Below are 72,089 nucleotides of genomic sequence, written 5' to 3' on the forward strand. Positions count from 1 at the left end.
TTCAATCGGGGAAATAACTGGATCTCACTGGTATGCAGACTTTGTATTAATGTGTACAAAGCATTGGAGTATTTAAGATGGGCCCTTACCCTCCAAATCCCATTCCTGTGTTGTAAATTTACGCTAATTATATACACGTCATACCCCATATGAAACACTGTTGGTCCAATATCAGAATGAAGTTCTGTAGTGTTACGAAAATATTGTATTCTACAATGTTAGTTTTCGTTCCGTTGGTACCGGATGGACACAAAGTTGCCTTACTAAGAGCCCTCTGGAGACCGTTCGAAGCAACGGATTGCACTGAAACTTGGTGTAGAGGCTATGTAGACCATGAGGAAGCGAATGCTGACGGAAAAAAATGTTCAAATTTTCACCACCAGGTGGAAATCTGGCGCCTAGAATTAATTCCCCTTATTCAGAGCCCTCTGTAGCCGGTTCGAAGCAACTAGTGCGCTGAAACTTGATATAAAGGCTACGGAAACCATGGTAAAGCGAATGACGATGAAAATTAGTTCAAATTTTCACCACCAAATGCAAATTTGGCGGTTAGAATTAATTCCCCTTACTCGCTTGCCTATTATTGTATGTATGTGTTTATTTAACACCCACATAATTACATCAAAATAACAGTAATCTCTTAGCTTAAACTGCTACATATTTATACTTGATTTGATACATTATAATATATAAAATGGGGGGCAAAGGCTAAATGGGATTTCTCGACCTTGAGTCAAAAACCCTGATGGAACTGATATGCAACCTATATCCAAACACCATACGTTTGGTACAGTGAATTTCGGTGAAGTCCGGAGGGCTCATTTAGTCAAATCCACTCTCCTCACCTCCTCGTTGGGGCCCCCTGGGATCTTTCAAGATGCGAAAGAGAGAGTGGTGTGCGGAAAGCAACGGGAAGCTACCGCATATATCTTTTCCCTAGAAAAACTGCAATCATGATGAGTCATTCCAAGGCAAAATATTCCGGACGTAAACTAGCCCCCCATTCGGATGTCCGGGAGGGGGATGTCTGGGAAGGACACGTTATGACAAAGGACACTGATGGGGAAAAGAGAAGCAAACAGAAGGTAAGATTAAGGATTGGAACGTGGAATGTCAGAACCCTGTTACAGTCGGGAAAGCTAGAAAACTTAAAGGCAGAAATGAGAAGAAACAAAGTAGATGTTATGGGAATATCAGAAGTGAGGTGGGAACAAAATGGTGAAATAGTGAGTGATGAGTTCAAGATGTTTTATTCTGGAGGTGATCAACAAGGAAACCGTGGTGTGGGAATAGTGCTAGGACCACGTGTGAAACATAAAGTTATAGCAGTGCGTTATGTGGATGACAGGATTATAATGGTGAAACTTCAAGGAAAGAAGAAAGACTTAGTGTTAATTCAAGTGTATATGCCACATAGTGGGTTGTCAGAAGAAGAAGTGGAGGAAAACTATGAGAAGATAGAGGAATTGATGGAAAAAGAGAGAAAGGGATCGTGCATTATCGTAATGGGTGATTGGAATGCTGTAGTAGGAGAAAGGCAGGATGGAAGTACAGTAGGAAGATATGGATTAGGCGAGAGAAATGAGAGAGGGGAAAGCCTGGTAAATTTCTGTAAAAGAAACTCCCTAATTGTTGGCAACACACTGTTCCAGCAACATAAGAGAAGGAGGTACACCTGGATATGTCCAAGAGATTGTAAAAGATACCAGATAGATTACATACTGGTACAAGAAAGATTTCGAAATTGTTTGAAAAATGCGAAGACATTGCCAGGAGCTGACATTAATTCAGACCACATCTTGCTAATAGGAGAAATCAATCTTACATTGAAGAAGATAACCCAAAACCAGGTGAGCAAGAATTCCCACTTAGAGAAGCTAAAGGAAGAAGACGAAAGACAAAAATTTGCAGAACATTTCCAAGGAAACTATAATAAGTTTAAAGCTAGTTGTAACAATAAGGATGAGATGTGGGATGGAATAAAAAGCTGCTTACAGAAGGCAGTGGATGAAACAATAGGCTACAGGGAAAGGAAAAGTGCAAAGAAACCATGGATTACTGAAACTATGCTGGAAAAAATGGAGGAACGGAGAAAATGGAAGAATGTAAATACAGAAGAGGGAAGACATAATTACAAGATACTGAATAACCAGCTAAGAAGAGAAACTGACAGGGCAAAAGAACAATGGATGAAACAAAAATGTGAAGAAATTGAAGAACTGGAAAAAAGAGGAAGGTATGACTTGATGTATCGTGAAGTAAACTGCTTGGGCTTCCAAAAGAAGAAATGGAAAACAATGTGGATGATAGAAGACGAGGAAGGATGTGAAATCACAGACAAAAGAGGAATATCGAATGTGTGGGGAAAGTACGTTGAAGACCTCTACCAGAAAGAGAATCGCCCAGACAGTCTGAATGTAGAAAATGAAGACGACGTGCCTGATGATGAGAAAGGATACTATATCCTGAATGAAGAATTTGAGCAAGCACTCAAAGAAATGAGGAATGGGAAAGCAACGGGCACTGATGAAATTCCTGTTGAACTTATCAAATGCCTGGGAGATGGAAAAAGAGAAATACTGCATTTATGCAATGAAATCTATGAGAAAGGGGATTGGCCACAAGATTTCACGGAGACTGTTTTGGTACCTCTGCAGAAGAAAAGCAATGCCAGAAAATGTTCTGAGTACAGGACAATCAGCTTGATATCTCACTCGGCAAAAATTCTTCTAAGAATTCTGAACAGACGCCTATACTCGAAGGTCAGTGGCGAGTTAGAGGAAGAACAGTTTGGTTTCAGGAAAGGAAGAGGTACAAGGGATGCAATTGGTTTACTGAGGACCATTGGGGAAAGATATTTAGAGAAAGGAAAGGATGTGTTTGTAGTATTTGTAGACCTGGAGAAAGCCTTTGATAGAGTGAATTGGGTTAAACTTTTAGAAATTCTGAAGAAAATTGGTGTAAATTGGAAAGAGAGAAGACTTCTAAGCAACTTATACATGAATCAACGAGTTAAAGTGAGAACAGGAGACGAAATGACAGAAGGCTGTGAAATTGGAAGAGGAGTACGACAAGGATGCTGCCTATCGCCTACTTTGTTTAATATCTATTTAGAAGATATAGTGAAAACTTGTTTCCAGGGCACAGGAGGTGTCAAATTGGGAGGAAGAATAATAAACTGCATAAGATTTGCTGATGACATGGAATTATTCGCTGAGGATGAAATAACCATAAATAGTATGTTAGAAGAGTTAAACAGCAGCTGTGAGCAGTATGGAATGAAGATTAATGTAAAGAAGACAAAGGCAATGGTTATAGGACGGAAACCAAGGAATATTAATGTGAGAGCAAACAGTGAAAGAATCCAGCAAGTGGATAGCTTCAAGTACCTCGGATGCACTATAAGCAGTGACATGAGCTGCAACCAAGAAGTGAAAATGAGAATCGCAATAGCAAAAGAAGCTTTCAATAGAAGAAAAAATGTTTTTTGTGGACCCATGGACATAGGTCTAAGGAAGAGATTAGTGAAATGTTTTGTGTGGAGCGTAGCACTATATGGTGCAGAAACCTGGACGTTGAGAAGAAATGAAGAGAAACGACTCGAAGCTTTTGAAATGTGGACATGGCGAAAAATGGAGCGTGTAAAATGGACAGACAAGGTAAGAAACGAAGCCGTACTGAAAAGAGTTGGTGAAAAAAGATCTATACTGGAGACCATCAAGAAGAGGAAAAGAAACTGGTTAGGACACTGTCTAAGAAGAAACTGCCTGCTAAGAGATGCCTTGGAGGGAATGGTTGAAGGAAGAAAAGTCCGTGGAAGAAAGAGATATCAGCTTATGGATGATATTAAATTAACTGGGTCGTATGCTATTACGAAGCGTAAGGCAGAGAACAGGGAAAGCTGGAGATTGCAGTGAAAAACCTGCCAATTAGGCAGAAAACAATGAATGAATGAATGAATATATAAAATTTCAATTCTTACCAACTTGAATCCAACTATTTTTATAACAAATAGACGCGACCTCGGTTGAGACACATGGTGGTTCAGGGCCCACTTTAAACTCTAGGTTCAGTCCTGATTAGCCTTTTCTGTGCATAAAGTGACTGAGAAATAAGCTCATCCAAATAGTCACTTTTATGTAATCAAAAATAACTGTTTGGCGCTAATGAAGGGGGATGCCCAGGGTGGCCTGGCTTTTGAGCCGCCCCTGTTTCTATATCTTCTTTCAATCTACTTTTTATTCTTATTATTAGGGCTCGGATAGTTATGCACTAAAAAAACTCAAAATATGCATGCAAATATGCACTTTAAAACCCCGTTTAATTTATAAATGCTGTATATTACAAACTATGAAAGATTACACGCCAGGCAATGAATATGCATTATTCTGAATGCTCATTCGCTACACAGATTTTTTCAATTAATATGGTTCTGCGTTAAATGAAACACAATACATTACAGATCAGGATCATGATTGCATTTGCTAACAACATGATGTCTCAAATTTTCGAATTTGAAACTTCTTCTGTTTTCAGCTAGAATAGTCGTATATTCAGAAACACACGTTCCACTTCGCAAGATACAAGTGGACTGTATTTTAGGGCTACGAAGTCACACACATTAAGTTCCAGATCATCCACACGTTGTCCATTTGTATGCAGAAGTTTGCAAACTTTAACCATTGTTGCAAACCCACTGTTCTTTTTCAATGCTGCATCCAATTTCTGTACATACACAGGATCTTCAACATGGGCGAGGGCCTCTTTAACGTCTTCTATAATTTTGATGCTTGTTTGACGTTGTTGAAAGAAGAAAGACAGAGAAAAGATAAAGGAAGATAAGAGAAGCGAGGAGAAGAAAAGTAAATACAGTATATGTTCGGTGTTCGGTGTTTCATACAAATATGCACCTGCATATGAAATATGCATTTTTAGTTAAAAATCCTTAAATATACATTTGCATAAGCAATATACAAAATACATAATTATCCGAGCCCTTCTTATTAGTGACGGTGAAAGAGCTGCTAGTAGTGTGTAAAGAGTAAAAAATAAGTGTCAATATACACTGTATAAAATACACCGTATTACAACATTTGCTAACCTCGTACTTACGTTACATTTGCACACTCGGCGTTTAACAAAAACTGAGATTTGTGCAAATAAGTGAAGACTTGTTTACGACAAATAAATGGTACTAATGAAACGTTTCGCCATCGTGACATTTTTGTGGTCAAAAATTCAAAAACAAGAGTAATGAATTGATATTAAAGAAGAAAATGTAGATAATGAATTGATATTAAAGAAGAAAATGTAGATAATGAATTGATATTCAAGAAGATAATATCCCATGTTCTTATAAATGAATATTAATTGCCATCAGCTCGAACAAACAAACATGCAACAACATCCTTCTCCAATGTACCTTTTTCTGCCATGAGTAAACAAACTAAATATTGCCATTTATTACTTGTAATTGCTAATTAAAAACTACGTAATGAAGCTCATTAAATATTCCAGCTACAGACCTGCCATCTATCATGAACGGAGTGAACCAGCTTTCCCCTTACAATCTTTAATAATCAATAACCAATCATATTGCTTCTGACAACACATCCAATAATTGGCGATCTGAACGCCGCGATGGGGAGTTCTCGAATCAGATGAACCACAAAAGCAGGCATTCCTAACAATATGTTACCGCAAATAATCGTATTTTCTCTCCTATGGAAAACAACATGATGACCCTGTCCTCATTATTGTAACACCATATTAAACGATTTTTAAATTTTCACGATGTTTGTTTTGTAATCTGTGCAACTTTTTCTCCTGTAGTAATATAATAATATACTTTTCATTAGTTATTGGTCACATCAGGGGGTGCTCGTTGCTATGTGAAGTACGTATGCATTACGTCATCTGGGAGGATCGGGTTTGACGGTGTTCGTTGCTCTGTGCAGTAAGTTTGGTGCGGGGTACATTTAGCTACTTACACGTCGCAAAAATCGGAACAAGCAGGTTATTGATTTTGTCGCATTCGATATATTTTTATTGTATTATTTCTCTTGAAATGAGATTGTTTTGTTGCCCATTTTTGTAAAGAAGACTATGTGCGAGATCTAAGAGCAGAACTTCTGTGTTTGCCAACAAAGAAAGTACTTAAGCCAACTGCAGTGCCATCACTAAAATTACACCATATTACTTCAGTGCAAAATAATAGAGAATGTGGTGTAGCAAATTCTCCTGAACCTTCCTCTTCAAAACATGAATCATTTTTAGGATGTGCTGATAAAGACTGTGGAGACGTACGCTACGAAAGGTGTGAAATAAGGAAACGTTCCTTAAATAAGCTAAATACTATGTCGCCGAAAAAAAATAAAAATAGACGTAGGTACAGAAACTGCTAGCAATGTTTCGTTGTTGGAAAACATATTCGATCGTTTACAAAGGAGAAACACACGTCTGCATAATGAAGCAAATAAATTAAAGATTACAAATAACCTCTATCAACCTGCTTTAACTAAATAAAGAAGTTCAAAATCTAAAACGTAACCTAACCGACAGTACCACAAGAAAAGTCATCAATATCTTCAAAATGTGTTCAACTAGTGCGAAGTACGTACTGAGCCTAACTGTACATTTTATGTAAGTCGGATATATAATTACTAACAAATTCATTTATTTAACACAAACCGATGTTGATTGTGATTTGTATGTTCACATTATTGTGACAAACGTTGTCGGAAATGTGCATTTCGAAGATCGCGTACTAACTTTCACGCTATTGTAAATGAAATTCACTTAGTACATCTTCAATTCGAGTTACATAGCGTTGTGTGCACGATGGTAAATATTGCATGAGTGAATATTACACCCATCATTGAAATTTTTGCAACTTTGTTCAATTTTGTTTTTTCACAAATACAGTACATTGTGAATAATTTTGTACCCTTGTACTCAATATAAACCAATGGATGTTACATTATTTCTTTGTAGTACATTTCTGTCAAAAAGAGCAAGATCTAAGATTAGTGTAATGCAAGTTACTTCGTTAATGTACACGAGTATATTTTCCGGTTATACAACTCAGACACACATGGAAATGGAAATGGAAAATCTGCGGACAAAGTCCTTTAACGAATAATGATTCATACAGTTGCAAGGTCAATCATTGTGAGTTCATGTAACGTTTCTTCTTTATTGTTTCATTAAACTAAGAACTAAGATATTTTCATCGATATTCTCAAAGCGTTTCATTTACCGTGTGATCATAAATCTATTTCTATAGGCTTGAATTAGTAGGTTAAGACATTTAAGTTTGATGTTCCTAGCACTCATCAGGTTAACTTAGTTAAATTAGTACTTGTACACTTTGGCTCGTCTTCTGCACGCGTTTGTATGTAAAGTTCTTAATACGAAAAAAATACTTTTTAGAACTATGACAACGATAACTTGCAGCCAAATTTGAACCAGAGAAATTTAAAATACGTATCTGCAAATTACAAACTGAAATTGCGTTTTCAAAGTCTGAAACTACTATCTTAAAAACTATTTCGTCATAGTTCCTCCACATAAAACTTTCCAAAAAAATTTTGCATGTGGAACTTTGATTCGTAAATTATTGTACAGTAAATAAATATATGAAGAAGGTTGGGGGAGGGGATTCTTTCCAATTTAGAGTAAGTTTAAAATGCAGAGTAAAATTTTATCTAAATTGTATGTTGCTTCTTTCACTTCATAATTTGAAAAATAAAGTTACATTGTGGAGAACGGTAAAGATTGGATTTTAAGTATATCAGTATAATTTTAATACTTTCTGATGTTATGTAAAATCTGAAATGTTCTTGGAAATGATTGCAACGTTCTGAATGAATAAGAAGGAACGATTCAGTCAGAAAACTAAATATTAGGCTTTTGTACTGCATTCTGTTAAATGTTGTAAATTGATTATACCGAACTACTATCGGATTAAAAATTACGGATATTCAAGTTTGGACTCCAATTAAAAGTTAACCAGTAGAACCACATAAAAACGAGTTACATCAAAATTCAGCTTATTCAATTCTGTGTCAATCTATAGTTACAAATTTTTCTTTTCATTATGCCTTCTATTTTTATCGTCGTGAGAACTAAATAGGATTTTTTTTAGTTTGGCAAACAATCGCTCTCTTTGAAATTCTATAAATAAAGAACAGGTGTTTTTTATGTATATATTATATAATTTATTTACTTATTATCCAAACTCTAATATCCATAATTTATAACCCGATAGTACTCCTGTGACGTTCTGTGAGGCCCGTAATACCTCGGAGGCCTCTGTCGATCTTCTTGGCGTAGTGGTTAGCACATCGCGCTTCGACGCCAGGGGTCCCGGATTCGAATCCAATCCGGTAAGACATTGATTTGTCCTTAATGAGAAAATTGAGAATTTAGTAAATGTGATAGTATATGTGGAAACAAAGAGTGATTGATTGATTTGCTTTATTTTACTTCGCTTCTTGTGCCACTTTTGGCTAATTTGCGAAGATAGGGTTGAGTGATGAAATGATGCAATTGATGAATGAACACTCGCAAACATCCATGTCCAGGCCAGGATTCGAACCCGGACCCCTGGCGTTGAAGCGCGATGTGATAACCACTACGCCAAGGAGGCCGGTTTGTGGAAACAAAGAAAAAGAACGAAGGCCGGGGGGGGGGGGGGCAATACCGCTTATGGGTTTTCCTTTCGTATTTAAAAAAAGACAGAAAAGAAAAAATAAACCAAATCTGTCAATCAATTCTTTGTTTGTAACTCCTTCACTATGCAATTCTTCTTTATCATGCAACATTTTTTATTAAAATCATAATACGATTTATGAAGTGATGAAATCTGAAATGCTAATGAGAACACGGACAACCTTCTTTGTAATATATCGATCAGGTTTCAGAAACATGAATTTTTACAATACTTTTGCATGTGCAATTTTCCCTCTTTTAAAAGTAGCATGCTCTAATTATGTTACTAATCATTAAAGGAATACCTCAATACCAACCCGAAGTATGATAATTAATATTTACCCCTCAAAGTAATGAAACACTTCCCCTCTCTGAAACTCGCATAGAAATGATAGCGGCCGTTTGCTTCGGCCAAGCTCTGAACGAACATAACCGAAGGGGCACCGAGCATAACCGATCCTCCCATATGACGTCACGCGCTCGTGCTCGCTCGGCAATTTTCGGATGGCGCTACCTTATATATTAAGTTACCTTGGGTCACATAGCAAATAAACGTTGTCAAAGAAGAGTTATTGGTTCAATTAAATTACTAATAGATGGGGCACTTGTCACTATAGGAATAAGAATATACGACTTAGAGTATTCGCTAATTTCGAACTACTGTAATTACTATGGAGTCATTTCATGCGAAATCAACACAGCCCCCAACCTGACCATCTCCGATTTTCATAAAATTTGGGGAGTTGAAACTATGCATGGAACTTAGTAACTATGAAAATTTTTAGTCTCGTGCGTCTTGTAATTGTTAAATTATTCAAGGTCAAAGTTAGCAGAAATTGCCCTTTTTGAGTCCGCTTAGCTATACTAAATATGTTGTAACTCCGTCCCTATTTCACCTAGGAAGCTCAAATAAAGCTTATTGTACAGGGAATTGAACAAGCTTTTCAGTGATATATAACACGCCCATATTTAGATAAAAATATAATTTTGTCACGTGCCCTTGACCTTTGACCTTGAATATCTCAAAACATGTCATCACCAAAAATCGTGAAAAAAATATATTTCGTCCCTCATTCTATACTCTAAAACATATCAAAAAATCATTTTGGGACTGCAATGGGATCAGAAGATACAAAATAATATGTGTAACTATGTGACTTATAAAAGCCTCATTACGTGAACTATGACGAGTCAAAAGTCCTTTAACACCCTCTACAAAATGTAAATGAGTTATCCTGGTCATGAAAGAAATAGGTTAGGCACAGGGAGATCTCTAGCTGTGTGTGTCAAGCGTAGGTCCGGCATATTGTTGACCACCATATTGAATTCAACGTAAACATTTCAAAGGAAAGGGGGTGATGTGATACACGTATATCAAATCAGGCTAGAATTTCACGAGAAATGAAACAGCGAAGGTTTTTCCAACTTATTGTTAGGCAGCAAAACGTTATACGCATATATTTCACTTACGATATATGCCCATTATAGTGTTGTCAATATTCCTGTGAGCACGCTCGTTGCGGTCTCTCACACTCACATAGAACGTTTGGCAATGTAGCAGGTGCAACATCATCGCAAGCGGCAACTATGCCTTCTCTCAGATGGTCAATATCAGGAACTTTCAGTGCATGCACCATTCTCTTCAAATGTTTCTGACGGTAAAAGTCCTTCTAAGATGTTAGATCTGGGGAATGTGCAGGCCTTTTAATAGATCCCCGTCTGCCCATCAATCTACCTAGAAATTTACCATGAAGAAATTGCCAAAATGTTCACATAGTGTGGTCACACACTGTCCTCTTTCAAAACTCTGGAAAAGTGACATATCCCGTAAGCAAGGATGAAAAACCTGTTCACTTAACACATCCAAGAAGCCCTCACCATTTTAGGTTCCGTTGTTGAATATGGACCAACCATTCCCGTTCTCCATACACTATACCATATCATTAGCTAGCTTACCAGCAACAACCATTCGGCTGGGATCTGTCTACTGTAGATTATCAAATCACAGGTATTGCATATTATTTTTATTAACTTCACCGTGATTATAAAAATTAGCCTCGTCACTGAAGAATTTTTCATTCCAAAGGAAGTGTCAAGTAATTGTTTGATATGCTTTCCCAATATTCTTCACTATTCAAGTATTTATGCAATGGTGTGTATACTTCTTTCTCTCCCAAGATGTCAGCGTGATCTCTACGAGTTCCTAACACGTTAGGAGCATTCTTAATACTTTGCTTTTAACACCTCGAAAAGGAGAAAATGGTTAAAAGCATGCAGTAATAATTTTTTTGCTGACCAGGATAACTCATTTACATTTTGTAGAGGGTGTTAAGGGACTTTTGACTCGTCATAGTTCACGTAATGAGGCTTTTATAAGTCACATAGTTACACATATTATTTTGTATCTTCTGATCCCATTGCAGTCCCAGAATGATTTTTTGATATGTTTTAGAGTATGGAATGAGGGATCAAATATATTTTTTTCACGATTTTTGGTGATGACATGTTTTGAGATATTCAAGGTCAAAGGTCAAGGGCACGTGACAAAATTATATTTTTATCTAAATATGGGCGTGTTATATATCACTGAAAAGCTTGTTCAATTCCCTGTACAATAAGTTTTATTTGAGCTTCCTAGGCGAAATAGGGGCGAAGTTACAGCACATTTAGTATAGATAAGCGGGCTCAAAAAGGGCAATTTCTGCTAATTTTAACCTTGAATAATTTAACAATTACAAGACGCACGAGACTAAAAATTTTCATAGTTACTAAGTTCCATGCATAGTTTCAACTCCCCAAATTTCATGAAAATCGGAGATGGTTAGGTTGGAAATTGCACATATCTGTGTTGATTTGGCATGGAATGACTCTATGGGTATAATTATACTTCTTACAAAATACCTTAAACATCTGTATGACAACTTGAAAGTTGGATCAGTAAAACTACGCGTATAAAGCGACCAGAAACAAAAGATGAACCAGAAGCCATGACGTCGAACTCCACAACCTAGATACCATTAGAGAACAGAAAAGTTCTACACCTGCCTCCGAATCAGTGATATGCGTCTAAAGCGTAAACAAGGTAGACTATTTTATACACTAAATAACGTAATCTATGCAAACAACATGGCGGAAGGCGGTAGCTTAACTAAGGGTCAGTGGTGTGCCGTAGACTATAAGTTTACGTCTACATGCGTTGTCTACACGTAATCTACACGTAGAATACATTGGGTTGTAGTTTACATAGACTACGTAGACAATCTAGAGTGCATTAAATATATATTTTCAAGGGTTTCATGAAAAGAAAGTGACATTTTCAACTATATTGGTTAGTAGTATAAAAGTATATATTATAAACTCAACAAATGATGAGCCCCCCTCAAGCAGATTTGGCTACACTTAAAACAAGCTCAACATGCCCATATGAGCTTTTTGCTCAAGTGTAGCACCCCGTCTAACCCAAGATTTTTGTAAAAATGCCCTCGGGAATTTCCCGAAACTACAGTGTACAAATGATGAGCCCCCTCAGATTGAATTGCCTACACTTACAAAAGCTGCATCTGCCAGATTTTTGTCCATAATCCTGTCAAAAATATGCCCCTTTTGATATTGTTTTGGATACACTTGAAATTAAGCCAAAATCCTCATAAAACCCATACCCACCCACCCACACACACACACCTACCCACACACACCCACACACACACACACACACACACACACACACACACACACACACACACACACACACACACACACACACACATGCTTACTTCTGGTTTATTTCTATTGCATCATGCTGTGCAACAAATTATTATCCAATATTATGCAACAAATTATGATGCAATAGCTATTGCATCATGCTGTGCAACAAATTATTATCCAAATATTATGCAATAAATTATTAGGCATGTGTTGTTTTCTGATTGGTTAATTATGACATAATGTGATGATGTGTTATATTCTGATTGCTTTATTGTTTCAGATGTTTTAATCCGTGCTTAGGGTATATAAAGAGATTTTGCATTACATATCAGCCAGTATTGTGAGAGTGGCTGAGGAGTACAGATGTGTTGTTACAGTGCTTTTCATACTACAGGCCTGTTTGGTTTAATATATAACATTTCTTATTATTCATATTAAATATATTTCTGGTATATTGAACAAAAGGGCTTATATTTTGTATAAAAAATCTGATATTTGTTACATCCAGCTTGTTTGTTGTAATCCACTCATATTTAGAGTCAGGCTTATATCTGTCCCAGCCTGTTATACAAAAATCAATACATAACACAGTGTTAGGTCATTGCCATTCTAGGACATGCATGTCTGTGCAGGTATTTGTGCTAGGTCAGTGTAGATTAATATTTATTCTCTTTTTCCACTTGTAGGCTATTAGCTTTACAACCTGTCATAATAAGCATAGAGTTTTGATTTAAAACCCAAAAAAATTTTATATAATAAACCGAGGATAAAAATTAATAATATTAACATATTAAATATATACAAGAAATATACAAAGCACACAGCTGAACAAAATATATATATATTAAGTACAAAATTTTGAATTGAACCCCAGGAAATCTTATATAATAAACCAACAACAAAAATGCCAAATCAAAAATATTGCAATCAGTGTAATAAAAATATATCCAGCCCCAATTTTGCTAGGCACCAAAAAAATTGTGACCCAGGCGAATATAGAACTCCCACAAAAATATGCCCCAAATGCCATAAAATATTTAGCAAGGCATATTTCAATAGACATGTAGGCTCTTGCTCTGCACAGTCATCAACATTGCCCCCACAACCATCTACATCTGGTCTGAAAAGGAAGCATGAAACACCTGTTAATGCTAGACCGGCAAAGCAACCACGCTATGCATCACCTATCCATAGCAGTTTTGCTGGCCAATTAAGGGATCACCGGTTTGTATCAGAGCCAAGATGTGGTATTAAGAATTTTTTGAACAGTATAAATCCTGATGTGCAGGCAATTCTAAATGCACAAAATGGCTCTTATAAGCTGTCCCTCAAATTGTTTACACAATATAAGAAGCCAAATGGCACAAAATTTACACAGCCCCACATAACAGAAACTGTACCGGTATATTCAAATGCAAATTCAGACAAAATAATAAGCAGTTTGATAGATCAATTGAATATTAAACACTCTGAATTTGCTGGAAAAGAGTCTGGATGGAGCCTATGCGGTTCTCCACACAAGTTATATATTAATATTTCTGAATTCAGCCCATTACAAGGATCTACATATCTGCCATTACCTGCCAATATTAAAAACAAAAGAGCTGTGGTTAACATAGAAAATACCGACCAGAAATGCTTTTTGTGGTGTATTTTAGCTGCTTTGTTTCCAGTTTTAAGGAATCCTGAGAGAATAAGTTATTATAAACAGCATGAACACAATTTTGATGAAGCAATGAAGGGCTTAGAATATCCAATGTCTGTTCAGAATATTGATAAATTTGAAAAAACGGCCCGGGATATCAATGGTAAACAATTATCTATTAATGTATTTACTTGTTCTACTGGCCGTGGCAATTGCTTAATATCACCTCTCAGAATCAGTACACTTGATGATGATTCTGCTGTTCCGATTGATCTGCTCTTAATTGAAGGGGAAGACACACACCATTACACTCTGATACACAGTCTTGAAGCTTTAGTCAGAACACAACTAGACAAATCCAATACAATATTCAAGTTGTGCAGAAGATGTTTGACTGTATTTGATGGTAAAAAAATAATAAATGGGGTTTGTAAAGTGAACGCAGAAATTGCTAAAAACAAGTTAATTGAGCATCTGAAATACTGTGGCAACCATAAACCTGTTCATATGGTGATGCCAATGCCAAGTGAAAAAGCCAATTTTAAAAAATTTGAAGCCTTGTTGGAACACCCAGCATATATAGTCTGTGATTTTGAATCAAACCTCAAACCCCTTGCATTCTGTAGCCCAGATCCTGATGAATCTTCAATTACACCATACCAGTTACATGAACCTTCTAGTTTTTATTATGTTGTTGTACAGGATGGTGTTGTTAGTAAAGAATATTTATACATGGGAGCAGATGCCATCAAAAAATTTGCACATAGAATAGAAAATGAGTGCCATGACATAGCATCTAATGTCTTATTAAAATCAAAACCCATGTTGCCTTTAACAGAGAAACAGATTGAAGATTTCAACAATGCAGAAAAATGCCAGGTATGTGATTCTGAATTTTCAGATATAAATATCAAGGTGAAACACCATTCCCATACAGATGGTAAATTCTTAATGGCCCTGTGTAATAGCTGTAATATTAAGATCCAGAGACCAAAATTTGTCCCCATATTTTGCCATGGAGCATCCAATTATGATTTTCATCATCTGATCAGGTACGAGGGGTTTGACAAGCAGAATTTAAATATTTTAGCTGAAAATGATGAGAAATATATTGCTATTAGCAAAATAATTAAAGTTAATGGTGTTCCTATTCACTTAAGATTTCTTGATTCCTACAGAATTCTGTCTGCTAGCCTGGCTACACTGGCCACTCAATTATCTGATGATCAATTCAAAATCACATGTGCTTTGTTTCCAAATCAGGACCTGAAATTAATTAGGCGGAAGGGTGTATATCCATATGACTATGTTACAGATTTTTCTAAATTTGATGAGTGTGCTCTGCCACCACAACAAGAGTTTTACAGCAAAATCAGAGGATCTGGAATTACTGATGATGATTATCACCATGCCCAGTTGATGTGGAACAATTTAAAATGCCAGACATTTGGTGATTATCACAATGCTTATTTAAAACTTGATGTGACCCTCTTAGCTGATATACTGCAGGCATTCAGAAAATCTTCCATGGAAAATTATAAGCTGGATCCAATGTATTTTTACAGTGCGCCAGGCCTAGCATGGTCTGCAATGTTTTTGAACACTAAAATGCAATTGGATCTGATCCAAGATCAAGATATGTATCTGTTTATGGAGCAATGTATAAGAGGGGGCATGGTGCAATGCTCTCAGAGATATGCCAGAGCTAATAACAAATATATTCCTGATTATGATCCAGCACTGCCATCAAATTATATACTGTATGTAGATGCCAACAGCCTCTATGGTTATGCCATGATGGAAAAACTGCCATATGCAGAGCTTGAATGGGTCGAAGATTTTAATATTGAGAATCTTAAGGATTTTGATGACAGTGACTATGGCCTCTTCTTAGAGGTTGATCTGACAATTCCTGATAATTTACACAACATATTTTTTGATCTGCCCCCAATTCCTGAGGTTGAATGCTCACCTGGCTCTAAACAAAAGAAATTGATGATGACCCTGGAGCCAAAACAGGATTATGTCATATATTACAAAAACCTCCAGTTCCTGATGAATCATGGTGTTCAAGTGAGCAAAGTTGGAAAAGTTTTGAGGTTCAGGCACTCAAGATGGTTGAAGCCATATATTGATACAAACACAGAGCTTCGAACATCTGCAATGAGCCAATTTGATAAAACTTTGTTTAAATTGATGGTCAATTCAGTGTATGGCAAAACCATAGAAAATGTCAGAAAATATACTGATGTTAAATTAATTACTGACCCCAGCCGGAGCAAAAAATTGATAGCAAAGCCCAACTTCAATTACAGAAGAATTTATGATGAGCATATGGCACTTTTTAATATGAAAAAAACAAAGATTAAGTTTGATAAGCCTATTTATGTAGGGGCTGTGATATTGGAATTGGCCAAATTACACATGTTAAAATTGTATTATAATGTGTTGAAACCTTTTTATAAGGATCGTGTAAAATTGATGTACATGGACACAGATAGTTTTGTTCTTGATATTCAAACAGAAGATGTTTATAAAGATATGTCCCAGCCTGAATTGTTTAAATATTTTGATACCAGTGAACATTCAAAAATTCAACACCACAACAAAAAGGTGCCTGGCAAGTTAAAAGATGAGACACTTGGTGATGTTATTGTGGCATTTGCTGGGTTAAGGGCCAAGATGTACAGCTTTGAAACATGTAGTGGTGCTGTTGCAAAAAAAGCCAAGGGCATTGGCAGAGTAATTGTTGACAAAGAGCTTGAATTTGAAGATTATGAAAATTGTCTCAAATCATGTAGCACAATCAGAACATCAGAATCCAGAATTCAGAGTGTGGATCACTTGTTGACTAGCAATATTGTAAGAAAAGTGGCTCTGGACCCACATGATGATAAGAGATGCATTTTATCATGTGGCATACATACTCTACCATGGGGTCATTGTTATTTGAAAAATGGCAATCAATGCCCAATTACAGAGCATGATTTGAAATAAATAAACATGCCTATGAACTTATTTGGGTTCAAAAAACAGGCTATTATGGACCTGCCAACACCACAACCCTCTTCTGATATAATATCTAAACTAAGTGCTTTGTTAATTATTCATCTGAACAGCATACTTACAGATGTTGATGATGAAACAGGTAAAATATTGTACATATTTAACAATAATTTAAATCATTACCAATTACCTGTAGGTGGTCAATTGCAATTTATTACAACCCCTGAGGGTAATGTCAAGATTTCAATAGGGAGAAATATTTATAGAATTAAGCACTCAAACATGATTTCTGGCACTGTATATACTGTTTCTGCTGGTGACTGCTTATATATTGAGGTCCCTGGATCCTATGACAAGCTTATACCCTTTTTTATAGAATTAAGAATTAGATATTCAATAATAAATAACCGCTAAAACAAAAATGCCTAATGATATATTTGGCCATACAAGACATGAAGATCACAGTGATGAGATTCTGATGCTTGATGTCAGAGTCTCATCACTGTGATCTTCATGTCTTGTATATTTGCCTGGGTCACAATTTTTTTGGTGCCTAGCAAAATTGGGGCTGGATATATTTTTATTACACTGATTGCAATATTTTTGATTTGGCATTTTTGTTGTTGGTTTATTATATAAGATTTCCTGGGGTTCAATTCAAAATTTTGTACTTAATATATATATATTTTGTTCAGCTGTGTGCTTTGTATATTTCTTGTATATATTTAATATGTTAATATTATTAATTTTTATCCTCGGTTCATTATATAAATTTTTTTGGGTTTTAAATCAAAACTCTATGCTTATTATGACAGGTTGTAAAACTAATAGCCTACAAGTGGAAAAAGAGAATAAATATTGATCTACACTGACCTAGCACAAATACCTGCACAGACATGCATGTCCTAGAAAGGCAATGACCTAACACTGTGTTATGTATTGATTTTTGTATAACAGGCTGGGACAGATATAAGCCTGACTCTAAATATGAGTGGATTACAACAAACAAGCTGGATGTAACAAATATCAGATTTTTTATACAAAATATAAGCCCTTTTGTTCAATATACCAGAAATATATTTAATATGAATAATAAGAAATGTTATATATTAAACCAAACAGGCCTGTAGTATGAAAAGCACTGTAACAACACATCTGTACTCCTCAGCCACTCTCACAATACTGGCTGATATGTAATGCAAAATCTCTTTATATACCCTAAGCACGGATTAAAACATCTGAAACAATAAAGCAATCAGAATATAACACATCATCACATTATGTCATAATTAACCAATCAGAAAACAACACATGCCTAATAATTTATTGCATAATATTTGGATAATAATTTGTTGCACAGCATGATGCAATAGCTATTGCATCATAATTTGTTGCATAATATTGGATAATAATTTGTTGCACAGCATGATGCAATAGAAATAAACCAGAAGTAAGCATGTGTGTGTGTGTGTGTGTGTGTGTGTGTGTGTGTGTGTGTGTGTGTGTGTGTGTGTGTGTGGGTGTGTGTGGGTAGGTGTGTGTGTGTGGGTGGGTGGGTATGGGTTTTATGAGGATTTTGGCTTAATTTCAAGTGTATCCAAAACAATATCAAAAGGGGCATATTTTTGACAGGATTATGGACAAAAATCTGGCAGATGCAGCTTTTGTAAGTGTAGGCAATTCAATCTGAGGGGGCTCATCATTTGTACACTGTAGTTTCGGGAAATTCCCGAGGGCATTTTTACAAAAATCTTGGGTTAGACGGGGTGCTACACTTGAGCAAAAAGCTCATATGGGCATGTTGAGCTTGTTTTAAGTGTAGCCAAATCTGCTTGAGGGGGGCTCATCATTTGTTGAGTTTATAATATATACTTTTATACTACTTTGGTTCGTAACGAACTGAAAAGAATCCTATTTACAACAAAATTTCTCTTCTCTTCTGTTATCAACTATGGAAGAAGATAAATAGTATGCAAAGGAAACAACAGATGGCAGTCGTGAGGCAAAATTAGTCTTTTTCCCATAAAACACTAGAATATTTCCTATCTTAGGTTTTTCCTAGGTGAGAAATTGTTCGAATTTGGAAGGAAGTTTATGAAAAGTTCTCCTCACACATCAGCTACTGAGACCCAATATAATTTTATTTTGATTCCACGGCGCTCTTTGCTAAGTTATCACCTTTCGCCACGTTGTTTACATAGATTACGTCATCTACGTGTATAAAATTGTCTACGTGTAGAATGTAGACTATCGTTGTTTACGCGTAGACGCACATCACTACTAAGGGTGCTGTAGAAATAAAATAGAATTAACATCGTATTAGTTGTTGAACTGTGAGAAGTAACTTGTACACTCTTCTTTACAACTACAAACAATTTCTCAACGAGGAAAAAATGTAGAATGGCAATTATTGTAATGTTTTATGGTTAAGACATTACTTTTCCTCACGACTGCCATCTGGTGTTTAAATGCAATTCAGCTTCATCCCTATAGTTGATGATACAGATTGAAAGTAACTTTTTTGTTGTAAATGGGATTCTTGTCAGTTCGATAGGAACAAATATAGTTGCAAATGTCACTTTCCTTTCACAAGAGCGTTGAAAATTAATTGTTAGTGTGGTTTATATTTTGCACGTAGTCTACGTAAACTTTAGCCAATATAATCTACGCGTAAATTACATGTAGACAACGTATGAAGATGTAAACTTATAGTCTACGGCACATCACTGCTCCGAATACGCACCAACGGTACAGACAGAATGCAGTGACGTAGCGTTATTGAACGCCATACGCCCGGCGTATGTGAATGCTGTAAATGAAAAGTAAAACATTACTAATTATGTGTTTGAGCTATATGGCATTATAGTAGCTATTAGTCTCGGTACGCCTACAACGCTCCACTAAACAGCCCTCGATATAGCATTTTTCTAATGCCTTTGCTGGCCGGACGCCGGGTACAGGACTCTTGCCTGCCTGGAGGGAAAGCTTGGATCTCTACAGCACGCGTGAAATGCTCTCTTGAACGCCGGCGTACGGAGCACCTGATTGGTTGTAGGACTGATGTGACCCTTCCTGCCTTCCGATGCAGACGACAAACCTACCCTGTTCTTCGCGCTCGTGCTGTGCGATGCTACAATACGCAATATGACTCATGTAACTTTACCAAAAGCCAATATATAACTTTGTGTTATTTATCGCACGAATGTGTATTAAGAACTCAAAAAATAACACATTTTTCCTCAGAATTTTCAGTCCTCGCGGTATGAAAGGTTAGGAAACAGATATTATTTTTTCATGGGCGAAGTTCAGGCTGTGGCTGCTCTACCACTTAACCCGCAAAACTAATATATCATTAAGAAAGTTTATTTATTCGTTAATATCTAAATCCTTTATATTTTGTCAATGGAAATGTTGATCATTCGTTTCAAAACTCTTAACATCGAATGATCTGTGGACGAAATTATTTTAAAAATTTTATCAGTTTTTTTTTTATGACGCAACGTGATGTATGTCACACAGTAGTCTGAATTACTAATCGGCACTGTGTGACGTCAGTAGAGTGTACGGTAGGGGGATATTCCGCCAACCCCAGTGGCGGAATGGTTAGCAGTGGTATTTTTTGTGAATGTCCTTTCAACTTCATCAATATCATCACTTATAATATTCATCTTCGCAATTAGCCATAAGTGGCAGAAATGCGAAGTAAAATAAACCAAATCAGTCAATAGTTAGATCATTCACAATAATAATGCGTCTACTGAAGCGCTTATGATTCTGGTAGATTCTCAAATGACTTTCGTCATGCCGAAAGGTTTCCTTGTCTTGCTGGGTGTGCTGAGAGAAACCTAACTTTGCTACACATGTACTATCTTTTGGGCAAAATACTTCGAATGGTGCTCTTAGTTGAACAACCTAATTTAAAAAAAGCTATAAAACATAAGTCTTCCAAACCTTTGTTGCATAGTGAAGCGTCTCATTTGCTAGCTTTTAAATATGCATACATCATGTTGTATCGGAAGCCGGCCGATTCAGGCAACAAAACACAATGAAATTATACTTTCAAATAGACAATACTGTTGTGCGATGGAAAACACATATATTAACAAGATTAACTGAATTTATTAAGCAACTCGCAAAACAACGTAATACTTTACATTACAACGAAACTACGTTCTCCATTCCAGGTTCTGTTTGCACAGACTCTTCTCTAGCAACAGTAGCTTGCTTCTTCTTCCTCTAGGAGGCAGCACTACATTAACAATAGTAACTGCTGAAATTTGAATGATACACAACTGTTCGAAACGTAAGAGATAATCTTCAATGTCCTCTGAATCTTCGTCCAAAGCGTTAAATTTCATGTTTGTGTACATATTTATGAATGTAAATCCAAAACGTGGAACCTAATAACTATGAAAAGTGAATTTTTAATTATACTCGATCTGCTTCGGATCACAATGTATCTATGAACGTGACAAAGCCCTTGTACGTTTCATGATTATAACTTGTTTCCACGTTAGAAGGAATCTTGATATATATATATATATTTACATCACACTATTTTTATAAGACTTGGAAGGTTTATGCTTACCGTGTTATGCCAAATTGCGTCAAACCGACACGTTTATGATTGTACCAACAGTTTGTTGAAGTGAAAGGTTCTTTCGTAACGACTGCGCCATAATGTTGTGCGATGGAAAACACATATTTATTAAGAAACTCACAAAACAACGTAACACTTTACAAATACTTACATCGACTAATCCCGTAAGTAAACTATTAGGCAAAAAGGCAGTAACCTTCCTTTGTACTTGGAGTGCAGAACCGAAATGCTCATGCTACGCCACTCAGAATCGTAGGTACAGTCACGGACACTACCGGCTTGTAACGGTTCCATCGAAAGTCAATGTATTCATTACAAGCCGGCAGTATCCGTGACTGTACAACCACATTTCCACAACTCACCCAACCGGACATTATACGGCAGCATTCAGCCGGTGCCTTCGAGATACTACGGGCCTCAGTCTGAGATGCTAGAAAGGCTGATGACGTCATAAGACTGGTCCTATGTTTTGGGGAAATACTTCTATTTGAATGAGCTGTGGTTGGAGAGAAAATTCCTGCAAGTTTATTTGAGAATAATTGTAAATTTAGAAATTACTATATTTATTAGGTAAACCCTAATTTGTACGTCTGTATGTGATATAAAACTCGGTTACATGCTAGTGAAGAAATGTTTGTGTTGCTAAATGTTAGTATGTCACCCACGAACACATCTTAATGCATGGTTTATGAACTACATTGCAGTAATCATAAAGATCTTTCTATTTTTGATGGAAATACAAAGGATACAAAGGAATCGAATTTTTCAATAATACTTGATGGGTTACAAAAATCTTTGCAAGTAAAGTATTGAATTTACATTATTGAAACCAGGTCGTTCTGAACTGGTTTCATTAACGTAAGTTCAATAGATTTTTTGCAAAAAAAAATTGGTAATCCCTCAATTATTTATGGAACACCTGGTATTTGCGAAGTATTGAAATGAGTGAAGTTGTGTAAAATTTCATTGATATCGTAACATTTGTTTCACCCAATGTTTGCCATTCTGTACGCAACACTTTATAACTGGAACACATTATTAACAAAATACTGAATTTCATTTACAATGGCGTGAAAGTCAATACGGAATCTTTACACTTCGAACCACAAGAAGTCCGACAACGTATGCAAATAATGTGGACTTACAAATTACAATTAATATTTTTTTTTATTTCTAAATAAAGGAATGTCAGTATTCAGATTTCATGCAGGATAACATTCAGGTTCCACCACAGAATAACGAATGTTAAATAGCGCATTCGTGTAGAAACTTGCTGAATTACAACACGTGTGACATTGTTATGTTTTATTTGAGGAAGGTGTAATTTCGAAAATTTATATGACTTCGAGACTGCGACAGGAACGAGATGGATATTTATAATTCGAGACGAGATCGATACTTGCTAAGTCTCGTCTCGATATCAATTTTAAAGCAAATATTTCCAGTTTCCTATCTAGTTCGATGGTGTTCTAGTTACAAATCCAGTTAAATCTGCACTTGCATCAGTAGATGTGCCTTAAATTAAACGGTGAAAATTGGTCATCGATCGTGGTAAACAAAAACCCTGAAATCCTTCATCGTGCACCGAAATGACAGCCTGAAATGATGATGCACGAGTTACCTCGCGCAACTGAGCTTTGTGGAAATGTTTCCCGATAATGGCAAAAGGCATTGTTTACATACTATCCAGTATCATTATTGCTTTGAGATGTTATTGCCCGAGTGAATGCACGCAGGTGGCTCTGTCTGGTATTAATGTCTCCCTGTGAGCTTGCTTTTATGCGCATTGTGTTTCTCTGGTCAATATATAATTTCCAGATCAGCGGCTAATCTGCGAACAGAATACTCAACCATTCTAAATTGTGGAACATTAAGTTTTCACCGTAAAAATTTCACAACTTTCAAACGGTAGGAGAGTAGAAATTACCATGCACTCATAACGCTACAGAACCAAATAAATTGGCTTTTTTATTGATTTTTTAGTGCACCTCAAAAATCGATTCTTCTCGTTTTGGTTATTATATTCATTGGCCAAGTTCACTCTGTGGAGTTAATGTGTAATAATTTCAAAAATGTATTTTTAAACATGTATAAAGACGATTGTTGTTGTTAGTTGTATAATAGCTTCCTAATTGAATTTTCCAAATGATCCATTCAAGTAGTTCATTAGGTTATTTAGCTACCTGGATGTAGAGCTCTTGGAAGAAGATCTTGAAATTCGATTCTGGAAAAATTAACTATTACTGTATGATTTGTTCAACAATCTTGTTATTTTAGTGATCATATACATTGGTCGAAATTCTGCTGGAATAAGTAGGACATTGATATTTTTAGCGAATTTAAAATATATCGTCACGATGTTTATGTTAGAGCTTTCGTACCAATGTACCGGGTCGCCAGAATTAAAGTTACCCAACTCAGAGCCCTCTGTAGCCTGTTTGAGGCATCGTAGAACTCTGAAATTTGGTGAATCCACTATGCAGACCATGAGGAAGAGGATGGCGATTTAAAAAAAAATAGTTCAATTTTCCTCCACCAGGTTGAAATGTAGCGCTGTACTTCCATGATGGGTTGTAATAATGACGTAAGCTCTCGCACTAGTCGCAGAATATCGGGAACAAGAGGCTCTATATGCCACTGCAGCAGCCACTTCGGTGACAACTTCTTCCGCAATCGGCCGACGGCCCCTTCCTGTTGCAACACCCAGATCTTCAGTCTCTTCAAATTTCTTCATCTTTCTTAACCCATGCGTCGTCATGGGCCCCTTTCGAAGTCCTTTCGCATGACGATAACATCGCAGTGCACCTGCACTATTACTACCGTTCTGATAAAACAACTTCACCATCAATGCACGTTCTTTCTTATTTAATGGCATGGTAATCACTTCCAAACTTTGTTCAGCACTCACGTTAAGTGATTTAGCTGAGTTATTAATTAGAAATACATTTGTTAGTGGCTGGAAGTTGCGAGAAAATAATCTCTCGTTTATTGCAAGATTGCAAGGTAAAGGCAAATCCATAACCAATTGGAGCAGTTTACGTCATTATTACAACCCATCATGGAAGTACAGCGCCACATTTTAACCTGGTGGCGGAAAATTGAACTATTTTTTTTATTTATCGCCATCCTCTTCCCCATGGTCTGCAAAGTGGATTCACTATTCTACGATGCCTCGAACAGGCTACAGAGGGCTCTGAGGTGGTGGGTTACACTTTTACATTTTGTGTGTGATTTGGTATGGTTGCACACATACATGATGTCGTACGAGTGGCCACAATTAAAGTTCACCTAGCCAAAGGCCGTTCGAAGCAACAGATTGCTCTGAAACTTAGTATAGAAGCTATGGAGACGAAGGCGAAGCAAATGCTGACGAAAATAATACTTCAAAGTTTCACCACTAGGTGCAAATGTGGCGCTGAAGTAACAACCAGTAATTTCTGTTTATATATGTACAGCAGTGTTCAATAAACATAAAATGACACTTTCGAAGTGTAAGGCTGTGTTACCAATGGTTGCACGAAGCATTTCCCGGAATGTTGTTCACTATTCACCAGATTTCAGCGCCACATTTTCAAGTGGTGAAAATTTGAACATTTTTTTTCGTAAGCAATCACTTCCCCATGGTCTCCATAGCATCTACACTAAGTTTCAGAGCAATCTGTTGCTTGGAACGACCTCCAGATGGCTCTGAGTAGAGCAACTTGGCCACCTGGTGGTACTTTGAATCGCCACTCTTTAAATTTAACACCCTAAGCAAATTGCTGCGGGGGTGTTCATACGTGTGTGTGTGTGTGTGTGTGTGTATACCGGGTGGTTCAAAAGTCCCGGAACGGTCACATATCGTGAGAAATACACATCGAATCGGAAAACGAAAAATACGTGTTGAGTAAGTGAAAGAAAGCTATTCAATGATATCACACTTGATTCCCCAAACCCGCCCGTGAAATTTTAAATGGAATCCCCCATTTTCTATTGTAGAATCGGAAAGAGGACTTCATTCCGAGTCCAACGAGCTGTCAACCATCCTCCTAGCTCAATTAGGAACGGAGAAATGGCGATTTTAATTTTTGGGGGGAAAAAACGTGACAACTTCAGAAAATTAAAAAAAAATAATCAAAGGGGCGTATCTCTGCCCCTAATTGAGCTAGAGTGAAAGCACGTCAAGACATTTCAATAGAGTATAGGGGAGGGTCTACGATCACATGCAGATCCCGAAATTTTTTGGGTATTATGAAATTTTCACTTTTTTCTTTTTTGGCGAAAATTTAAAATCGCCATACCGTTCCTCATTGAGCTAGGAGGATGGTAGATAGCTCTTTGGACTCGGAATGAAGTTCTCTTTCCGATTTTACAATACATATAAAATTTCACAGTTGCCCCCCACCCCACCCCCAGGGGGTGGGGTTGGAGAATCAAGTGTGATATCTTTCACTTATTAAACACGTATTTTTCGTTTTCCGATTCGATGTGTATTTCTCACGATATGTCACCGTTCAGAGACTTTTGGACCACCCGGTATAAATGTATATGTACAGTGTCTCTCAAAAGTTTTAGGACAACGACATTTTAAACTAGGCAACCCAATTTACACAAGGCGTTGGTGGGTTGCGTGTAGAGTTAGGCTCAATTTCAGGGTTGCCACATGCACAATAGATATTTATAAAATACGCGAAAGAAATAAAAACAAAGAGGTTAGAGAAAACGAAAGGTGACAAAAGAGAGGAAAAAGAGAAAGCGAAAGGAGAAGAGGAAAAGTAGAGGAGAGAAGAAAGAGAGGATAGACGAGGAGAGGAGATGTACCGTGCGTTCATTTCGATCTGCAGCCGAGAGATCGGGAGAAGCGTGGCGGGCGGCGCTGACGGAGATGCCGACATTTGCGGCCTGTAATGCCCGCTTATTTTTATAGACATATGCAGACATTTATATAAATATTGCAAAACGATCACTAACCTGTGTTATAACACGCAAAAGTTCTTCTGTAATTCATCCAAGTTCTGCTCTTATATACACAAAAAAATACGCTTTAGAAACGATGTTAAGAGCCACAGATAATAAAACATTTTAATCATAGTTTTGACCAGTAACGTCCTGCTTAAGTTTATATCCTTGAAAGAGTTTTGTGCCGATGGGGATCGTTTGGAGGTTTTGAATGTGCAACACTGTATCAAGATTACGCTGTAGAAGAAACCGTTAAAAGTCAATAGTGTTCGTGAGCTTCCTTGCAATCCGAAATCTCCGAGCTCGAGTTTTTTGTTCCTTCGCGACTAGATGAAGACATAGTTGTAAATATAGTGGCGAGCAATGTAAACCAAGAGCGTGTTAATTTCGTACTGTGCGCAAGAGTGTTATTCTTGGTTACTTGCAGTTACTTGTTTGTGTTATTGTAGTGTGTATGTGTGACGTGTCAGTGAGACGATTGGAATGCCAGCCGCAAGATTCACGTTAGAACAAAGATTTTTTTATGTATGACACGTACCTACGTGAAAACAAACTCGTGTCGAGACGTGTGTAGGTAATTTGTACAGAAATTCCCATGCGTTTCAACTCCACACAGAGATACGGTTAGACATCTTGTCCTTAAATTACGAGAAACTCTATCGTTAAATTTTAAAACACCTAAGCAAAAACGACGGATTCTAACCGAAGCAAAACTCGATGATATTGGTGCAGCGTTAGAACGTTCTCCAAACAAACCTCTACGCCGTGTTTCACAAGAGGTGGGCGTGTCAAAATCATCGGCACATACAGTCACTAAGCTACTAAAATTAAAACCATACTCTTATAACACAGGTTAGTGCTCGTTTTGCAATATTTATATAAATGTCTGCATATGTCCATAAAAATAAGCGGGCATTTCAGGCCGCAAATGTCGGCATCTCTGTCAGTGCCGCCCGCCACGCTTCTCCCGATCTCTCGGCTGCAGATCGAAATGGACGCACGGTAGTGAAGAGACGTATTTTATAAATATCTATTGTGCATGTGGCAACCCTGAAATTGAACCTAACTCTACACGCAACCCACCAACGCCTTGTGTAAATTGGGTTGTCTAGTTTAAAATGTCGTTGTCCTAAAACTTTTGAGAGACACTGTACATTTAAAGGAGGATTTTTTTGTGGCTTTGTAAAAAGAAAGAATGAAGTCACAGAGGCCTCAAAGTTTGTCAGATTAATCCAAGTTCTGAAAAGAGACTTCCCTCTCCCTCCCCCTTCTTAATTATGTGGCTTGAGGGGGATTGCAAGAATATCTTGAAAAGTTCTCTTAATAAGGAAGTGCAAATACAAGAATAATGAGATTAAAAAGTTTAGAAATGTGGGTGGAGGTGCATTGCCAAATACGTACACGGAATGAGAAAGGATTGCAAGTTGGTAGTGGAATAATTGTTCTGATTCGTATCGAAGTAGGTTAATTGCAAATATGGTCGATTTTTTTTCGATTATAAAATCGAACTGTCTAGAAATGCTTTGGCTTTCGCGTTAACAAATCTATCAGCTGATCTGAATCCTAGGTTAAGGCTGAATAAATCAGAGTATTTTAAACTTTTTCTGGAGATCTTATACAAGGACATATTTAGGGGGGCAGGGGGTCCAGACCCCCCACCCCCGAAAGATTTATCAAGTACTAAATTAAATAATGAAAAATATATTCGTTTAGCCGTTGTTGTATAATTTCCTCTGAACTTATTGGAAGACAAGAATTATATTGGAATCATACGTCTTTGAGTCCTCCTCCGTAGTCGAGCGGGTTAAGGCGTTCACTCGTCTTGAGATCGTTCGCTGCGGGACGGCGTAGGTTCGAATCCGGCTCTGGTCGGAATTTATTCGGCCTACGTATAGGGCCGGTGGCAACCCACCATCGTGAGGAAATTGGGGAGCTCCGAATGAGTGAGCGGTAACCCGGTCGAGAAGACCTACAACAACGGCTGGGGGTTCGTCGGGCTGACCACCCGTCACCCAAATACTGGTCTAAGATCTCCACGCTATAACAGGTGACGGAGGAACAGTGTGGGAGGGAGACCAGCAGTCGGTAGGTAAGCCAAGGCTCTCATAGGGCTGTCGCGCAGTGGTTATTATTATACGTCTTTGAAGGACAGGATGGATGTATGTAGGGGGGGGTCCGGACCCCCTCCCCCACCCGAAAAACTTATTAGGTACGAAAATTAAATATTGAGAATATACTCGTTTAGCATTTCTTGTATAATTACGTCTGAACTTATTGTAAGACAAGGATTATATTGGGATCCTACGACATTGAAGGACACGAAGGACGTATTTAGGGGGTTCGGACCCCCCTACCCGAAAGACAGAATTTATTGGAAGACATGGATTATATTGACTTTGAAGGACAGGAAGAACGTATTTAAAGGGGGTGAGTCCAGGGGTCAGGACCCCCACCCCCCAACGACTCACCAAGTACTAAAATTAAGTAATGTACACTACTACTCAAAATAATATACATAAAATTTTAATCAGAAACTTACTTTTCTTCAAGTACTGTACTACATGTATTTTTACATCATTTTTGTTATTCAATAAATATTCAATTATTCAACTATTTGACATTAATTTTATTTGACAGGACACTTGTTTTTATGTAAATTATTCCGATCTTAACTACAGGTAAGCTACGTAATGAATATGCGCTGTTACATCTCTATTCTTATACAGTATTTTTACCTATTCGTGTAATAATAATATAATATTAATTTATGTATTGTAATTAATATTAATTTGATTTATCATTATTTTAATATGATATATTTAATATAATTAATAATAATAATAATAATATTCCTGAGACATTTGGTTCGGACCCCTCATCCCCCCCCGAAACATATTTCTAAATACGTGCCTGATCTTATACTCTGTGTTGCTTTCTATAGTTCGGGAAAAGCTTAAAGAAACTCAGAACTCATGTTCACACAATCTCGACAATGTGTGTGGCCATGTCTTTTATGAGAAAATGCATAAAATGGACGTATAAAGAAACTCTCACGTGCTTGTCTCCATTACGTAGTGTCATAATTCATTGTTCGACACTGGGTGAAATATTTTTTCCTCACGAGGGGACATCGTACCTTTTCCTTTTATGATTCACTACATTTGAACTCTAGATATGATATCATATCGATGCTCTCTGTTCATATCTGCCTATACCGATGTATTGGTATCGATACCTAATTTACACCCAAGCATGCCACAATTTTGGTTACGCCCTGTACAACTTTTTAAAAATGGTACACTTTTTAGGATCACCCTGTATATAACGAGCTATTAGGCGGAGTCTGTACCCTTCAGTTCTCCCCTTCGCGACGACTAAAAGCAGAGGCTGCTTTAAATATGTTCCTCCTACTCGACAGCAGTGATAATAATAGAACACGAAGAAACTCGCTATTTTGTGACGTCACAAAAATAAAAGTAAAAAATATGGAAGGAAAAACCTTTATACTAGACTGGGCTTCACGCAGCAACGCACTGGCTGAAAGGAACGAGGAACGCAATGAAGAAAGGAATGCATGAAAGGACTTCGCCACATCGAATACTAGATGATGGAACAGTATGCGACTGCGAAATGGCACGCGGTAGAAGGGAACTGGACAGGTGGCCGTCAAAAGGTTCTGAATGGAACATTTCATGCATGCAGTGTTGACAGGTAGCATGAATAGAAGCTCCAGGTCTCTTGGTCGTTTCTCCCCCAATAGATGTCTATCAAAATGTACTGTACGTCTTATTTAATAAAGCATAGGTTGCAGTACGTCGCAGAGGCTACTCGTGGCTATTTTGAAGTGTAGGAAGAAGATAGGGAAATCTGAGGAAGATTTGAAAAATGCGTTCAATTACAGTCGCACAAATCGCTCGTACTATAACTTGACAAGTTTAAAAACAAGACGCTGCAAATAGCTGTTGCGCATCTCTTACCACATTTCCCCACTCCATTCTCCGCAGCGACGTTGGTTCGCAGTGTTGCAACCTGGAGGGAGCAGAATGGTCTGAGGATTTTCAACGATTGTATTAGCTTTTTCCTGGACTGTTTTCTACCTGTCGGAGTACAGAAATTCAACTCACCTTTCGCCAACGACTCTTTTCATTCTTTTAAAACTTGAACTCCCCGATGGCGCAGTGGTAGTGTCGTCGCCTTATAACCAAGGGATCCCGGGTTCGATTCCCGGTGGAGGCACATAGTGGTTCGGATCCCACTTTAAACTGTACGTCCAGTCCTGATTAGCCTTACTGTGCATAAAGTGGACTTAAAACAACAAATCAATCCAATCCAATTCTTTTAAAACTTGATAAACCATCCATTTAGATCCTCCCGTGGCGGCGCTTGCGGACTCGACTACATTATACTTAAGTTTATGTAACTCATTCTGATTTCGCAAATACGTTGCAACATTGTAAACAATTTCTCTGGCCTGTCCTCTAAGGGGCTTTCCAGAACAGATTGTGGATTTCGTTGGACCCGGCATGATTTGATTTTTGCATTTCAAAAATATGTAGCCAAGATTAAAGAGCAAGAACATTTCAATGCTTTAGAAAAGAACACAGGCAAGCATGTTATCAGATTGCCTTCTCGTATTGATTGTTGTACGATAAACAAAAGAACCCCCACCCCACTCGGCTTTAAATAAAACCAGGCCACTGCTCGATGTCGCATTCAGAAAATGAAGTCATTCGCCCAGTAGTTTCTCTTCGTTATAAACCTTAACGCGCGTGCGTAATACTACAGTTTATGATCCGCGCACCGCACGCATTTTCAAAGACCGGATTAAATCTAATGAACCACTGACAAAATGATATGAGCCGGCATCGTCAATCTACACAGTGAAAATAGTTTGTCATATTTGTTTTAGGTTAATTTTGCTGAGTTGGCACCACTCGTACTCTCAAGGTCAGACTAGTACGTAGAAGAGTGGTGGGGAGGATGACGTAATAGGAAGTGCTCCGCAGCGATCTTAACTTGTCAGGCTATATCCATTGTATTTAGAATGTTACCTGCTGGTCCACGCACAAGGTAGGGCAAGGGCCCTTGCCCCCTTAAACTATGAAATTTTTTAATGTGAACCTATAAAAATCAACGAAAATACATGACGATATTTCAGATTTTGCAAGAATTTCGATTTTGTTCCCTTTCCCTGTCGTGTGGATTGAAGATAATAAAAAGTGCTGCTTGAAGTCTGAAATTATGATAAATGCTTCTAGATTGTGCTAGGACTTATTATTAATTACTTTTTTCGGATAACTACAGTTTGAAGTTCAATTATGCACATATACCTAGGTATTTCGAGTTTTTAACTTGCGTTACTTATTATTCACTACACAAAACTGTGAAGAATGGCTCAACAAACGAGATGGGTTGAGCATAGAACTTGAATCGGTTTGAGAAAATGGTTTGTTGACCGCCAACCTTCTATAGATTTACTGCCGTAAAATCTTCTCATTAACAAAATCGACAGGATAAAGAAAATATAGAGGATGGATCGTCGCATGGTTGTAAAAGCGTGTCGCTGTGTATGCATACTCCCTATTATTTGAAACAAGTCCGCTGGTGAAGTATAAATAAGATTTGGACGTAATTTCATTTCAATTTCCTGAAAACCTATTCCTTTGAATTCCGCTTCCCTCTCCCAGGGAATCGCGTTTGCAGATTATACTAGATTTAACCATTATGCCAAAAGCAGGATGCTAGGGGCCAACGAAGATCACGTTTAGTACCATTTTGATGGGGTTGGCACCACTGATATAGGAATCTCTCGATGCTTCCACGCTGGATCTTAAAATCCGCAACCTTCCCCATGCCCCTTTCCACTCCTTACCCATCTGTTTGTAGTGATACCAGCGAGGTTCCTCAGGAGGGGCAGCAAAGCATGAGTGTCCATCGTCTTTGGGCGCGGCTGGAAGGAGCGCCACCAGTCAACTCTTGACAGTTGCTAACCTAGTCAATTGTACGTACATTGCGCTCATAATTTTATAACGCGCATTATTATTAAACTACTAAAAAGTAGAGAAATGGAAGCAAATATAAATGAACTGTAGGAAGTTCCTCACTTCCTACATGCAGGAATCGCCCCTGGTACGTCGTTCACGTATGTTACAACCAAAATGTGTAGATTAACGTTTGCAACGTACTCCAGTTGGACACCAGTCGTCGATAAGTTACTTCGCTACTCCTTTAGTCGGGAACATGAGAATCTTTGCAAATCATCAGGGCTTGCTGGGCAGAAAAGAAACACAACACAGTATTCAAAGTTAAACGTAGTTTTATAAGCACTTATATTTCCTATCGTATGTGTACTTACAAGCAAGGCACAGATTTGCTTACGTTTCTGCCTGAAGAGGAACAATTCTATATCATATTAAATCACATCACAATCACTACAGACACTTGCATATAGAATTAACGTTGGACAAGACAAACATAAATACACGAAAGTTTCTGTACTTAATTATTATTTCGAGTATAGCCAGAATTAAACGAAAATAGTTACCATTACATTTTTCCGGCATTAACTGTTACCACGTTCTTGTTGATTCTTCACCTTCACCTGTTTTTTAAACTCAGTCTGTCGTCAGGTGAGAAACATTCAGGTGTGTTCACTTCCTCTGCTGAGATGAGAAAGTGACGTCAACACGAACAGATTATGACGTATTTATAAACATCTACACAAGTTCCAAACACAACTGTATCAATCTACCTATAATTATCTGTGACAACTTGAACATTATTTGAAGTAACAAACATTTTAAAAATCTTAACGTCTTCCAAATATAAAACCTTAAACCCTCAGGTTCGTTACACGTTTTGGCCCCGCTTTAAACGAAATCATTTTCCTTAAAACTTTTCTTAACATTTACGCTATGACCAAAACGTTACCGCGTAAAGTGGAAAATCTTTCATTGCATTTCTCAAGGATAAGCTCGGTCCGAATCATTTTTCGTAGCGTAACCAATCAGATACGAGCTCTAGATCAAGTAATGGCGGCCGAGTGAGATGTATACAATCTATCACTTCAAATTTTTAAAAGACGATAAGTCTTCAACCGAGAAGAATAACGTTTCCTATAACAAAGTTTTAGGTACAAATCAATGGCGCTGCTTAAATACGTGCTTCATAACGTTTTCAGTACACGCTGGGAAGAATATTTTAGTTGTTTTAATTGTAAACACCGTGCACTCACCATAGACGGTGTAACTCGACGTGCCTTTCGGGCTGTATGTATTATACATTGTAATCTCAACAGCTAACCGAAATGTTCCATAAAATACTTTCGTGTAAAATACTATCTGCTATAATGATTTTGGGAAGCATTTACCAAGCATTTATGCTAGTAAAATTATTAAAGGAAATACTTCCGTCTAAAGCTGGCCTTAAGCCAAATTGATGTGACAACTCAGAACGTATAAGTATATAATTTGTACTTGTAGAAACCTTTGTGTAAATAAGACAGTAATTGAATTAATTACCTTTACTCTCTCTAGCGCACATTTTGTTACAAGTTTAACACCAACATGCAACAATTTGCACTTACACACACACAGAAAACTAAATGCATCATATCGATTGATGCACTAAAGTGTGTTTCATGGCTTCTTCAGAGAATCAGATTCACATTTGATGCATTTGGGTGCATTTTTGTATGCCGTGAAAGAAACACCAAAGTGCATCATTTGATTCAAGTGAGGATTCCTTTCAGTTGATGTTCCTTGATGCACCTTCCTGCATCTTTTTGGATGATGCACTTAAATGTTTTGTCTGAGCTACATAACGTATCGTACCCAAGGTATTGGGTAGGATGTATAAAGTCTTAGCATAGCAGGTATCAGAGAAAGGAATGCTGAATAAGTAATCAGGCAAAGGTCGGGTGATTGACTTGGAAGTCGTATGTGGCATGAGTGTTGGAATTGTCAGGTGTGATCAGTTGGCGAGAATAGGAGAGAGAGTAAGGACTACGGACTGTGAGAGAGGATCAAAGTGGGGGAACGATTATTGGACGATGGTGTGTGACAAGAGACAAGTGATAGTTGAGAGGACAAGCTAGGAACAATCTCCACATATTTGTAAGGCAAGTAATATCCTTTTCTTAACCAATCCATATCGGTTCAGTCATGAAGAGTATAAAACCCATATCTAACCTAAGTTAATTTATATCGCCATTCCTTTAAATGTAACCTCTTGCATTTATCACATTCAGGCCAAGCGAGTGATAACCATCTGAGAGATGAATGACGAATAGCTACATCACCCAATTAATTCTAGAGGTTCTTGGTTCGATCCCAAACGCAGCATGGGAGTTGCGTTACGTGGTGGAGGCTGCTTAGGGCTTCTCATCCATTTTTTTGCAAATGCGATGAGAAAACACTGCAGTACGTGATATACTGCGATTTTCATCTATTTCATTCCGAAATATGATGAAAATAATAGAGCCTTCTAGCTTTTATAATTATGTACGTGCGATATGGCGCCGGAATTTTCACTTGTTAGCGCTTCACGTTGTGTTAATAATCAATTATTACCAAATATCAAGAAAAGAAAGCAAAAGGTAGGCCTAGCAATATGCTACGCGGTAAGGCGCAAATAAATAAGAGTAGAGTTTTAACTAGGTTATTCGGCGATTGGCTTGTAAAAAGATGAGAATTCACATTAGGATGTTGCATAAAGGTTCGTTAAATATTTTAAAGATGTGTTCGGTACTGTCGTCACTCTGTTACGCGATTGTTGAACCTCACTTATCAAATTTCCGGGAGAGTAAAAAATTGAATTGCTGATAATGTCCTGTCAAAGCCACAGGGGGATGAGAAAAGAAAACAAGCAACTTAGTGCTAATTTTAAGCTAATCAAGCATTTTTCCTGCGCATAGGCTAATCATAGAATCATGGCGCAATCTAGATTTATCCACCCCGACATTCTCGAAACTATCCAGTTTCAAGGTAACATTCACGAGGATGTATTAAAATTAATTGACAAATTTGAAAGTTTAGCTATTCTTAATGAGTGGAATGACTCAAAGAAAAGGCAAATGCTACCGGCATTTTTGGCTGATTCAGCATTGGAATGGTTCAATACTTGGAGTCGAACTCAGGAAGCACAGGATATAGATTTTGTAACTTTAAAAACTAAAATTGTGGAAGAATTTACGGAACCGGGGGATACTTTTCAATTAGAGGAACAAATCAGATTACGCTTCCATCAGGAAAATGAACCTGTTTCAAAATATGTGAGAGAAAAACAGTTATTGTTATTAAAATTAGATCCTGCCATGGAAACTAGTGAGCAAATTAAGCAAATAAGAGGGGGTTTACAACCTAACTTTATGAAAGAAGTTTATAACAGGGAATATGATTCAGTGCATGAAATGTTACGAGACCTGAAACATGTTGAACAATTCAAATATCTCGTGCAAAAACGTAAAATTCTAGAAACTGAATGTGAGACAATGAAAGCTCTGTCGTATTCTGAATCGAGTCGAGCCTACATGCCGACTCAGCAAGCTATCACGTTGCAGCGCACGGTCAATGGTCATGTTGACATAAGTTATTCTCAGGCTAATCGGGAGATCGAGGAAAGATTAAATGCACTACAACAAGACCTTGATCAATTACAGTCGAACACGGGACTCCAATCTCATGAGTCAGATTTAGTTTCGCAATTTCAGAATCTTGAGGCTAAAGTAAATGCACTTGCAGAACATCGGAAAAAACATTCATTCACTGAGTCATCATTCTCATATACAGTTAGAGGAAATGAACATAGAGATAGAAACAATAGGAGAACCTATTATCATAATAGTAATCATAGAGCTCAGAATAGAAATACATGGCATAATAACCACAATGATAATCTCGACACACAGTCGCAAAGCTCGCATAGAGGGCGATGGCGCAATGGCGGTAACCCTCGATTTCAGCGTTCGCATTTTTCATCTTCATCGCCGCGAACATTTTTGGAGCAACAACAGGGGCGCGAAGATCCAAATAACCATACTAATCAGGTTGTTAATGCAAATTACTCTACTTTTCGTAAGAACAGAAGCAATTTTAAACGAGTAAGACCTGCATATGACGGGGACCTAGGTGTAGGACCTACGGGAAAAACTCTAACGGTCTCTACTTTTCCTTCTGAAGATTTGATTTACATCAATGTGAAAGTAGATGGCGAAATTCGACAGTTCATCCTGGATAGTGGAAGTCAAATTTCGGTAACTGGAGATAAGAACATACCAGTCAATGCCAAGCGATTTAATATAAATACTGCGATTAGAGGGGTCACTAATAGTCAACTGACGGTTAAGGAAATTGTGTTACTACCATTTTCTATACATAACCAAACATTTGTTCATCCATTTAGAATCATTAAGGATTTTAATCAAGTTACTATATTAGGAAATGATTTCTTGAAGGGACAAAAGGCTAAGTTAGATTTTGAGGAAAATAAGCTTACATTGCATAGATTTGGCACACCTCCTAGAAACCAAATTAAAAATGAGAATAAGAAAGCTTTTGACGTGTCAATCAAAGTTTCCCATTTATTACAGCATGTTTTGCAACCAGAATTTGTAGCTGCTAAAAAGATAAAAGTGAAACCCAGGACACATTTGTGCATTCCACTGAAATTGGCTAATTCATATGACAAAGATAGGACACTCTTGGAACCGGACCTACAGTTTCAAGAGAAAACGGGATTGATGGTTGCCAGAGCAATTATTAATCCGGATTCGAATCTCATTTGGATCACAAATCCTTTAAATTATAATGTTACAATTAAGAAAGGCACTATTATCGGGAAAGCTGAAACATGGGATAGGCCAATCATGAGTAACAATAATGATGAGAATAAGGATGAAATTGGTGAACAGGCACAGGTTTTTGCGACGGAAGAGTTAGGGAACGTCAGTGACGCACGGGCGGACCCTAGTCGGTTTGATGTGAATCCGAATTTAGAACCTCAGCAAAAAGAGCAACTTTTGGCTGTTTTAATGAAATATCCACATGTTTTTGCGTGGTCAAAGGATGATATAGGTAGAGCCACGAATTATAAACATAGAATTCAACTAAAAGATGACACAGAATTTCACTTAAAATCCTACCCGATTCCAGTTCACCTTCGTGATGAAATTAAAGATCAGATTGAGACTTTATTAAAGCAAGGTGTTATTTCTCCTACAAAATCACCCTTTAACTCTCCAGTTATCCTTGTAAAGAAGGCAAAGGGGGGTTATAGATTATGCCAGGATTATCGCAGATTGAATGTTTCGTCTGTATTTGACGCTCTGGGTGTGAATAACATCAATGAAATATTATACAATATGGGGGGCAAGAAATACTACTGTACGGCGGACTTGAAGAGCGGATTCTTTAATATTCCTCTCCCCGAGGATAGTAAGAAATATACAGCATTTACAATACCAGGAATGTCACAGTATCAAATGAACGTCGTGCCACAGGGCCACGTCAGTTCATCAAGTGCGATGACTCGTTGCATTCACCTTGCTTGCTCAAATTTGGATCCCAATCACTTTGCCCATTATGTGGACGATTTGTTTTGCTTTGGAAATATCTTTGAAGAAATGCTCGTAACTCTGGAGAAAATGTTACAATGTTTACAGGCTGCGGGATTAAAACTTGCGATAGAAAAATGTCACTTCGGCTACACTGAGGTTATTGCTTTAGGACATAAAATTTCAAAATTTGGCTATCGGATCAATGACAAAATCATTGATTCTATCAAGAAATATAAGACACCGACAACTGTGAAACAAGTTCGCACATTTCTCGGATTAACATCTTATGTCAGGAAGTTTTTAAAATCATATTCCGAGATGGCACTTCCCTTGCAAAAATTGATAGGAAAAAAGAAGAAATTTCTCTGGGGGGAAGAACAGCAAACTGCGTTTGAGAGGTTGAAAGAAGCTTTACTTACAGCTCCTGTATTAATGGCATATGATCCATCCAAAGAAGTAAGGGTATATACGGATGCAAGCAGTAAGGCTATTGGCGCGGTGATTTTACAACCGAATGCGAACGGTGATTTTCAACCTATTTCCTACTGCAGTAGAGTTTTAAAAGACCATGAAACTCGACTTTCAACCATCGAGCAAGAATTGTTGGCAATCATATACGCATTTAAGTCATTCAGATTCTTTTTACTTGGGAGACATTTCGAATTATTTACCGACAACCAAGCAATCACATTCATTCGCTCCTCAACGCAACTTTCAAACAAATTATTTAGATGGTACACGTTGATGGCCGAGTTCGATTTTACCCTAACCTAACCGAATTACAATTAGACCTTTCATCAATTTTAATTACGCAGTTGAGCGAAATCAGTCGATAAGCACCAAATCGTTTAACACGGATCTCCTTCATTCTATTCTAATTAACTCCTACTGAAGTCAAGTAGTAGTGAGACCTGATATTCAACGCTGATAATACATACATCGATTTGAAGGAATATTTACATACAACTAAATACTTCACATTCACAATTCGACGATATGCAGTTCTCTACTATACGTTTTTCTTCAATGACAATATTTGTAGCTGCAAAGTTAATGCATCAAAGTGAAAAACATTTTTCACGGCCACAAGGAACTAATATATACATATATACGTGGTTTAGTTCAAGAAGAAACTTCATTGCTATGCGCAAAGACTATTAAGTGATGATAACAAGAGTAAAATAATGGTATTTTAGTTGAACTTTTTGTGAGAATCAGGATAACTCAAGGATTATTTTATGGACAAATGTAAGTGCTGTGATTTTATCTATCGAACACTATTATATTCTTATTTTCAAATACATAAATTCATGTACATATATTATTATTCAAGGACAGTTATTGATACAGTGTATATATTTTGATTAACTTCAAATTTTCTAATTAAATATTTATTGTGATAGTTGACATATATTATAAATAAAAACGACAGAGATATTTAAATGATACAATAAAGTAAGAGACGGTGAAATTTACATCGATAATGACATATGTGTGCAAGTGTAACTCGGATGAGTATCACAAACGTTGCTGATTTTGTAAATATTAACTTCCAAATACATAACAGTGTTGTACAGTGTCAGTGCTTGCAGGATCGATTACACTACTTCGCTAGTGTCTCATTGAGACATATATTTTGACAAGATCCATTCTTGTGGTACAATGCTTTTATAATTTTCTCACGTGGTGTCAGAGTGTTGCATGCTTGTGCACGGACTTCGCTACGTCATCATGTAGTATTGGAACTCAGATGTATAGCGTAAGCCTCTCAATGAATACGCGCACGAGCAGATTGTCAAGTTAGCATAACAAACTCACGTGCCAGTGTTTACCTTTTATATGCTTTACGCAGACATGTATTTTTTTTCTTCTCTTTTTTTTTCTATCGAGACTTGTGATATATCTATATTTTCAGGACCTATATTATTCCATTTACATATATTTTTGGTTATGGTATGTTAATTCAATAATTTTGGGACTATATTTTATAATAAAAAAAAAATCTCTCCATAGAAAGGATCGATATGGAATACAACTTTAAATCTTTCATCTTTAGGTGAAAATCAAAAGATTTTCTTTAGGGGGTAGAGGAGCGTATCGTACCCAAGGTATTGGGTAGGATGTATAAAGTCTTAGCATAGCAGGTATCAGAGAAAGGAATGCTGAATAAGTAATCAGGCAAAGGTCGGGTGATTGACTTGGAAGTCGTATGTGGCATGAGTGTTGGAATTGTCAGGTGTGATCAGTTGGCGAGAATAGGAGAGAGAGTAAGGACTACGGACTGTGAGAGAGGATCAAAGTGGGGGAACGATTATTGGACGATGGTGTGTGACAAGAGACAAGTGATAGTTGAGAGGACAAGCTAGGAACAATCTCCACATATTTGTAAGGCAAGTAATATCCTTTTCTTAACCAATCCATATCGGTTCAGTCATGAAGAGTATAAAACCCATATCTAACCTAAGTTAATTTATATCGCCATTCCTTTAAATGTAACCTCTTGCATTTATCACATTCAGGCCAAGCGAGTGATAACCATCTGAGAGATGAATGACGAATAGCTACATCACCCAATTAATTCTAGAGGTTCTTGGTTCGATCCCAAACGCAGCATGGGAGTTGCGTTACGATAAACTCTGTAGCTCAGACCAAACGTTTAAGTGCATCATCGAAAAACATGCATTCTGGTGCATCAAAATGCATCAAAACGCATCAAAACGCATCAACTGATGCACTGAAGTAAATCTCGACTGTAATAAGTCCTCACTTGAATCAAATTATGCACTTTGGTGTTTCTTTCACGACATACAAAACACACCCAAATGCATCAAATGTGAATCTGATTCTTTGAAGAAGCCATAAAACACACTTTAGTGCATCAATCAATGCATTCTGGTGCATCAATCGATATGATGCATTTAGTTCTCTGAGTGCAAATTTATCCGCTGGTCATTTCTCAACTATAAAAAGTTCTAGACGTTTCACGGGAAAAATTGAAATATGTACAGTGCGATGCACAAGTTTTGCTAGACGAATTGTAAGGGGTGACATCCTGGTAACCGCATCTTGCAGGCAAGGCTCTGGCGCCTAAGGATAATCCTCTGGGGGGATCGTATTGTATTTGCTCTTCTGTGTACTGAGTGCCCCCCCATTAACATCCTCAGCTTTTAATAGGTAAGGATATTTTAGTTCTCAGAGAAAATTTCAATACCTGCTAAGCAATGAATGAATTAGTTCTAAGTTGAATGAGGAAGTTTTCAATAAATATTAGACGCATCCAGAAAGTAAGTTTCCCACTCGCCCACAGGTGGCAGGCCATGCGCAATGAAACCGGTTTTGCGCATGCGTGAGAGGTACATGCCCTGGGTAGTGAGTGTCCTAGAAGACGCCTCTCGAGAGTCCTCAGTACCGTCGCGGCAGCGATGAAACATGGCGGCTCTGATTCCATCTCCCGCCGCGTGCGAGGTTCGTTTGGTGTTCAAGTTCTTGAACGCACAAAACAAACAGCCAATCGAAATTCATCGTCAGCTGTACCAGGTGTATGGGCCAGACGTCATGAGAAAGCAGATGGTGCGTCGTTGGTGCAGGACATTTACTGAAGGCGGAAAAAATGTGCATGACGACGAGCGCAGTGGGCGGCCATCGGCCGTTATGGACGAGCTTGTGGAGCAAGTGCAGCAGCGCATATTGGAGGATCGTCGCGTCACGATCACGGAATTCAGCTGCAATTTCCCGCAGATTTCTCGGTCGTTGTTGCACCTGAAAAAGTTCCTGTCCCGTCAACATTTTCACAGCGACGAAGAGGTTCAGACGGCTGTCACACAGTGGTTTGGCGCCCAGACGACGGACCTATACGACGCAGGTATACAGAAACTGGTTCCACGCTATGACAAGTGCCTGGATTCCGGTGGGAATTATGTTGACAAGTGCTGTATCTGTGGCAATAAATCATTGAATGAAATAATGTTTCCATTTTGTGCACGACCCCAGGGAAACTTACTATCTGGATACGCCTAATATATGTTATCTTATTAGAAGCCTGTCCTAAATTTTGCTTCGTTAAGGGGCGTATGACGGGCAAAAATAGCCTATGTGCTGATGTGCCCATATCAATATCAATCAGTCAGTCAACTATTGCCCGGCAATAGATTTTCAGATTCTTCTTGATTTTGTCAGCAGCCTCTTTGGCGCTATGTTTCAATACTTTGAAGCTCTCATTGCGTTAAACAAAATAAACAAACACGATGCTAGGTAATTTGCTTTGGAATACTCATGCATCCAACTGCACACTGACATGGTCATTCAAAATTTGCAATTTGCTTTAAGCTATATTCGTTTCATAAAGACTTCCATCATGTTTGGCACATTATTTTCTAAACGATAAAATCCGACATAAGGGAATATGCCAAAACGCTCCAACTGCTACGGTGACGTCATGAATCGTGCTTCCCAATGAGCTTCGATATTATTGGTTCTCGCTCAGAGCGTCCTGAAGTTTCCTAACGTACATCATATGAGATGATTGATTGAGTGAGTTCCATGATATCAGCTGTCATTTCGCGTACAGGAATGTCATATCGTATTTTCCTTTATGTCGATAATAAAATTCTAACGTCTGCAGAGTTATCTTGAAAATTGACAGAGTCATGAAAAAGCAATAAGCAGGGTGTATCCTTACGACCTTTTACTCAATGTTGCCAACTACCTAAAATTTTTAGTAGCTAGGAATGTGAAAAAAGAGGACCAGATTGAGAATAAAATAGAAGTTCTTTGGACCCTCTACCAGAGACATCTAGTGGCAAGCAAGTGAACTGGAATAGTTTGAATGCTTGCCCCGAGTTGAAAGGAATGTCGTAAACAGGCCCGTACCCAGGGTTTTTTTTTTTAGGCAGGGTCCAAATCCGTGTTTATATATACAGGGTGTTTCATAAAGGACTTTACAAATTTGTAATTACATATAAATTTATTCACACAACTTACAGAGTTCGTTTTGGTGTCATTTTGTAGCAAAATACATCAAGTTTTTACCCTATAAGTCAGTAATGTTCAATATGACTTCCATTGCTAATTTGGCAGACAACCCATCTGAAGTCGATTTCTTGCCAAACCCGCTACAGCATGTCAGGCATAACTTCCTCAACTGCAGCGTAGATTCTTGCTTTGAGATCAGCATGTATAGGGGTGATCTGAAAACTTTATCCTTGATAAATCCCCAGAAGTAAAAATCAAGAGGTGTCAGGTCAGGTGAACGAGGTGACCATGCAATCGGTCCACCTCGACCTATACACTGATTTCGAAATCGGTTACTGATTAAATCCCGGACGTCGTTGAGGAAGTGCGGCGGTGCGTCATCTTGCTGGAAGTGAATTTGCAAACTCTGCAAACACTCACTTTAAACCAGTGAAGTCAGCAATTTTGGTACGACTGTCGATGAAGCAACATGACTGAAGCAAGGCCGTCGTTTGAACAACGAAAGGCGTTGTTGAAGTGGCACTTTAAGTTTGAAAACATAAGCAAGGTACATATACAATGGCAGCCTTCACACTGGCACACATCGTGTGCAGCCAGCCATCACAATGGAAGCATGACAGAACTTTGGCGGCATCGACAGTGTTTGGATCCTAATGGTGGTCACTTCAAACACCTACATTGGTTCCAAAATTATAGGATATGTCTCTGGTACATTAAATTTTCGTCTAAATACCGTAGTTACGATTTCAGAGGATATTTGTATGTATTTGTTTTAAAGCGTGTGTGCATTTTTTGGGACCCTCTGTATATAATACGCCAACATACACATGGCAAATGAAAGGAAAGGGACTGAGAAATTAATATATATTAAAGGAAACAGTACGCATTTAACGCACGCAATTTCTCTGAGTGATAGGCAAGTGTGAGATAGTCAGCTGTTATATTGATGGGACCAACATTTCGAGAGTGGAAATGGCTATTAGAATGCTGATGCTTGTGGTATCCCAAGGTAATGGTAGTAAGAAACGGGCAGCTTTCAGTAACAGTGAATGGTTTCAAGTGTGTGATTTTGTGTGTGTGTTTGTGTGTGTGTGTGTGTGTGTGTGTGTGTGTGTGTGTGTGTGTATACAGGATGAGCCCGAAAAAGCGGACATACGCGTATCTAAAGATATATTCGATTGATTGAATTGTTGTTTAATGTCCACTTTAAGCACAGAAAGGCTAATCGGGACTGGACATACAGTTTTATGTGGGATCCGAACCACTATGTTCCTCCACCGGGTATCGAAACCGGGACCCCTACATTACAAGGCGAGGACGCTACCACTGCGCCATCAGGGAGGCTCGGTCTATATTCGAAACATACTTACCGATAGATTACTGCATTGAACTATAGTACACAGTGTACACACTGCAATGTTTATCAAGTGACCCTTTTGAGTATAGTTTTTGTACGCTGGATGTCGCCACTTGATATGAACTCTGGCGACGTTTCTTTGTATCTAGTCCCGTTTCTTGCTGGTCTCACTTATCGCACGTAAGTCCAACACCTTCTCTATCAAGTGCGGTATTTCGTCTTCTGACGTCACATTAAATGCTTTCGTTCTTATGCTATACTCTGTCCCTGAAATCTCTGGAGCTAGCGTCACCGCCTAAGAGTTAGGCAACACACACAACGCCTTGCAGGGAAGCAAGTATTTCAGGATCTAGGTGTCACATTTTATTGCCGGTGATTGTACATGAGAATTATACCTTGTCACTGTGCTGCAAATGTGAATCAAAATATATTTCTTAGTAATTTATCTACTTTAAGTGGTTCCAAGTCACTTTTGATGCTAGGTGTACAATATTTAATCTGTTAGATGAAGGAAATGAAGGATTTAGAGGGAGCAGATCAAATAAAATGTTCAGTAAATCTGGACTTCGGGGGGTGGGGGGTATTAAAACAGTGTTGCCATGTTTTCGATTAGATGTATTTCATGTGCTATTAAATCAGAAAAAATCCTGCTCCAGTTATAAGCTTGCTCGATTCAAAATTATGTTTTCGCCTCTTCATTCTAAGCGGTACGGAAACCTTTCACAAACAAAGCCATTCGGTATCTTCACTGACATACATCTCGACTGATGCAGTGTTTCCATCCTTTATATTTTCCTTCAGGAAGTTTGGACTCTAAGTTATTTGTAACGGAGTTAAATGACTTTTCGAGAAGTGCTTTCCGTGTGGACAAGTTGCAGCGCCCACAGCCAACGAAAACTTCCCGCCACAACAAATTTAGCTAATGAAATGTAGGTGCCTTTTTCTTTTACTGCTTCTACTCAATGTAAATTAGTCTGATCAGGTTAAGCTTCGGCCTGCAACCATTTGACTCAAGAATGACTCTTGGCACGACTTTAGCTGTTAGAGATGAAAAACAACTGTGCAGATTTGATTGTGCATCTTCTACTCTCTTGTGGGTGTAAGAAGGGACCGTATGCAAATAACCATAGTGTTCACGACACTACTTCTAAGCAAAGCGAAAGCACTAATCTCCTCTCCTGACTCTTTCTCTCTATTCGTCTTTTTTTATCTCTGTCTGCTTTCCGTTTCTGTTTTCTATATTTTTCTCTTCTTTCTTTTCTGTACCTCCCACGTTCTCCCTTCCTATTTATTTCTTCATTTTTATCTTGTTCCCTTTGTTATGTTACTCTTACTTTCTTTCCACCTTTTCCTTCCTCTGTCTTGTATCTCATTCTATTCTTCCTTAATTTGTTTCTCTTCTTTCCACCTTTTCCTTCCTCTGTCTTGTATCTATTTCTTTTCTTCCTTAGATTGTTTCTCTTTTTCCCACCTTTTCCTTCTTCTGTCTTGTATCTCCTTCTTTTCTTCCTTAGTTTGTTTCTCTTTTTCCACCTTTTCCTTCTTCTGTCTTGTATCTCTTTCTTTTCTTCCTTAGTTTATTTCTCTTTTTTCCACCTTTTTCTTCCTCTGTCTTGTATCTCCTTCTTTTCTTCCTTAGTTTGTTTCCCTTTTTTCCACCTTTTCCTTCCTCTGTCTTGTATCTCTGTCTTTTCTTCCTTAATTTGTTTTTTTGCATCTTTTTCTTCCTCTGTCATGTTTCTCTTTCTTTCCTTCCTTAGTTTGTTTCTCTTTTTGCACCTTTACCTTCTGCTGTCTTGAATCTCTTTCTTTTCTTCCTTAGTTTGTTTCTCTTTTTCCACCTTTTCCTTCCTCTGTCTTGAATCTCTTTCTTTTCTTCCTTAGTTTGTTTCTCTTTTTCCACCTTTTCCTTCCTCTGTCTTGAATCTCTTTCTTTTCTTCCTTAGTTTGTTTCTCTTTCTCCTACCTTTTTCTTCCTCTGTCATGTTTCTTTTTCTTTCCTTTCTTTAGTTTGTTTCTCTTTTTCCACCTTTTCCTTCTTCTGTCATGTTTCTTTTCCTTCCTTCCTTAGTTTGTTTATCTTTTTTACACCTTTTCCTTCCTCTGTCATGTTTCTTCTTCTTTCCTTCCTTAGTTCGTTTCCACCCTTTCTCCCTCTGTGTCCGCTTTCTTTCCACTTTCTTATTTTACTTTGTCTCTCTTCCGTTTTATGTTTTCCTTCCTCTGTCATGTTTCTCTATTCTTCCTTAATTGGTTTCCTTTTTTTCCACCTTTTACTTCCTCAGTTATGTTTCTCTTTCTTTTATTTTTCTTTCGTTGTTTCTCTTTCGTTCCATCTTTTCCTTCCTCTGTCATGTTTCTCTTCCTTTCCTTCCTTAGTTTGTTTATCTTTCTTTCCACCTTTTTCTTCCTGTTATGTTCCCTTTCTATCCTTTTCTATTCCTCTTTCTCTTCTTTGTTCAATCTTAGTTTCCTTTCCATCTTTTCTCTTCCTGTCATGTTCCTCTTTCCTTCTTTTTTCTATCTCGCTTCATTTCTTTCTTTTTTTCTGTTTCTTTGCAATTCATTGTCTCCTTTCAATCAGCGTTGAACCAAATGCTGCTGCTGTGTACAAAGTAGCTAATCTGAAACCACAAGCAAATTTGAGCGATTTTTTGTGGCAACCCTGTGTACGAGTTGCTCCAGTTTGGAAATCTTCCTTCCTCAAAAGCTCCCGAAGTTCTGAATCTTAGCAAACTTCTTCTAGAGTGAAGAGCGTTAAGAGAAACCCTCGCTTTCAACTCCAGCCAACACCATTACAATAGGTCATTACTGGCGACAGCTACGGGTAGCACGGGCGGACTTCCGCTTGGCTCCTGAGGGTGCAGACGCCAATCGTTTGGCCTTCCTGAGTCAGAAAAGCCTTCTTGAACTTGTTTTTCTGGCGCTGTAAGACGAGTCTGAACAGGAGTTTTGCAGAACGTGTCCAGCGTACAATGCTTGAAGATTCTAGGTCTTATCTGCCGTGAAGCACCATTGTTTTCGACCAATAAGAACTTCTCATCTGACCCAACTAGGTCTCCAACTGCATTCTGGGACATTCTGCACCTCATATTATGTCTCAGGGCTTTATCTAGAGGAAACTTCACGCTTTGATGTCGCCTCTGGACTTTTGGGAAGCTTAACCACGTGTCTTTCAAATAGTTGAAACTTCAATGTTCCAAATTAAAGTTTGTTTCCACTGGTGATTTCTTACAAGGTTTGGCTTAACCCCAGCTCATTTTTGCCGTACGAGAAACTTACTTACCTGAGGGGGGGTGCTCACACTTTTTCTCATCACTTCAATTCAAGAAACCATTTAGTTATTAAACCACTGAAGCATTGTTGATTATAAGTGCAGTTATTACTAATTATAATAATTACAAAAATTACCATCATTAATAAAGTGGCCGCGGTGGCTCAGTCGGTAACGCGTCTGACTACCATGCTCAAGGTCCCGGGTTCGATCCCCGGCCGGTTCAAATCCGGGAACTTTTCTAACGATGGAAGCGGCCCCGGCGCCCACCCAGCGTCGAATAACATGGGTACCTGGGGGAAACCCTGGGGGGTAAAGGCGGTCAGGGGCGTGATGCTGATCACATCACCCCCACTCACGACCGGATCAAGAAAGTGTGGGGCGTTACCCCCACACCCCCTATACGCCTTCATGGCGTGGTGCTATGCACAGGGGAACACTTTACCTTTTTTTACCGTCATTAATAAAGATTAATAACCAATTATTGCATGAGTGTCACATACATATTTTTGTATCTACAGTTCTAATAGTTCGATATCGATAAGTGTCCAGAATGTATGAACGCCGTAAACAATGTAGTATTTAGAAAATTTAAAGGAAGGGGTTTACACTAAGGTGGCCGCGGTGGCTCAGACAGTCTCGCGCCTAGCGCGGAACAGGTAGGTCGTGCTGTACGAGCTCTGCGCTTTGAGGAAAAGTGAAAGTTCAGCGTGAATCGGTACGTACGTGTGGGAGAGGGTGTGCTGTTGAACTGTGCTAGTGAAGAATTGGACAAAAGTAAAGTATAGAATGGATCGCGAAAATACGATACAAATCAGTTTTGAAACGGGAACTTTGAAACCTAGTCCTTTGGAAGTACATGAATTTATTCATGATAAATTCAAACTGAGTGTGGATGAAATTGCAGCCATACAAATTCCCACGACGATTAAATGTGTATTTTTGAAATTAGTGCGTCCGGGAAAAATGAGAAAAATATTAGAAGAAAATACTGGTGAAGTGAATTTTTATTATAGTAGTGGAGCTGTGACACAAGTGAAACTGAGTGATGCGAATCGAATTGTGAAGTCGGTTCGAGTGTTTAATCTTCCTTTGGAAGTGCCAGAACGACAAATTCGTGAAAAACTGAGTGAATATGGGACAATCGATGAATTGAAAGCAGAAACTTGGAGTGACAAATTTAGGTACAAAGTGTATAATGGGGTGCGTCAGGTTTTGATGGCAATTAAGAAGCCAATTCCCTCCTTTGTGAAAATAGGCCAATATACGGCACATGTAGTATATAATGGTCAAATCCCAACTTGTGAATGGTGTGGTAGTAGTGATCACATGCGGTTTAATTGTACCTTACGGAAACCAACAGTGTTCAAAGTCATGGGTCGTGCAGTTCGGTCCTATAGCGAAGCAATTGCACCGTCTACATCTACACACGAAGGTATAAATGTGAGTCAAGAATCAGCACAACTGACGGTGATAGAAGGGCTTCAACAGGGAATAAATATACAGGAAGAGAACAATATTCACAAGAATGATCAACAAACTTTGACCGCGGAAGGAACTGAAGAAAATATGCAAGAGCAACCAAAAGAACCTGTGTTAAATGTTCAACTTACGCGACAAAGTGAAGAAAATTCCCTGGATACTATGGAGCAGAAGAAGGGTGGACCACTAAGACGACAAGAAGACATAACTAAAGTGCAAGAGGAATCGAGTGATGAAGTGCTACAGAGCAAGAAGGAGAGGAAGCAGAATCAGATCAAGCAAAAGGACTTCAGACAAGAAGCTGAACAGGAAAAAGATTCGGAAACGGATAGTGAAAGTGGAAGTGTCCAAAGTAGTACGGGTCGATCGGTTTCCGGCTCACAAAAACGACCAAAGAGTATAAGGAAAGCGTCAGGCAGCAACCGGACGAAAAGACGATCATTGCGACATGTAAAAACAAATGTACAAGACATGGTTATTGATCCGAGTCCGATAGGCCATGAAAGTTTGTGAATACTGGATACAGGTAATCACTTTAAGATTAGAAAATAGTATTATTTGGAATGAATATTTTTATTGGACTGTCAGTAAGTTAATGATAATGAATTGCGTGGTGGTAGTTATTTATGGATTAAGGTATACAAAGGGAAGGGGTATTTCCTCCCCCCCTACTAAAATAATATTGTTAGTGTGTTTGTTAATTTTTGGTGTATAACATTAGGGGCATATAAAAATAGTGTAAGAACTATTACTCTTAGATGGGGCAAAGGTGGAAGTATAAGTATTGGGAATACCCAATCCCAAAAATTTTGTTCATAGTATTTATGATGACGACCCTTCGTTTTGCTACGATAAATATAAACAAAATGAAATCCCTTACAAAACAGGCGGCGTTAGAGGACTTTATTATACAAGCATCATTAGATATTGTATTTCTCCAAGAATGTGGACAAATGAATTTCAATTTTTCCCCAACGATCAGAGTTCATAATAATGCAAATTTCCAATCGACAGGAACAGCTTTGTTAACACGTAATACGGTTCCCCTCACAAATGTGGTATGTCATCCTAATAATAGAATCATATCAGCAAAAGTTGCAAATGTATGGATATATAACATATATGCTCCATCCGGGTCACAGTGTAGAAAACAAAGGGATGAGTTTTTTGCGCAGGAAGTTGCGGTTGAAATGCAGGGTAGGAGAGAACACATAATATGTGGGGGAGATTTCAATTGTGTATTGTATCCGCAGGATCAAAGACCTGGATTTAACACGTCGAATTCATTGCAAAAGTTAGTAACTGGCTTTAACTTCACAGATGTCTGGAGTGATAAATGTTTTGGGCAGAGGGGTTTCACGTATATACGTGACAATTGTGCATCCCGATTGGATAGATTTTATGTAACACCCACATTACGTCAGTGCGTAAAGGCTATCAGTATAACACCTACATGCTTTTCAGATCACAGTGCTGTCATTATGATGATAAATGTGGACATTCCAATAGTCCCTAGAGGGTACGGTTGTTGGAAATTAAATGCTTCAATTCTTAATGAGAAAAATTTCCAACAAGCATTTAATGACCAATGGTCGAGATGGATAACACACCGTCTGAGGAGGATAGATATAATCCGCTGGTGGGAGGAGATACTCAAACCGGGAATAAAAAGATTTTGTATCAGTTACTGTAAGGAACGGTCGAGAGATTGGACAAATAAATATAATTTTTACTACAGGGTGTTGCGTGAACAAATTCAGCAAGCAACAGATGGGAAAAAAGTGCAAACTGAAGTCAAACGTACACAAGCTGTACTGTTAAAAATGACTGCAGAAAGGCGTCTAGGGGTCAAAATTCGTAGTAGACTTCCTCATTTTGACAACGATGAGGTCGCCTCTATCAGCCATGTAATTCATGAAAGAAAAAATGCTAAAAGACAATGTATTAGTGAAATATTTGATAATGGGGGAACAAATATCAATTCAGCCCCTGAAATACGTAATTGCATTTATAATTATTTTGAGCAACAATATTCCCAACCAGCGTCACACAATGGAGCTTTAATGGATGCATTGGCATCCGAATCGGAGGTTTTTACAGATGAAGAAAGTGAAAACTTAAACAAAGAATATACAAGTGAGGAAGTGTTTCGAGCGGTTAAGGTAGGGCAATCATTTTCAGCTCCTGGTTGGGATGGGATACCCAATAAGTTTTATCAAACCTTTTGGAAATTGATGGGTCAAACAATAACGGACTGGATAAATGCAGTGTTTAGCAAGTATCAAATGGGTAAATCTTCCAATACGGGTATTATAATTCTAATCCCAAAATGTCCAAAACCAAGCGAAGCTGGTCATTATAGACCCATCACCCTGCTTTGTACGGATTACAAAATATTGGCGCGATGTATGCTTGGCAGACTTATGCCTTATGTCGACAAATTAGTAGGAGAGGATCAATATGTTTTTGGTTTAAATAAGAAAATCACAAATGTTTTACAAACGATGCGTGAAGTAATTACATGTTATAGACTACAGAACAAAAATTCTGAAAATGCTATATTAGCATTAGACTTTGAACGTGCTTTTGACTCGATAAATCATGAATATCTATTTAAAGTTTTGCAGGGCTACGGTATACGTGGACATTTTCTTTCAGTATTTAAAAGTCTTTATAGTCATGCAACAGCAAAAATTCAAATAAATGGTTTTCTGACAAAAGAACTCTATATTTATAAAGGTGTAAGACAAGGAGATCCTTTGTCGATGTTAGCGTTTTGTATTGCACTGAGACCCATTCTTTCTGAAATAGGCCGAAAAGTTCAAGGAATTAACATACACTCTACTACCATTAAGGTGTTAGCTTATGCTGACGATGTTACTGTATTAATAAATGAACAGTCGGATATTGATGAAACATGTCAAGTATTACAGAAATTTGGAAAATGGTCGGGATTAAAAATAAACCAAGCAAAATCGTCAATTTTGAATTTAAATTTGGCTCATTCTCACTTGCAGCGAGGTAATTTTAAGGTTGTACAAACGATACGTATACTAGGTATAATATATACGCACTCTATTCAAAGTATGATCCAATTAAATTATGATAGAGTATTAACTGGGGTTAAAGCGATATTACAAACAAATAAATTTCGCAGCCTTAGTTTACAGTCAAGGGTGACCTTTGTACAGGTCTATGCACTCTCAAAGGTATGGTACATGGCAAAAATCCTCCCACTACGGAAGTTAGATATAAATAAACTTAAGAGTGCAGTAAATTGGTTTATTTGGAACGGTCAGATATTGAGGGTGAAACATGTGTTACTTTGTTTGCCTTTTGCCGAGGGAGGAATGAATCTTGTGAATATAGAACTCAAATGCCAGGCCTTACGTATTCAAGCTGACACGCAGACATTGATTCAGCATCCACTCAGCCTCACAAGTAAAGTTTTGAGAAGCGCTTTGGACTATATTTCACTAGAGGCTCCTATTGATATTACTAGACTGGTAGACACTTTATGGTATTTTAAGGCAACAATAGTGGATATTAGTTATGCCCTATTACAATCTCCGATATTAACAATACCAGTGACATCGGAAATATATCGCAGATTATGTAAATTAGAACAGCCAACATGTAAAATTATTGAGCAAAATCCCAGAATGAAGTGGAGAGAAATATGGAATAATATTCAGGCTCACCATCTTACATCACGAATCCGATCAGCATGGTATATAATTGTCCACCAAAAATTAATCACTGGGGAGAGACTCTATGATCTTAAATTAATAAATACGCCAATGTGTGCTAAATGTAATGTATCTGATAGTTTAGTCCATAGACTGAGTGAATGCCAAATAATAGAAACATCATGGCTTTATGTAAGGAAACTTGTTAGTACTATTTGTCGAACATCAGTGTATAACATCTCTGTAGATATTCTTTTATATCCAGCTTTTGAATATTACCCAAAAACAAAACGTAAAAGTGTACAATGGCTCCTAGGACACTATGCCTATTTCCTATCGACATATCGGCAACCAGATTTTAATATACAATTTGTAAATTACCTCCATCAAGAATACCACAGGATACCTGACTGTAAAAGAAATAGATTGTATGCTAATTTTCTTACTGTAATGTTTACTTGCCCAATGAGTTGAAATGTAAATTGCAAATGTAATGTAATAAATTGCAAAATGTAATAAAAAAAAAAAAAAAAAAAAGTCGGTAACGCGTCAGACTACCATGCTCAAGGTCCCGGGTTCGATCCCCGGCCGGTTCAAATCCGGGAACTTTTCTAACGGTGGAAGCGGCCCCGGCGCCTACCCAGCGTCGAATAACATGGGTACCTGGGGGAAACCCTGGGGGGTAAAGGCGGTCAGGGGCGTGATGCTGATCACATCACCCCCACTCACGACCGGATCAAGAAAGTGTGGGGCGTTACCCCCGCACCCCCTATACGCCTTCATGGCGTGGTGCTATGCACAGGGGAACACTTTACTTTTTACTTTTTTTAGGGGTTTACACTAACTGCCCTTAAAGCATTGTCATATTAAATAAATTATACATATACTTTCCCCACAATATTAAGAAATACGCTACTAAAGAGGAGATGTAAAAAACAGAATTTCCAGATCACCGTTCACACAATTTTATATATTATATATATATATATATATATAATCTCAATTAGATTATCTACTCGGCAGCCCCGTAGCTAGGTAGATTGTACTACTCACTAAAACTCACAAAATCCATAATAATTTTTCATCAATGCTTTTTTGTTTGTACAGGTGAGTATAGTTGGTACTATAATAAACCCGAGAAATGAGGAGGTGTTTTGACTGAATAGAAATATTTAAAACTAAGGCAAAATGTCTATAAAATTTCATTGTTATTGTGTAAAACCTATGATTTTTTTAAAAAAAAGCTTCCGAGAAAAGAGGACCCTCTCAAATTGATGTGGCTAAACTTGAATTTGCCAAAATTATTGTTTATAAATTTGTTAAAAATATGGCTTTTCTCGATATTGTTTTAACCACACTTAAAACTAAGCTAAGATGCTCTTAAGAGCTACACACACCCACACACACCCACACCCACCCACATATTTATACCTACACATATTTACCTACACATATATATACCTATCTACATATATACCTATATCTACACATATTTATTTCTGGTTTATTTCTAATTATTTCTAGTTTAAATTTAGAATATTAATATGTTAACTCAAATATTTTAATTCGGGACCAGGCAGGCTCAACTTGTTTATCTAATACTAAACACAATATAATATGCAAAACTCCTCTAGAATTGCTCTGTGACTCTTTCATTTTTTACATCATAAACATATGATTTTTCACCTATAAGAATAACACTACATATGGTGTCATCAGGAAGTGTATCATGGAATTCACAAATAATTTTAATGTTTGTCCTGTCATTAACCACAACTTGTTTTCTTTTTGAGGTGTTGATAACAAACATGGGTCTCTGTGCTTTGAATTCATCTGGTGAGTAATACATGTCAGTATTCCCAATTGTGACCCTTTTGTAAGCTGAAAATGCTTCATATAATTTAAGAAAATCATCCTTGGACATGTTTAAATTATAATTTTCTCTAGGGAACACCTCATTTCTGCCATTTTTAAGATATATGTTCTTGATGTTGCAGGTATCAAATTTACTTGAATTTTTTTCCTGATTATTGTGTCTTCCAGTCTGAAACAGTACCACCACAAAATCTGGCATGTCATATTGTATACTGGAGAATGAATTTGTAGCATCAAACTCATAATAAGTACCAGTTGCGGGCTTCAGTACACATTGATATGTATAAAATTGTAAAGGAACCTGTGGATTTTTTATTATATCAGCTTTGTATTTAAGAGCATAACTGGCCTCATATTCAACAACAGGGATTCTTAACTCCATAGTCTGAATAAGGCATTTGCCTTCATCAGGTAAGGTATTAGGCAACGCTGCCCCAGTAGAATTTAATGTACTATACCTCATCAAAGCATTATTATCATTGGCGGATCTTCTAAATGTAATTCTTAAACCACCCTTCCACATAATATCTTTGTAATCTGAGAAGAATCCAGGCAACAAGCGCATAGGAAACAGTACTGTGTGACTCTTAGATATTATTTTATCACCAGCTTCAAATCCACCTATTTTGTAGTATGAGGCCTCGGTCTTGGATAATTTTAGTGTGGCCAATGCTGTGGAAGTAATACCAGGGTAATCTACTCTGTTTATAACAACACCATGCTTTCTAATCTCAATTTCAGAGAACAAATGTGGCACAAAATTGTCTACCAATCTTATATTTGAGTTAGCCGGATAATCTGTACCATCGAGTTTTACAACATTAAATTTAATATATAGGTCTGCTCTGTGAGGGTGTATAAATCCATCTCCTACATCAAGGTCAACCTCAATCTCTGTGTTGGCTTGATTTAAATTTGCAAAGGTCCTTCGGTTTGGAGGGAATGATTGTAACTCATAACTCTCAATATTTTCCATTTTATTTATTTATTTATTTATTTTTTGTATGTATTTTTATTTAAATATTAATTTCTATGATAGCGGTTATTGTGGCTCCAGCAAAGTCAACTAATTCTTCTTTTTCATTAGTGACCATCAACTCAATATAATCTATTCTATTATGGCACACAGGAAAATATAATGTTGGCGATGGAGTGTAGATGATCGGTTCCATAAATTCAGAGTTAGGTTTAAATGTTGCTATGATGCCAGTTTGTTTGTGAGTGCCAATACCATTTGATTTGGTGATCATACCCTCGGCCACATTACAGTGAATATTTAGAGTTTCTATGGCTAGGAATTTAGGTATATTAATAGCAGTGTGTTTAATGGCTGGTTCAAGTTTTGTGTTGTTTTCGAATCCCAATAGTTCTCCTATAGTACCCAGATCTACTTTTTCTGTAGCAGAGACAATTTCTACTCTGTGAGTGACAGAATTTTGAGTTAGCAATATACCTCTGGGTAACTGAGCATTTAAAGTAGACAAATTATATTGCCCTGGAGTGATGACAATTTTTTGGTCACCAACTGCAATTTTGTTGTTGTGGTGTGTAATATTAGGGATCAAGTACATGCCATAGAATGCTCTGAGAGCTATTGTTTTGGGATATACTATATCATCATGTAATCTAAGCTTCAATATTGAATTTTGGCTGGTAAGATGGAATACCCCCATGATGTTTTAGATACCACAAGGCTTTTTGAAAATTTTCAATCGATGGTTTATTTATTTGAGACAGATATCTAAGAACAGATAAACACAGATGTCCACAATTAATATCTTTGAAATTTTGAATACGGGTATTATTATAATAAAGATTAGTTGATTTTAGATATTTTACTAAATTCTCAGGTGGAACACCTCCAAATGAATCAAACACAAATGCCTCATTGTTTAAATATTTAAGATAACAAATCCAGTGAGTGCCCTGATTTTTGAACTTATCCAAATTAACTATGCCACACTCTTTTTTGAGTGGTTGTTCTGGTAAAGAATCGGACATGTATACTCCTCTAAAATTTTTGATGCCCAGTGGTTTGATTAAAGTTTCAATATCTTGGTTGGTAAGCGGCTCTTGTTTTTTTTTAACTTATTCATAACTTTCTTAACACCTTTGCCTTGTTTTTCTATAGCCAAATTATGGCGCTTTTGTTCATCTAATTCTGCCTTATTCTTCTTGGCATCTATTACTGTTTTTGCTATGGCAGCCGATCCCCCAGCCAAGCTCCCCACGGCCCCCAATGCTGCTAAAATAGCTGGGATACTAAATATGAATCCACCTATATGTGATTTTTTTCTAGATTGCTGTAATTTTTTTTAATTGTGGGGTACTAAGTAATAATTTCATACCATGTCCCTTGGCAAGACAAGAACTTTTCTTTTTGCGCTGTTTTTTGGTTAGAAGACTATCAATAGTTTTAAGATTTTTAAGACCTGCATAAGGTATCTGATACATAACACCTTTGGCCTTCATTTTTTTGGTTTATTATATACATATTTTGGGATTAACTACCTCAATTAAATTGTATCTAATTTATTTAATATATTACAACCCCCACCCCAGTTTTTGTTTAGTGTTCATAGCTATGGTAGTCCCCAATGCTGCTATTCTCTCACCCAAAGAAGCATTTTTGCTTACAAATCTACCAAATGCAGCATCTTCTAATTTTTTGTCTGCCACATGTCGCTTGTCAAGATTGGTATGTGTATTGTATGCTATGTCATGGTCTCTACAAGCAGCATCTAGGGGATTAACACCAGGATCACCTCTGTTTAATCTATGGTCTAGTTTTGTGCCTGGACCACAATACTGATAGCCTGGAATGTGTAGTTCAAATGGCAGCTTGTTTATAATGTCATTGACCAGCCCCCGACCCTCAGAAATATTCCAAAATTTAGGTGGTAGAGTATTAATAATTTTTATAAGATATCCAATCCCCTTAGTGTCATTCACTATAAAATTAGACAATTTTGTGCTTATCATGTCCATAATTCCAACCTTTTCATTGTAAAAATTGTGGTTGCCAGCATTTTCCTCCCCAGCTATCACCAGCAACCTATCTACAAGTTTCCTGACATCATCAACCCACACAAATTCTTTAGGCAAGGTGTTGTACTGTTTGATCCCACTACCTGTCTTGATCTGTGACCATATGGGTTTGATTAAATTGTTGTATTTTGCTCCACTGCTAGATTTGACTCTTTTTTGTGTGGGATCATTGTTCTGGTATAGTGCATCTGATTTTATTAATATTTCTTTGTAATGCTCATAATCTTGATCTGTATAGTTGCCAGGTCTCTTCCGAGTCATCAATTCCCATAATCCAGGTGTTCCAGGATACTTAACAAAACCACCTTTTTCTCCAAGATGAGATTCTGAATATACTATCAAATCATCTCCCATAAATGTTACCCTAAAATTGCCAATTCTATGTATGATGCTACCATCAAGTTCTGTGTCGGCATATAAACCAAAAACCTCATCTTTGTTGTCTTTAGGTGTGGTTAAATATTTTTGAGCAAGAAGACCCAATTCAATAGGATCCTGACTAGCTTCAATTCTTCGAGGAGCAATAGGACTAGGAGTATGAATACTAGAAAGTGGGGTGATTGGATAATCTAATATGTTCCTAGCAGCTACAGGTACAAGTTCTGTGATTAAATTTTGATTTTGTTCTGTAACAGTTTCAATATTTTTACCTAATTCACTAATAGCATCAATGATCGGTTGTTCTGTGCGCTTGTGTTGTTCATAGATACCTCGGTTCTCTACTTTCCATCCCTTAAATCTTTTTACAAGATAGTCTCTTAATTTAAGATCATCAATAATTGGTCGTTTCATGGTTATTTTTATATGTTTCAATGTCTAGAAAATTGTTTATTTTATTTCTATATTTACCATTATTAGGTTTCCTTGTCATATCAATTGTGACAAATCCATAGTTGTCCTGGTTCCAACACCTACTGCAAAACTTAGAAAAATTATTGTAGCTCAAGTCGCCACCTAGATATTCATCATGTATGTGTTTGAGGTTGGTATGGTCTTGATGAAATACACATAAAATTGCTGTTGTCTCTTATCAATTGTTTTGGTATTTTAGAAAAAGTCTGTGCCAGGTAGAAGCAATCTATGTTTTTGTGTCGGCCCTGTGTAAAAAAATTTCTAACCTTGTTTTGGTTTTCTAATATAATATCATCAAAAACAACAACAGAGTTATCGAGACATTCATGAAGTGGTTTAACATCTGATTCAAAAGTGGCTATATCCAGTCCATCATATATCTTTATCAGTTGCTGATATTTTAATTGTTCTAAACTCTTAGAGAAGACATACAAGTGCCTGTTTTTCCAGTCTAACCAGTTGGGTGCTAATAAAAAATTATCAATCATTAGTGTAGTTTTACCACAGGCCGATGGCCCAACAATAAGACATCTAATATTTTCAGGCAGCAGCTGGCCATTTTTCTTATTCTCCTGTTCAGGATCTGGTAGTCTTTTTATAACATCCCAGGTGTTCATAATATCACTTTGTCTGCCTCGATCCAACTGTGTTCTGGAAGTCCTAGCCATTTGACCAGTATTTTGTTGCCTTTTTTGCGGATGACTTTTTCTATAAGATATGTGTCCGGCTGTTTAGTTTTGTTAAGTTCTTCTTCATAAAACCTGCCTTTGAGAATTTCTCCTCGGTGATCTTTTATTATATATGTATTACGAGCCCCAGGTTTAACTTGAACCACTGTAAATAATTCAGTGCTCCAGTTTCTTGTAAAACCTCTTTTGAATAAGTGCTTATATTTGCTAATTCTTACTTGATCACCAACTTTGTATTTAGGTTTTTTTGTTGTTGGTTGGTATCTAGGATAGTAAACAGTACTGATCAATTTTTGCTCATCAGATGAAGTTACCTCAGAGGGTTTCATGTTGATTGTGGAATGGACCGAGTTGTTATATTTTTGTAGAAGTTCTGGAAGAATATTAATCCATTTATAATTACCTTGAAGGGTAAATTGTTTATACATATGATTTTTTAAAGTTCTGTTGAATCTTTCTACAATAGATGCTTTGAGATCACTGTAACTCGAGTAATGTTTTATTGACTGGCTTTTAATAAATTGTTGGAACACTAAATTATAGAATTCTTTGCCATTATCCGTTTGTAGATAGCGGGGTGATCTTCCACTCTCATTAATAATTGTCCTGGAGGCTTCTGTAACACATTTTCCAGTTTTAGATTTTAGCGGCAATGCCCAGGCAAATTTTGAAAATGTATCTATGACAGTAAGTATATACTTGTATCCTTTGTTGACCTTGTCTAAGTTTTTCAACTGTCCACTTGCTATTTCCACCAAGTCACACTGCCATAAATCATCTATGCCTTTTGTAACCACTGGCAGTCGCTTATAGTTACGTCTAGCTGGTTTGTGTAATTCATCAACAATAATTTGTCTAGACATGGTATGTAAATAAGAATATTGCAACTATAGGGTGTTCAGCAGCAGATACTACAGGATTTTCTAAATATAATTTGTCTCCTATTTGTATTTTAAATTCCAGAGATCCATCATCTTCGGCATAAGATGTTTCTAATGTATTGGGATCTGTAAAATCTTCTAACTCTATTTTAGTGATTTTTGGTTTGTTCTCAGCATTTGTTATTGACAAGGTAGGGTAGTGATGTGCCTGTGGTTGTAACCAATATTTAATTTTGATTGGTCTAAGTGTGCCTCCAACAAAAAACTGGTAATAAAATTGTGCAGGGGATAGTTTATACAGTTTCCCACCTGGTGTAAATGGTGAATCATATTCATTATTAGGGATACTGTTTAATTCAAGAATTACTGTATGCTTAGGATTCTCGATTAGGCTAGTTATTTCTCTTTCTGCTGTAAGCAATCTACTTGTTACAGATTCAAGATGCTCGTTGATAGTCCTAACAATTTCATCGTGGCCTGGTTTTATTCTTATGTCTACAGCAAGTTTTTTGTATTGTTGCACAATTTCTTGAAGCTGGGTGGCAAAAACAGACAGAGTATTTGTTTGGTTGGATTCCATGGTCCCTATTTGTTGCTTGATGTTTGCTACAATTTGCTGTAAATTTTCAACAATTGCCAATTTAGAATTTTGGGCAGTAAGATCATGGACTTGTCTTCTAATATCCTCAAATAAAGCATGCAGTTCATTAATATGTTGATTAGTTGGAAGAGTGGCCACTGTATGAGTAAGTTGTTTGATCTCTGCCTGGATATTCTTGATATCTTCTGATTTTAGTATGCGATTTATTGATCTTTTAATATTTTTAAGTTCCTGAGATGTAGGTAAATTAGATACAGTATTCTGCAAAGATTCAAGTGCTAATTTCACACTATTTAATTCACTAGCGTCAGCCACATTACGCATAGCATCTTGTAGCAGGGTTATGTCTGCCTGAGTAGGTGTCGATTGTTGTAAAATTTCAAGTTTTGTTTGGAAATCATCAATCAAGTGATGAAAATGAGATAGTTCAGATTCGGTGTTGAGGTTTTCAAGTTTGGTAATCTGTTGCTGGACACTGACAAGGGTGTCTACAATACCAGGCAAGCGAGATTCTAGAGTTTCTTGTACATTTGTCAGATCATTTTGTACTGCTGCTATGGTACCTTCAAGGTGGGTTATGGTACTCTGAATTTTTCCAAAATCTTCATATGTTTCAAGTTGCAGCTTGATGTTGGCAACACTGCGAGTTATAGCACTTAGAGCATCAGAAGATGGTAAGTTGTTCATAAAATTTTCAAGTGTCTCAATTTTTTCTTTAACCTCGGCTATGGCATTGTTCAAGGGGTCCAGATTAGGTATCTGTAGTGATTGAATTTGTTCTTTTAGAGTGGAAATTACTAGATCAAAATCTTCTTGTGATTTTATGCTTTTGACAATTGTTTGGAGTTGTGCCTGGACACTACCAATTTGCTCTTCTAGTTGCTTTTTTAATTGTTCAGAGTTGGTATTCTGAGTTTTTAATTTGGTTTGAAGAGTCGCTACAGCCTCCTCTAAATTTTGAAAATTATCCAATGTTGCCAAATCAGTATATTTTTGAAGCAATAATTTAAGTTCTGAATCAATTTTAAGAAGAGGGTCCATGCATTGTGATTGTAAATTTGTAATTTCTAGTTGAAGACTGGCATTGAGTGTGCTTTGTAAAACTTGTAAATCACTTCTTAATTTTTTCACTCTGACATCAAGCATCAGAATCTCATCACTGTGATCTTCATGTCTTGTATGGCCAAATATATCATTAGGCATTTTTATTTTTATTTTATTTTAGGGGTTATTTATTATTGAATATCTAATTCTTAATTCTATAAAAAAAGGTATAAGTTTGTCATAATATCCCGGGACCTCAATATATAAACAATCACCGGCAGAGACGGTATATACAGTACCAGAAATCATGTTTGAGTGCTTAATTCTATAAATATTTCTCCCTACTGAAATTTTGACATCACCCTCGGGAGTTGTAATAAATTGTAATTGACCACCTATAGGTAATTGGTAATGGTTTAAATTATTGTTAAATATGTATAATGTTTTACCTGTTTTATCATCAACATCTGTAAGTATGCTATTCAAATGAATAATTAACAAACCAGTTAGTTTAGATATTATATCAGGAGAGGGTGCTGGTGTCGGCAGGTCCATAATATCTTGTTTTTTAAAACCAAATAAGTTCATTGGCATGTTTTATTTATTTCAAATCATGCTCTGTAATTGGGCATTGATTACCACTTCTCAAGTTATAATGCCCCCATGGTAGAGTATGTATGCCACATGATAAAATACATCTCTTATCGTCATGTGGGTCCAGAGCCACTTTTCTTACAATATTTGTGGTCAACAAATGATCCACACTCTGGATTCTACATTCGGATGTTCTAATTAACCTATCTGATTTAAGACAATCTTCATAATCTTTAAATTCAAGTTCTTTATCTACAATTACTCTACCAACGCCCTTGGCTTTTTTAGTAACACCACCACTACATGTTTTAAAACTATACATCTTGGCCCTTAACCCAGAAAATCCTACAATAACATCGCCAAGGGTCTCATCTTTTAACTTGCCAGGCACCTTTTTGTTGTGGGGGTGAATTTTTGAATGTTCGCTGGTATCAAAATATTTAATTAATTCAGGATGTGATATATCTTTATAAACATCTTCTGTTTGAATATCAAGAATAAAACTATCTGTATCCATATACATTAATTTTATACGATCACCATAAAAAGGTTTCAACACATCATAATAAAGTTTTAACATATGTAATTTTGCCAATTCTAATATCACTGCCCCTACATAAATAGGTTTATCAAATTTAATTTTTGTTTTCTTCATATTAAAAAGTGCCATATTCTCATCATAAATTTTTCTATAATTAAAATTCGGCTTTGCCACTAATTTTTTGCTCCGGCTGGGGTCGGTAACTAATTTAACATCACTATGCTTTCTAACATTTTCTATTGTTTTGCCATATACTGAATTTACCATTAATTTAAACAAAGTTTTATCAAATTGGCTTACTGCAGATGCTCGAAGCTCGGTGTTCGTATCAATATATGGTTTTAACCATCTTGAGTGCCTGAACCTCAAAACTTTCCCAACCTTAATTACTTTAACACCATGACGCATCAAAAACTGAAGGTTTTTGTAATATATTACATAATCCTGTTTTGATTCCAAAGTCATCATCAATTTCTTTTGTTTAGAATTAGGTGAACACTTAACCTCAGGAATTGGGGGCAGATCAGAAAGCTTATTGTGTAAATTTTCAGGAATTATCAGATCAACTTCTAAGAATAGACCATAGTGACTGTCATCAAAATCCTGAAGATCCCCAATACTAAAATTTTCAACCCACTCAAGTCCTGCATATGGCAATTTATCCATCATAGCGTGACCATACAAATTATTGGCATCCACATAAAGTATATAATTTGATGGCAATTCTGGATCATAATTAGAAATATATTTGTTATTAGCCCTGGCATATCTCTGAGAGCATTGCACCATCCCTCCTCTTATACACTGTTCCATAAATAGATACATATCTTGATCTTGGATTAAATTTAATTCCATTTTAGTTTTAAAAAACATTGCAGACCATGCTAGACCTGGGGCACTATAAAAATAAATTGGATCTAGTTTATAATTTTTCATGGAAGATTTTCTAAATGCCTGAAGTATATCGGCTAAAAGAGTGACATCAAGTTTTAAATATGCCTTATGATAATCACCAAATGTCTGGCATTTTAAGTTGTCCCACATCAACTTGGCATGGTGATAATCTTCATCAGTAATTTCGGATGCCCTGAGTTTACTATAAAATGCTTTTTGTGGTGGCAGAGAACACTCATCAAATTTAGAAAAATCAGTAACATAATCATATGGGTATACACCTTTTCGCCTAATTAATTTCAGGTCCTGATTTGGAAACATATCACAAGTAATTTTAAATTGATCATCAGATAATTGAGTGGCCAGTGTAGCCAGGCTAGCAGACAGAATTCTGTAGGAATCAAGAAATCTTAAGTGAATAGGAACACCATTAACTTTAATTATTTTGCTAATAGATATATATTTCTCATCATTTTCTGCTAAAATATTTAAATTCTGCTTGTCAAACCCCTCGTACCTGATCAAGTGATGAAAATCATAATTAGATGCACCATGGCAAAATATCGGGACAAATTTTGGTCTCTGGATCTTAATATTACAATTATTACACAGTGCCATTAAAAATTTACCACTTGTATGGGAATGGTGTTTCACCTTGATATTTGTATTTGAAAATTTAAAATCACATACCGGGCATTTTTCTGCATTAATGAAATTTTCAATTTGTTCTTCTGTTGAAGGCAACATAGGTCTTGATTTTAATAAAATATTAGATGCTATGTCATGGCACTCATTTTCTATTCTATGTGCAAATTCTTTGATAGCATTTGGTCCCATGTATAAATATTCTTTACTAACCACACCATCCTGTATAACAACATAATAAAAACTAGAAGGTTCGTGTAACTGGTATGATGTACTTGAAGATTCATCAGGATCTGGATTGCAGAATGCAAGAGGTTTGAGGTTTGATTCAAAATCACATACTATATATGCTGGGTGTTCCAACAAGGCCTCAAACTTTTTGAATTTTGCATTTTCACTTGGCATAGGAATTACCATATGAACAGGTTTATGGTTGCCACAATATTTTAAATGTTCAATTAATTTGTTTTTAGCAATTTCTGCATTTTTTTCACGAACACCATTTATTATTTTTCTACCATCAAATACAGTTAAACATCTTCGGCACAACTTGAATATTGTATTAGATTTATTTACTTGTTTTCTTACTAAAGTTTCAAGATTATGTATTAAAGTGTAATGGTATGTACCATCCCCCTCAATTAAAAGCAAATCAATCGGAACAGCAAAATTATCATCAACTGTACTAATTCTGAGAGGTTCTATCAGGCAATTGCCACGACCATTAGAACAAATAAATACATTAATAGATAATGGTTTACCATTAATATCTCTGGCCTTTTTTTCAAATTTATCAATATTCTGAACATACATTGGATATTCTAAGCCCTCCATTGCGTTATCAAAATCGTGTTCATATTTTTTATAATAACTTATTCTCTCAGGATGCTTTAAAACTGGATACAGAGCAGCTAAAATACACCACAAAAAGCATTTCTGATCATTATTTTCCATGTTAACCACGGCTCTTTTATTTTTAATATTGGCAGGTAATGGCACATATGTCGAACCTTGTAGTGGGTTAAATTTGGAAATATTAATATATAACTTGTGTGGACTTCCACATAAACTCCATCCGGATTCTTTTGCCGCAAATTCAGAGTGTTTAATAATTAATTGCTCTATCAAACTACTTATTATTTTGTTTAAATTTGTATTTGAATATATAACTACAGTTTCTGTTATGTGGGGGTGTGTAAATTTTGTTCCATTTGCTTTCTTATATTGTGTAAATAATTTAAAAGATAATTTATAAGAGTTATTTTGCTTATTTAGAATATCCTGCACATCAGGATTTATATTATTCAAAAAATTCTCAATATCACATTTTGGCTCTGATATAAAACTGTAATCACTTAGTTGACCATTAAAACTACTATGAATAGGTCCATTAAAACTACTATGAATAGGTCCATAGCGTACCTGCTTTGCCGGTTTATAATTAATAGGGGTTTCAAGTTTTCTTTTTAGACCAGATGAAGATGTAGATGGATGTGATAAAATAGAAATTGCAGAAATTGCAGAACAATTATTTTTATGTTTATATAAGAAATATTCCAGACTATATTTTCTATGGCATTTTGGACAAATTTTTGTGGGAGTTCTATATTTGCCTGGATCACAATTCTTTTGGTGTCTAATCCAATTATGGCTAGATATATTTTTATTGCATTGATTACAATATTTTTGATTTGGCATTTTTGTTATTAGTTATAAAATTTCTTGGGGTTCAAATTAAATCTCTATATTTAATATATAATATGAATTGGGTTCAGGAGTGTACTTTATATAATTATTGTATATATTTAATATGTTAATATTATTAATTTTTATCCTCGGTTTATTATATCAAATTTCTCGGGTTTCAAATCAAAATTTTATACTTAATAAAACTAAGACAAATTGTAATGCCAATATAGCTTACATGCACGAAGGTGGAATAAGTATGGATCGACAGAAAAGCAGCGACCTACTGAAACACTAATTTTTCTCAATTGCATGCACAAACATGCATGTCGGTGGCAGTGACCTAATGCGTATTGATCTTATATAACACACAGAAACAGATTGCAACAGCAGCAGGTCAAAATTCTAAATATAAACTAATTACAACTAGATGTAACAAATATCAGATTTTTTTATATAAAATATAAGATTCTTGTTCAATATATAAGATATATGTTTAATATAAATAATAAGAAATTCAGTATATCAAACCAAACAGAACTATAATATGAGGAGCACTGGAACAACACGTCTGTACTCTTCAACAATTCTCACAATATTAACTATTATAGTTAGATCCAGCTTTTTATAGATGTAGCTAAACTCGGTCTGAGAAGAAAAGAAAAACGGGAAATTCCCGAGAATTTTGTTTTTATGGGAAATTCCCGTGGAATTATACTTTTTACGGGAAATTCCCGAGGAGTTATACTTTTTACGGGAAATTCCCGAGGAGTTATACTTTTTACGGGAAATCTTGAGTTAGACACTATAATCAAAAAACTCATAAGAACATCTTAGCTTAGTTTTAAGTGTGGTTAAAACAATATCGAGAAAAGCCATATTTTTAACAAATTTATAAACAATAATTTTGGCAAATTCAAGTTTAGCCACATCAATTTGAGAGGGTCCTCTTTTCTCGGAAGCTTTTTTTTAAAAAAATCATAGGTTTTACACAGTAACAATGAAATTTTATAGACATTTTGCCTTAGTTTTAAATATTTCTATTCAGTCAAAACACCTCCTCATTTCTCGGGTTTATTATAGTACCAACTATACTACTCAGGTGCACTTATTTATATTCTTCTCTAATATATAAAAATGGATATATGTGTGTATGTTTGTTCCGGAATAACTGTCGAACGCCTGGAGCGATTTCAACCAAACTTGGTACACGTATCACTTGCAATCTGGAAAGAAATACTGTGGGGGTAAGACACCCTTGCCACCCCTAGGGGTGGGGGTGGGAAGGGGTGACATGTAAAACGACCGATATTAATGTGGAATCCATAGTTTTCGGGGTCGCTAAGATGAATGGTAACATTCCCAATGCCATTCAGCTCCAAAACACCCCTAGGGATGGGGGTGGGAAGAGGTATCATGTAAAACGACCGATATTAGTGTGGAATCCATAGTTTTCGGGGTCGCTAAGATGAATATTGACACTCCCAATGTCGTTCAACTCCCAAGTTCATTTTACACTATAGTTAGAATTCATTATTTTCCTGTCTAATAGAAGATTGGGATAAATAAATACCCGAGCAACGCCGGACAATCAGCTAGTATATTTATAATAATTACAAACATTACCATCATTACCAGCCTGTAGACTGTCACTGGCGTGAGTGTGTCGAATAACACGCATCCAAAGTGGGGTGCCTGATAAGCCCACCTGGTGAATTGTTGCCCCCTATGTACAAAACATTTATGTTTTTATGAACAAAAGTAATATAGAAATATTGAGATGAAACAAAGTAATTTATTTTCATGTTTTAATAAAATATTTCACACTACCTGTCTTGTCAGTTCTTGTATATATGAGTACTATGGGTGTAAGGGGGATTTTTCTTAAAGCACCCAAATATCAACCTAGCTTCCACCTAGTACTCCCAGGACTGCATTTTGCAGGCTAGCGAGGCCCTGCCGTCTGGACTCATGGCTAGTATAATCCACGGGGGCACGTGTCGTGTTCTTGCTCTATGTTTGTGATTGTCAGTGGTCCCAAAGTGTGAACCGTGACACCCTAGGGCGACGTGACTGGCCCACAGGGGAGCTGCGAAATGTTCCAATATATTCACTGAAATGACACTTGCTTCATAATATACGTATGGTTATAGAATAAGACCATCGCATCAATCAAAATATGTGATTATTTAATACATTTTACACATAAAATGTTTCTGAATTTGAAATATGTGTTTATTTTTCTAACTTTAACCCCTATCACACGGAACTGGATTTCTAGTAGGAATGCTCTAGTTGGCGCTGAACTGACTTTCTAGGTAGCAATCATGACCGCCTGGCTGAGTGCTTGACTGGTTTTGAGGAATAGGACATGTTCTAATTGCTACTTGCTTTCCTCGACTGGATTCTGTGGAACAGCGAATCAGAGCAAAGCTTCGCCATGTGAAGATAATCTGTGAGTGTGCAAAGGAGCGTTTTTGTCTGTGGTTTTCGAGTGTTACTCCAGCAATGTATAACGTATACAGCATGAAGGCGCGTTGAGTGCACGTTGTTTACATTTGAAACAATTAAAATATTCTTCCATACGTGTACAGTAAACGGTGTAAAGTATGTATTTAAGCAGCGCCATTGTTTTGTATCTAATAACGTTTTACACGAACCGTTATTTCTCTTCGTTGAATAGTTATCCGCTTTTAAAAATGTGAAGTGGTACATTGTTTACATCTCACGCGGCCGCCATTACAACTTCCCTCGTATGGGAACAAAAGCCTATCGGCAAGTACGCTGATAGGTATCGTGTGAGGCGAAAACTAGCAAATTGGTAGCCAGTCCAGCGTCAAATAGGGCATACCTACTTAACCACACTAACAAGTAGGGTGATGAGATTTTTAGAGAAAATAGGCTAACATGACAATAATCTATGTTTGGAGTGAAACACTAGTCCTTTAGCGTCATTTGGGGACGGAATTTAGGGTCTTTCTATAGACTCCCACGTTAGCTTTGAGATCTCTAATATCGTTGACCTCCGACACCTTAGTTAAGATGAGTACTTTCCAAAAATATATGCATTACCGGGCATCTTGTTCCACCGTAAGTGACCCTTTACTTGTAAGTGAGCGTTGCAAATGTTAGATAGGCACAGAAATCTAAATGCATCATATCGATTGATGCATCAGAATGCATCGATTCATGCTCTAAAGTGTGTTTTATGGCTTCTTCAAAGAATCCGATTCACATTTGATGCATTTGGGTGCATTTGTGTATGTCGTGACAGAAACACCAAAGTGCAACATTTGATTCAAGTGAGGATTGCCTTTCAGTGGAGATGCACTTCAATGCATCAGTTGATGTTCCTTGATGCACCTTCCTGTATCTTTTTGGATGATGGTGCATCAAAACGCAACAACTGATGCATTGAAGTCCATCTCGACTGAATGAAATCCTCACTTAAGTCAAATGATGCACTTTGGTGTTTCTTTCACGACATACAAAAATGCACCCAAATGCATCAAATGTGAATCTGATTCGGTGAAGAAGCCATAAAACACACTTTAGTGCATCAATCGATGCATTCTGGTGCATCAATCGATATGATGCATTTAGTTCTCTGAGTGTACGTCTGACTTGGGTGCCGCAGAAAAATCTTGAAACACTACGGGCGACGTGAAACGAATGGCAGAGAAACGAAGTATATCAATAAAATCAATCAGGAATACGAGTATAATAACAAAGTACGTAGAAAGTTTGATTTGCACTGCTCAAATACAAGGTAGGTCAGTCGTTAGGGCGACCCGTGATTTCTTCCAACCTGTTCAAGTGTCTCCGACAATCACCCACGCGCGGATCCTTTGACAACTAAAATGTGTTGTCTTTTATCACTTTTTTAAAAGTTTGATTGATTGAGTTCTTCTTTTAAGTCCACTTCATGCACAGTAAGCTAATCGGGACTGGACCTACAGTTTTAAGAGGGACCCGAACCACTAAGTGCCTCCACCGGGTATCGAATCCGGGAGTTCTTGATTACAAGCAGTGATGTGCCGTAGACTATAAGTTTACGTCTACATACGTTGTCTACACGTAATCTACTCGTAGATTACATTAGGTTGTAGTTTACATAGACTACGTAGACAATCTAAAGTGCATTAAAATTAATTTTCAAGGGTTTCATGAAAGGAAAGTGACATTTTCAACTATATTGCTTCCTAACGAAATGAAAATAACCCTATTTACAACAAAATTTCTCTTCTCTTCTCTCATCAACTATGGAAGAAGATAAATAGTATGCAAAAACAACAACAGATGGCAGTCGTGAGGCAAGAGTGGTCCTTTTCCCATAAAACACTAGGATATTTCCTATGTTAGGTTTCTTCCTAGGTGAGAAATTGTTCGAATTTGGAAGAAAGAGTATGAAAGTTCTCCTTACACATCAGCAACTGACACGCAGTATAATTTTCTTTTAATTCCACGGCGCCCTTTGCTAAGTTATCACCTTTCGCCATGTTGTTTACATAGATTACCTAATCTACGTGTATAAAATAGTCTATGTGTAGAATGTAGACTATCGCGTAGACGCACATCACTGATTACAAGGCGACGACGCTACCACTGCGCCATCTGGGAGGCCCTTTTAAAGATTTATTAAGCCCACTTTTTGCTCATGGTTGGGCAATCGAAATTAAACCTACAGTTTAAATATGAATCCCAACCACTCTGCAAAATGCCTCGAAAGAGGATCGAGCCGGAGACCACTTGAGAGAATAATTTTTTGTTTTCTTGTTCATTGATTCATTCTTCATATCTGATGGTTCTGTTGACGGTGACAATGCAAGGACTTGTGTTAACGACATACAATAATAAAAATCGATTCCAGCCCTTGACCCCTATTTTTGACCCGCAAAATAAATAAATAAATAAAATAAAGAAACGCTCATCTCTAGAACGTAGTTGGTTCCTGTTTACAGCACTATTATTGTTTATACAAAACAGTGCAAGCGTAGGGCAGAATGGATTCTCGGTGAGGTGAGGTACCCAACTGAAATTCGCCCCTCCCAACTGTATCTTCTGGATCCGCCACTGTACTCACCCAGCGTCATATAAAGTGGGTAGCTGGAGGAAACTCACCCTCACAAGAAAATATGGAGCCCCAACTCTACACCCACTATACACCTTCATGGCGTGGTGTGAAGCACTTTACTTTTTCACTTTGACACACTTTAAAAAGTATCTGGCTGCGCCATGATTTGGGCATATAGCGAACTTTGGTGGTAAATAAATATATTTCAGAGCAAGTGAACGCCTACAGTCTCCATCACACGGGAAGAAGCAAGATATTCAGACGATGAATCGTTCGGGGTTGTCTGGACATCCTGCAGCACGAAGCAAGCTCACCGGGCAAATCACAAAGGAGGGAGGGTGACGTCACTTCCGCTTCCACCTTATTTCGGGGAGGGGGGATGCTCCTGCAGGAAGCAAATGCCTGTGAAGCTTGTTGCGTAGCGATCAGGAAATCCAGGTGAGCTTCGTAACCGCGTTAGAGGAGATATGACCTTCAACCTTTTCGTGCCATTACAATCTAGTTCGATTCTCAGTCACCGTTTCTTACGATGTCGCTGCAATCGTGTTTCATTCTTTTAACTCAAGGCCCATTTTATTGACTCAAAAAAGTCAAGATTCTCTGAAGTTGAGAATAGATTGATTGGAATAAATGTTTTGGGTAAGTCAACACTTGGGTTATCTTCACCCGTCATATTGTATGAAGTCCAGCCCCATAACGTAAATAAAATCAACATCTGTCTCTGAGAGCTAC

Source organism: Lepisma saccharinum, chromosome 29 (genome assembly GCF_977018435.1).
Source record: "Lepisma saccharinum chromosome 29, izLepSacc3.1, whole genome shotgun sequence".
Taxonomy (NCBI): Eukaryota; Metazoa; Arthropoda; class Insecta; order Zygentoma; family Lepismatidae; genus Lepisma; species Lepisma saccharinum.